The 60250-nt window shown below is 41.4% G+C and overlaps 4 protein-coding genes across 4 annotated transcripts; 3 read left to right on the top strand and 1 right to left on the bottom strand.

Annotated features, from left to right (window-relative positions):
* Positions 1–23607: 23607 nt before the first annotated feature.
* fscn2b (fascin actin-bundling protein 2b, retinal) lies at positions 23608–37377 on the top strand. Its single transcript, XM_032575173.1, has 7 exons — positions 23608–24504; positions 24817–24915; positions 25008–25734; positions 35059–35215; positions 35713–35834; positions 35919–36086; positions 36870–37377. The coding sequence occupies exons 2-7, from the start codon at positions 24823–24825 to the stop codon at positions 37073–37075; spliced, it is 1473 nt and encodes a 490-aa protein (XP_032431064.1). The 5' UTR covers positions 23608–24504; positions 24817–24822; the 3' UTR covers positions 37076–37377.
* Positions 37378–37795: 418 nt separating this feature from the next.
* faap100 (FA core complex associated protein 100) lies at positions 37796–47134 on the bottom strand. Its single transcript, XM_032575172.1, has 8 exons — positions 46839–47134; positions 46268–46386; positions 44817–45685; positions 43307–43463; positions 41518–42370; positions 41326–41436; positions 39808–39882; positions 37796–39675 (listed from the first exon to the last, which is right to left on the bottom strand). The coding sequence occupies exons 1-8, from the start codon at positions 46995–46997 to the stop codon at positions 39559–39561; spliced, it is 2460 nt and encodes an 819-aa protein (XP_032431063.1). The 5' UTR covers positions 46998–47134; the 3' UTR covers positions 37796–39558.
* Positions 47135–47391: 257 nt separating this feature from the next.
* Positions 47392–49847, top strand: birc5a (baculoviral IAP repeat containing 5a). Its single transcript, XM_032573495.1, has 4 exons — positions 47392–47650; positions 48549–48658; positions 49387–49504; positions 49594–49847. Exons 1-4 carry the CDS (start codon positions 47543–47545, stop codon positions 49684–49686), a joined length of 429 nt encoding a protein of 142 aa, XP_032429386.1. The 5' UTR covers positions 47392–47542; the 3' UTR covers positions 49687–49847.
* Positions 49848–50893: 1046 nt separating this feature from the next.
* On the top strand, positions 50894–59927 carry tmem235b (transmembrane protein 235b). The gene is given in 5 exon segments (XM_032573490.1): positions 50894–50938; positions 50940–51216; positions 51316–51396; positions 51526–51663; positions 59374–59927. Coding segments are annotated over 5 exon segments (771 nt in total). The 3' UTR covers positions 59604–59927.
* Positions 59928–60250: the final 323 nt, after the last annotated feature.

The raw sequence follows: 60250 nt of genomic DNA, 5'->3' as shown, positions 1-60250 counted from the left end.
GTTGACGATTTGGGCAGGTCACATGTTTTACGTGGATTTTTCACGCAAAGGGTTCTCGTAACCGCTGCCGAACCTTCAAAACCCAACGATTTGGTTAGGTTTAGGGCAAAAATTATGGTAAGGCATAGTGTAAAACACCTCGCGTCACATATTGACGCGAAAGGGGTACCCTGCGCGTCAACATGTGACGAGGAAATCGATCTTTTCACAGATAATCTGTCTCATAGCACACTGTCATGGTGAAGGTTTTAACAAATATGTAAAAAGCATATTTTGTAACCTTACACACTGCAGCTTTAAAGGAAAAAAATATCCAAAGCAACCTGGACCTATGGGATTATATCTGCCCCGAGCCTATTAATAGTGTGTCACATTAGTGTGTTTCAGTGAAGGAAATGAACGGCCTGTTTGAGGTTATGCATCAGTATGTTGATTAGTTTTAAGTCTAGACTTGGACTAAGCCATTCAAAACCCGTATTTTTTCTCCTTTTAAAGCATTCACAGTGGTGTGACTTGTGTGTCATTGTCCTGTTGTATAACCCAAGCGCACTTGAGCTTTCAGTCACAAGCTGAGACAGGCCGCTGTTCTCTGTTTGTGGATAATGGCTCTCAGTGTGGCTCAATAGAGCCAAATGGTTTCATAATCCTTTTCGGACTGAAACACCAGAATTTGTTTCTCCTCTGATAAATTTCTTTAAACCGAAGCATGATGTAATACTTTTTACGATTTTTTAACATATCTGGGTTCTATCCAGGAAATGTTTGCGATTCTTCAGGTCTGCTTGATGCGGCTGGTGCAACTGAATTCACTTTGCAGTTTATTATTTCCTTTCTTCCGTCTTTTCGCCTTAGTGCTCATCTGGAATCATCATGTTCTTGATCCAGTTCTGTTGTGGCACGTTCTGCTGTGACTTTGGCAGCAATTACTTCTTAAATCCCAAACACGCCGGTGGAAAACAATACACTCTCATTAAAGCACACAAACGGAAAAATTCACAAAAAACCAAAATGTGAAACTAAAATTTCTCCTCCTGTTAATAACCATTCGCTAATTACAAGTTCCCTCGACAAAGCAACATAGCATCCTCATAGAAACATAGCTGTGAAAAGCATTTCATTACCTTGGTAACACTTTTGGTGCTAATATCCCTGCTTGCCCAGACAACAGTTTTATCACAAGCTAGAGCATGAATATCATACCTCCTGTCAGGTTAGTGGCATGAGAGAAATAGCTTTGATGACTGCGTAGTGAGTAAAGCCCAAAGATTGAGTGTTGGGTTGCAATTCTGTTTATCATACACTCCCTGCCCCTGAAAAAAGAAAAAAAAATTACAATTTAACCACACATACAATTTTTTTTTCAATATTTTAAATGTTCACTTGAGACTGCTGTCAAAAAGCTGTCTTTTCAGCATTTGGACCAGAAATGCTTAAAGACTTGCATGTAGAGCAACCAGCTCTGTTTGGTAATTCAGCTCCTGCAGTTTGTCTTTTCAGCAGCTTTTCTTCGCTATTCTTGGAGGAATGTGCAGGTTTTCCTAATGTCATTGTTTATGCATCTTTAATTCTTCTTATGAAACATTTGACTGGTGTAATGATGAAGACTTCTCGGGTTGATCAACCTTCACATATTCTGTCAGTGTCTTAAATCTCCTCAACCTTTCAACCAAGAAAGAAAATCAAAAGAAACCACAGAATAAATTTATTCCTGAACCAAATTCTAGATTCAAGCTCCTGCTAACAGATCCAAACACAAACCATAAATCAAAGAAGATGCAAAGGCAATGTGGTTGGACTTTATAGATCAATGTGCATGTAATTTGTGCAGTACTGGATCTAAGCACTATGTAAACATATTTTAATACCCAAAGGAATGGAGGAAAAAAAGCCTATCAGGAGAGAGACGGCTGACATTGTTGCGTTCTTCGACTTCTTCCTGTTCCTCCCCCCGCCCCGCGTTCCCTCTACCTCTCTCTTAGCTGTTACGTTGATGGATGCAGCACACTCAGCAATATTTCAAGGCATGATAGGGGCACAAAAAAAAAACCTTTCATGGCAAAACAAACAGGCTTCGAGCAGCTTAGGCATGTGTTGACAAATGGAGAAGGAGCATTAAGTACAGTCAGAAATGGCTACATGAATCCCCTGAAGAATAGCAAGAAAAAAAATCTGACTACTTGGTTGGCCCATAACCATAAGGCGGGTAGGTTTTACACTGACACACACAAGCACACACCCACACACACTGAAACAGTCCTTTGAGGAGCCTCGGGCCTAGAGGGAATAATGGTTAGCAACCTGAAAAATGCCCTCATCACAAAAGGCCTCAGACAGTAATAAATGAAATAGTTGAGCCGACCACATTAATCCACGCCGCCGCGTCAGAAAGTGTGTGTGTTTTACATGGTGGGTGTGTGCATCCCTGTTTGCGTATTTCTCTGCACTTTGCTGCGGGTATCTGTGTTTTTCTGTCTAGTCACGCAGGCTGGAAGCCATGGTCTCAATTTGTATGTGTGTGTTTCAGTGTGTTTGATGGAAAAAAAGAGAAGTCTGTCACAGCGTACGACCGGGATAGATGCTAACACACCGCCAATGCAAATATCGTTCCTGCCTCTTGAGAAAGCTCGGGATATTTGTGAAAACAATGTGGGCACATGTTAGCATTCCAGTAAGCAAAGTCTCAAAGGGAATATTTGTAAAACTGACCAGCAGGTAGTTCTTCGCAAAGCAGCCAATCTTGATGCACCATTCATGTTCCCCAGCGCTGATTGGCCAAACCCTAAGAGCTGATATAAGGAAGACTGGGAATGTTAGCTTCTGCTGTACAGCCAAGTTGGTTTACTCTGTGTGTAAAAACGCATATTAAGGTACATTTGGTATTTGAATGATTAAAAATAGGCATATGTAACCTTCTTTAGACATTTAGACATTGTCTCAAGTATTTGTAGATTTCAGCTATTCAAGGGCGGTTGGATAACTCCCCAAAATACTGCGGAATTACTGTACTTAAATTTCATGAAAGTCAACAAAAGATCTCATGCCCTTGAACTTAAATTAATATCAGTTGACAGTGAAGTATTTGGTGATTCATTATGGAGATAAATAATCACAAGAATTCTCAACTACTGGAGGAAGTGCATTCCTCCAGTAGAATTTCAAGTGGACCAATCAGGAGAAGTTGGGAACAATGACATTATTTTTTCTGTGCTGTTTTTCTATTTGTAGTCTGCCTGTAGTTTTAGCTACACTAAAAGGAAGTGACGAACACACCAAAGCTGTTCAGTCTGTGTTGGCCACGCTTCCAAATATTGAATTAACATTGTCGGTCATTTGGTTCAGATCAGCACTTCTCTCTTCGCAGAGATTGATGGTTGCTTACAGCGCAGGTGGATTCCAGTAAGCTTTATGGCGTCAAACTGCCAAGTTACATACGTCACGGACAAATGTTAGCGATTGGGTAAAATTTAAACCCTCAACAGGGTCCAAGCCTCCAAGCCTGAAACAATCGTTTCTCAGTAGCCAAGAGTTCAAACTCTCTGAACGAAGCAAATAGCATCAAACCAGGGGTTGGTTTTACTAGAATACTGTTGTCGCAAATTTGCCTCAAACCAAAAAACAGCCAAAGTGAAGTATTTTCATTACTAATCCCAGCTGGTGAATAATATTCTACACATATCAATAATCATGTTGGAAACACTGTCACCATCCATCCATCCATCCATCCATTTTCTGTTCACCCTTGTCCCTAATGGGGTCGGGAGGGTTGCTGGTGCCTATCTCCAGCTACGTTCCAGGCGGGAGGCGGGGTACACCCTGGACAGGTCGCCAGTCTGTCGCAGGGCAACACAAACCATCTGTCAGTCAATATCATACCCAAATATCTAATTTGAGTAATTTGCATACTAAATACCTGAATTCATGTCTATTGTATTTGCTATGTAAGGCTGAACAGTCTGCTTGACAGTCAAAACACAAATATTACATGGTTTTACAATTATAAATAAATTCAGACAGTAAGATGTTAAATACACACACAAACACACAAAATGAGGGTAATCTGTAACTTTAGCTTATGATCAACCTTTGAATTCCACCCCAAAATATTGGCAGTATTCAAAATTTCCAGGCATGTTGCAAAACAAGCTGTGTGGAAGAGCAAAGATCTTTCTCCAGATTGTTGATGGAAATGTTCAGAAATGTAAAACATAGAAGGCTGCATCAGATTGATGTGTTAAGTCATCAACTTAACCATTATAAACTCAGCATGGATTTTTACACTACCAAAATAATTCTTGGTGCTAAATTGATGCTGACCTCAAAACACTGGTCATCTTTCTTATGGCTATGTAAAGTTGGTCAGTTCTTGTCTATATTTAGCCAAGAAAAACAGACTGAAAATTGAAACTTTCAAAGCCTCATCCAAATTTTAACTAAACAAAAACATTACAAAGTCAGACCTGGTTAGCCCATTTGATCATCTCCAACCACTTTTTAACCGCAGTTAGACATGTGGCAACATCATCCTAACCCTAACCCTACATTTTGCTTGGGGGACTGCTGTTTGCCTGAGACCAGGTATTTATGTTTCCACTGGAAAAGCACCAACTCCAGGCCAGTAAAACTGGCTTCATGTTACCATCCAGTCTTTGTCTGGGCCAGAAGGAGTCGTAATTATCAGGGTCCAAGAATGTTGCAAGCAACCAATTAAAATGCTGCAAGGACCATGTTAAAAACTCACATGGTTTCACTTTTAGCTTGCCTAATTTTGAACAAAAACAAAAAAAAGCGGCCATTCAAGATGAACAAATATCATGGTAAGACAAATAACCTCATTGTCTGTAATCTTCATGATAATCTGTTGTCCCGTGAACATAGGTTAATGCACAACATAGAGCTCCAAGCAGAATTTATAAGCTCAGCTTGTTTTTGTCACTGATCATTAATTTAATATTTTTTCATTAGTCTTCATAATTTCTTCCTACAATAGCAATTGTTCTAAATAGTTATTGTTCTAAACACCTTTTAGAGATGACAAATATTAAGAATGATAAAGATTTTTCATAAACACTGACTGTTCAAACATAACATATATCTGACATGTATACAAAGGATAAAGGTAATGTGTGTACAAAGCACAGCCTCGGCTCATCTGTTGCCCTCTGAATGATTTAGTGTGGCCCCCAACCACAATAACAGCAACAGCAGAAACACATGGGCACGTTTTTTTTTTTTTTTTTTTTTTTTTAGGGAAATAGTTTCACTGACAACATTTTCTCATCATGTTAAACGTGAGGTACAAAAACCCTTGGGAACTCCCGTTCATTAAACAGGGCCTAACACAGCAAGTGCTGAGGTAGAGTAAGAGTGACCGTTGTCCAGTTCAAAGAAAGTATTTTCCTGAATGAAAACAGAAACAATCGGAAACTATGCCTGTTTTTAATGCACAAATGCAATAAGTCATTCTTATGTTCTAAATCTGATCTCGTTTCTACAGAACATAAGACTACTTTGTGTTTCTCATAAAATACTGTATGTCTAGTTCATTTTTTTAGAAAAAAATTATAAGAAAATTAATTTAGTTTTTTGGGGGGGGGAGGCTGGTTTACAGTTTTTTGAGTGCTTGGAACTTGATTTTAACTCTCTTGGCAAGAAGCTTGGAGAACACTGGCGTAAATAAATCTCCACAGGGGTTAGGGACAGCAGAGGCCTGTGCATAGCTGAAATCAGTGAATGCTTGGTGAATGCTCCTTCTAAAAACATTTATAACTGCCTGTTTTATTAGTTCAAACACCAAATATACAGTAATATGCATCAACACATACAGCAGAAACTGATGTTAGCAGAAAGTAACATTTACAGATTTCCTCGTCTCTTGGGTACAGCCAATCAGTGCCAAGGAAAAAAAAATACAGTTTCTGGATTGGCTGTTTGCAAATTCCACCGAAGACATGTCAGATATAGCATTGCAACCAGGTATTTCAGCTTCTAACGTTGCATTTTCTATGCAATATTTCAGACGACATAATCGGTTGAATTTTGTGCAAATAGTTTGGAATCACGTTCCACAGAAAAATCCATGAATACTAAGCTATGAATAGATGGAGGCCTATTGTATATATTTCCCCTTATTTTGTTTAGAAAATACATATTTCTAGTCAGCGCTTAGCTTAGCTTGTTTCTCCACTCCTTCCCTTTGCCACTGCTCTTTTCCTCTCTACAAACTGTGTGTATTTTGGTCAGTCTGTGGGGAGTCAGGGGTCATTATTAATCTTGCTGCCTCTTCTACCTTCAGGCATAACAGCAGGGCAGCATCGTTCTGTGTGTGTGTGTGTGCACATGTGTGTGTGGGTGTTTAAGTGAGAGTGAAAGGAGTATTTGCAAATGAGTCAGTTATGCTATTCAAGTAAAGTGTGAGTTCTAGGGAAAGCACCGTTCATGTCGTAAGGTGTGTTCACGCTGCTGCAACGCGCAAGTTTGTGTGTAATGACTGAAAAGGACGGAAGCTGTATTCTGGCATGATGGATCATGAGAGAGCAATAGTCGTAGGACACACTCGCACAGGATACACACCCATGAGAAATGAAGGAGAGAAAGAGAGGAGGGTGGAGGCTTGGGGGCTGGGGGGAGGGTGATAGGGAAACCCAGACCGAGAGAGAATAGAAGGAGTAGAGAGGGACACCGTGGTGAGTCCCCCGTTTCTCCTGAACTCATTAACCGCTGTCCTCTCCGCCCTCCCTCCTGCACTCCCACAATGCCAAGCAGCGGCGTGCATCAATAACACCGGTGACAGCATGAGGGGGACGGGTCAGACAAGCAACCGCCATCTCCCTGGCAACCACCACTACGGCCACCATCACCAGGACAACAAATGTCGAGCTCAAACAGGCTACGGTGGGGAAGCGAGGGGGGTTCCCCTACCCTCCTTTACGCCCCCCACAGCCCGTCACGCAGCGAGGGCCGCCGCGCCCGCTGCTGCCGGATCAGAGGCGAGCTAAATCCCCAGCACGGCTCCGGCGCAGGATGAGGTGAGAGAAAGCTGACTGATCCCCGTTCTGAGGTGATCTGAACGGAAGGGGGTTTCAGCCTGAGCCGAGGTTAGCAGCGTTATTCAGCGTTTCAAGAGGAGGACGGGGATGAGAACGCCAGGATGGAAGGAAGGGAGGAAAGTCCATCTGCAAAAACTCATGTCCGGAAGGAAAAGTCTACCGTTTTCTGGAGAAAACTACAAATTTCTGTGCAAACCAGAAGAGTTAGGGGTGGAAAACGTACTGAAATACACATTTATTTGATAACTCTGTACTATAACACTTAAATAAACCATTAGCTTAGCAATCTTGGTCAAACATGTAAAAGCTACACAACTTTAATTTGTTCAATCAGTGCAATTAGTAGTAGAAGAGCCAATGTAAAATAAATAATAAAGAAACTGAAACTGACAAAAATAATAGGTAGACTACCTTGGTCAAACATATAAGAAATAAATCACAACGTTCAGCAAGTGCAACTAGGGATTCTAAATATAATGTCAAATAAATAATAAAGCATGATGTCTTCTATGGATCGAGTACATTTTCATTGATATTTTGGATTTTTCTTCAATTTCAGGACCTGATAACAGCACTATTATCAGGACTAGTGATACACCAATCTCACTGTATAGAGATTGGTTCGCCTTTATACAGAACTACATCTTAGAAAGTCACACCCAGTAGGGGTGAGAACCCAAAAGGGGTCTCTGCTCTATGCTGAAGAACAAAAATGCACTCGGATCAGTCTTTTTTCATGAAAATCGGTTCCAAACTGAAAGTCAAAGCAGCCACAAATGCTGCTCCCACTGCCACTCAGCTTCATCCCCGCTCGCCTCCCTTCGGTGTCTTTAGACGGTGGAGGTTTTGATTTACTTCCCTGAAACCCGAAGCACAGACCAGCTCATCTCCTGAGCCGATGCCGGGCTAAAATCTAAACACCTCATCATCTGGATCAAACCAGAAGCAACAATTATTTGTTAACATCCGACACCTCCCACTGGAGCTCCCATTAGGCTTTGACGGCATGCCAAAGTCGGAGCTTTTGCTCTCCTCAACGCGAGCACACTGTGCATTTTTTGGCACCCAGAAGCACCATTATGTAATGGCTGTTCCGGAAGCTTCTGACGGTGCTCACTTTACGTTATTTAGCAGCTAATTGAATTAATACACAATCTAAAGCTCCAAATTACACCAACAGATTTTTTTTTTTAAACCCAGCTTAATGTAGACTGTTTAGCAACTAAAATGCACATTTATTGGTAATTTTCCTGCAACTGTTGAAGACTGTTAATAGCTAATTAATGATTTCCCACATGGGCTGAAATGTACTTCTATTGTAATTGTTTAAATTGTTCCATGACTACACCTACCGCAATTCTCAAGTATTACTATTTAAATTAATCGTTCTAAATAACTTTTCTCTCTATTTTTTACTTTTATATATGTTAAGATGTCAGGTTATTAAATGCACCATGATCATTTGAAATATATATATATATATATATATATATATATATATATATATATATATACAGTATATATATAGTATATATACTGTATATATATATATATATATATATATATATAAATACTTTCAGTTTGGAGCCGATAATACGAATAATGTTACAGCACTTTTTGATTTGTTCAGTATTTTACTTTCTGACTTGCTCCCAGTTGATCTATCTTCCCCTGTTTTCTAGATCTATTAAGTCGTAGCAATCTCTGGTCCACAGCCCTCTCCAGTTGACCATAAGGAGGTAGTGGGCAATGTGAACATAAAATTTTATCACAATATTTTGTAGCACTTATCGTGGTAACAATGAAAGTATTTGTAGCTTATTTTCTGTATTTCTAGGTAACTGCACAATTCCCAATTTAAAATAAGTTTCTTCAGGATATAAGTGATGCAAAGAATGTGACTCCTAACACTAAACTCCACACAGTCAATGCATTTAGTCATATTTATTAAATGTCACATGGACTCAATCGAACCAACACTACAGTCAGTTTTTGGTGTTTCATACATCTTTCATTGGAAATTATTGTTGCTACAATACATTTAAAGTTCTTATGATGAGAAATTTTAGCGATTTGATGAGCGATATGATAAATGGCAATCCCTACCACTATAGATCTTCAATCAGTTTCATTTCTGGACTGGCTAATCCATTCCAGAACCTTCCAACGCCATTCATAAAGTTATTCTTTGGTGCGATACGGAAAAATAAAATTCTTCAACATCTTTGGCTTTCTTCATCAGGAGATTTTGGAACTGTTTTTATTGTCCAATACCCCAGTCCCATCTAAGAAAACAAAACCCAATAGCATGATGTTGTCACTAAACATCATGCTATCATGTTCGTTGGGTAATTTTTACTGTTTTGGTTTCAAACGTATCGTTGAGAACTTGGGCGGAAATGCACTGGATTGGTTTTGTTTTCCCACAAGGTCTAAGGTTTTAGCCATGTCAGAGTGTTTCCTTTGGAGACAAGGCTTCTTTTTTAACAGCCCCATTTATGGTGATAAAAAATCTCGGATACAACAGGTTTGGAGGTGGTTCACACGCCACACACAAGCTGATTTCACTCACCAACATTCAGACGTCAGATAGGAAATCTCTCGAAACCTCTCAAGATCAAATTTGAGTTCAGAGTAAGCAAACATGGGAAGAAGCAATGGCGATAGATTGTGGACTATATTTAACAGAAAAAAAACAAAACAAAGACGTTTCCAACGTCCACCGGAATTTCTCTTGCGTAACGGCAGTTGTTGTGTTTTCTGTGTACTCGCCGTGTTTCTGTCACCTCGCTTTCTGATTAGCTAAAAGTCACATTCAACAGTCTGTGGTTCTGTTTGTCCCAACAAAACACTCCACGCATTGAGATACCAGGCCAAAACAATCCAACATGTTGAATATCTTCAACTTTAGATCGGATTGGTCCTAATGTCTTTCCGAGCGGACCAGATCACTCTTAACACTCCACACACTGAAGGAATATCTCCTAAGATTACCTTTACAACCTTCCTGATAATTGGGGTATTCTTACGATTGTCGGAAGGGGAAAATCAGGGCAAAATTCAGAATAAAAATCTTGTCGTGTCAGGTAGGAATTATGTGCTATCTACCTACCAATTGGTTGTAGTTTTTATGTTCTACCATACCATCTTAAGGATTTGCTAAACACCACTGGGACTTTGCCTGGTTGGGATTAGATTAAGATCTAGGGCCTGTCCACATGGGAACATTTTCTCCTAAAACAGATTATCAGTTTCAAAAACAATTGTGTCCACCTGGGACAATTTCAAGAAATGTTTTTACCCACACAGAAACACTAAGAATAGCCCAATATGCTGTTTACTCCCCCAGATGTGTTAGTGGTGCAAAACATGGAGTATGTATGCACATAAAGCCTCCACACAAGGTTAGCAGTAAACAGGTCAAGAAAACAAGAATGGCAAATAGCAAGGCGTGAGTGGAGTTTTGTAGAACTTCACCAATGTTACTGTTATGACGCGTTTGGGGTGGTAGATGAGGTTAGAGGTTTGGCTAATATGTCAAGTTTTTCACATGAATTTGTTGTGCACATGAATATGTGAGGGCAACATTTTAAACACTCTGGAACCCATTTTGGCTCCCCTAAAACACAGTTTGCATGTGCATCTGAATCAACCTACCTACCTACAGTGTATTAGGATCAATGTAGATAGAATTTAAAGGAGTACATTTCAGCCAAAAAACTTTTTGACTTTTGGAAATTTTCTGAGTCACATCATTTCAACTTTTGAAACTCAAAAATTCCTCAATTTTTTCTAGAAGATTTCTAAGACTAATCTAAAAATTTCTGAGTTTTTTGTCTTTAATTTACTACTCCTTTTTTTCATCTACAATGGCCCTGATACCCCATTGTACATCTATCTATCTGAAAAATGCACATATATCCGTTAGTTTTGGACAGATTTGAAAATGACATGTTTTTATTCTTACAACGAACATAAAGGCAAAGGCAAAAATGAATATGTCGTTTACTTTGGTGAATAGATAAGGTTTTAGAAGATACTTCAGAGTGTGTACATATTTACTTGTACTAGGGGTTGACCAATGAAAAAGTGTGCTGGTTTCGACTTGAAAGCACGGCGGATGGTTCCTTTGAAGACCAGAGGAGAACAAGAGAGCAGCATGTCAGAGACATTCGCGCTAAAAATGGAAAGTCCTCCTCCAGAGCTGTCGACGCGGAGCTAAATATCATGTCAGATAATCGTTTGTGCTGTTCTTGTTTTTTATAATTTCAGAACGGTGAAACGAGCGGTGAGAGTCCGCTACCTCCTGATAGATGTGACGCTACGGCGGGCGGCAGCAGAGAGATTTCCTTCCCTCGCGGACGGACAAACAAGGCGCGGAGAGGAGAGCGAGAGGGAGCCAATCACACGTCCAGACCAGCGGTGGGCGGAGTTGAGCGGCGGTGTCTCAACCAGTGAAAGCTCGCGAAGAGCGCCGAAACCCCACGTGGGTGTTGAGCTCCGAACGCCACCAAGAAGATTTCTGGCCAATCAGGGCCCCGAAAGGTGTTAATCTCGACGCTGATTGGCTCGCTGTTTTTTCTCTCTACAGAGTCCCGTCACTCAACGCGCTTAGCCCATCGTTTTTAACTCTTTCCTACCACACGGGATGGCGCTGCCCATAAAGCACAAACCTGCTCTGTAATAGCTAAATGTGAATTAATGAATGACTCAGAAGCGGTTTGTTTTTAGAAACGCGATACATAAGTTAGTCCGGACTGATTCAAAGCCTCGTTTCAGACATATTCAAAGAAAAGCAAGGGTGACATGGTGAAGAACTATAGGGGAGCAGCAGATCAGTGCAGCAGCTTTCTGTTTTTTAACGTGTTGACTTGATCATAATCAAATCAGCATGCAAGAAAACGATGAGATTAAAAGCACATGAGAAGACCATGCTTAGCAGTGAGGTATAACCCACATTCACACATCCAGAGCCTAAAATTGTTCTCCTTCCCCAAACTGGGCACAAGAGAATCGGAATCAGGCACTGAGCATTGACTGGAAGTGATCCGAACAAAGAGAACAGTCTCTCCAGTCCAGCCTTATTTTAAGAATAACTGCACTGATCTTTGATAGTCGATGACGCCTCACGTGGCGTAAGCTCTTTTCACTTTATGCAACGTCCTCCCCCCCTCTACACCCACATACATACACACCCCACGCCCCCCAAAAAGCAATAAACATTAACGCATCCATTTTAAATAACACTACAGTCCGTCCCTTCGTGCTATGCAGTCACACAGGCACCAACACTGACAAACCGAGCATCAATCTTCTCTCGTTCTTTTCCTTTTTTGCAACCTCCGAAAAATATATAGGAAAGGTAGTGATATCAGGAAGGAACAGGAGAAGGCTGACATCGCCTCTCTGTGGCTGCTTTGTGTATTGAAAAGAACGGTCAGTGTGTGTGAGAGAACAGAATGATTTGATCTGGATTAAATCTTTTGAGTTATTTGTGTCGTAGTTCTATAGTGTCACTGGATTCCGGGCACGTGCCCCACATAAGTGACGTGATAGGCGCATCTCAGTAGGCCAGGATATGATGCGAAAGTTTATTTACCCCGCAAATCCAATTTAAAAGTCAGTCTGATTTTTAAGATTTTGTTTGGTTTTAGTAGTTTAAAAAAAAAATTATAATCTGACATCAATAAAGCAAGTCTTTTAACAAAGAAATGCAAGTATTTCCATGCACTTGTACAGATTTCAAAACTTGGTTGGGTCTCGTTTTATGGAGGAGTTACTGCATCAATGCAGCGTGACACAGAAGAGATCAGTCCGTGCTTCTGCCGTTGCTAAGGACAACCAGGTTTCTTTAATTGCATTGTTGGTTCTGGGGTCTAGTTTTGGTTATTAGAGTTTTCTCCAGTTAATCACAGGGATTCCATAGATACTAAAGTGAGTATTAGTACCTTTAGCTGTACGGCTAAGTGTCCAGGCTGCTGGGAAATAAATCAGCTTCTCCATAAAATTTTTCAGCATAGAGGGTCAGTGTTCTAAAATATCTATGGACTCAATAAGATCCAGCGGACCAACACTAGCAGCTGACATGGCATCCCACATCATCCCAAGCTGCCTTTCCATTACAAATGTGCGCAAAAATGTGTCTATATTCCACCAAGGTAAAAAAACAAACAATTTCTCAATTGTTGTGTTTCCGTTAAAGACGAAAAGTAATTAAAATCACACGCAAATAAGTTTGTTCACAAGATAAAGTCATTAAAAACACACAAGGGCGTCCTCCTCCTACCACTTCCTGTCGTTTTCTTCTTCATGGTTTGCGTCAGCGGCGTCATCCGGTTGTTGATCACGTGACTCGTGTGACGCGCAAAAACTGTTTCCATTGAAGTTTTGAGAAATGAACCAATGTCAACATGAGAGGAAGCCGTAAATGGCAACATAGCCAAAAACGAAAACCTCATCCTGATGCCAAAACCTTTACTTGAAAAACAAGCTTCTTTGAAATTGAGAAGTTTATTTTTGAAATGAAGCCTAGGCGCAAATTCAAACTGGTGACTCTTTAGCCCCACCTGCATCATCCAATCGGCGCGTCCCGCTCATCGCCGCTGACCTATCAACGCTGGACCAAGCCACGTCACGTCCAATCACCGACCAAGGCCCAGTTGATAAGGACCTCCATCCATGGCATCTTCCACTTTCCAGCTGCGCTCAACCCTCCTCCACCTCCACTCTTCAGGCTCTCATCCTTCACCGACCTCCACCACCAGTGTCGGGTCCCGGGGGATGACATTCCTAACCTACATCGGGAATGCTCATCCGAGCTTATTGCAATTCACAGCTCAATGTCCTCAGCCGGGGCCCGAGCGCCAAAGAACTTTAAATTCATGCATGTCAATAAACCTTTTTAATCGCTGTTTTTTCCGTCTGAGTCTCTCCGGATTGAAATATGGAATTGCTCAATTATGGGGTCAATGGAAACGCAGCTATTGACTGAAAATTTCACCCAGAACCGGAAGCGTCATGAATTCTGGACTCGTATTTCCATTTTCAAACAAAACACAAACTTTACTTTCTCCTAAAATATATTTTAGGAAAAGAGGCTGTTGAATTCCCTCTGGTTCCAGAAGACTTTAAAAGAATGCTACCATTCTGAATACTGACTTCAGGGAAATCCACTCGTTGGGAATTTCCCTGAATCTCTATAGCACTTTTTTCCTTTCACAGAACTTTCCTTTAATGAACTTGGATACAGCATTCTGTGAACACCCAGGTTATTTACCAGCTGCAATTTACGGCTCCCTCTCGTGAAACGTTTCAATGACTGTCTGCTGAACAACTGCCAAGTCAGCAATGTTCCCATCAATTTTGAATTCAGATATTTTTTTTATTTTAATTTGCTTATTTGTTTTATGTAGTATTCTAGCTCTCTAAGAAACCACATTTTATTTCTTTTCTCTTTGATAATGATTTGTTTTTTATAGAATGAAAATGGAGAAAGAATATTTCCAGATGTATTTCTGTAACAACTGATTGAAATGATCTTTTTATGGACATCCTGGTTGTTTCAGATGGATGCTTTGTCCAGGGAGACGACATTTGGTGGTGGAAAAAAATTGATCAGAATTTACAGCAGAGACCAGGAGAACTTCCTTTCCCTCTGCACGTCTCTAAAGATGGCAAAGGAGCAGAGAGGGAGGGGGGAAAAAACAAAAAAAAAAACAGAGATGAGGCCGAAGATGAAAGGCTCAGCTTGATGGACATGGAGGAGAGGTTCCACTAAAAACAAGCGGTGACTCTCTTTTCTGCTCCACATCCGACGCGTTTCACGCTGCCTCGTTTACGCCAGGCCTTCGTCGGCTGCGGCAGCTGGCTGATCTCAGACCCATTCACGCCCGCTGCAGCTCTTGTTTTATTTTCCAGGAAACAAAAAAACAGGTTTTACCTTTCTGATTAACCAATTCATAGTTTCTTAGAATCAAAAAAAATAAAAATAAAAAGGAGTCAGGTGCGCGGCCGCCAGAGCATCGTGGAAAAACCCGACATCAGATCTCATAGAAAGATTATTTGTTTTTTTTATCTTAGGCTTTGTTTTCATAAGCAAATATTTACAACAGATTTCTGCTCTCTTTTACCTTAAACAGAAGAATCCGAATTAGCTTTTGTTGTCGTCACATGCTCACAGCATTAAATACAAACATGTAAACTTTAGAGGAGTTTAAAACAAAAAAAAACTAAAGGTACACTATGTACATATCAATGTGCACAGCTAATAATTTCCTTGTTGAAAATAGTGCAAATATGTTCATCTTGTTTTACAGCAGAGAAGCTGACTTACCCAGACTGTTAGGGGTTCATTGTGTTCAGCAGAGACAGTCTAGGGGGAGAAACAGTTTCTGAGGTGGCTGGTTTTATTGCTTTGTAGAACCGACCTGAAGGTAAAAGTCTAGGCAGTTTGTGTCCAGGATGTGTGGGGTCTGCAGAGATGCTAGCGGCCCCTTTCCTGACCGTACACCTGTATGCAGGGCATTTAGCTTTGACCTGACTGTTCTTTGCAGTTTGGACCTGTCCTGTTTGGTGGATGACGGATGAACCCAGGGCAGGCTGAATGATAGCACCGAATGATGATGAGTAGCTGCTCCTGCAGAAGGCTGGACTTCCTGATTCACTGCAGGACGTGTAGTTTCTGCTGCGCTTTCATCCAAACACTAGCTGTGTCTTCATTACAAATGTGTGCAAATCTTTGTCTATATTCTGCTAATGTGAACGAAAAAAAAGAATTTCACAATTATAGTGTTTCCTTTAAAACAGAAATTAAATTAGAATCAGGTGAATAAGTTTGGTGATGCGGTAAGTAACTAAAAATCTGTGATAGATGTAAACAGTTCCATAAGATATATTCATAATTCAGCCATAGTGCTAGCGCTCATCATGTATCAGCCAATCAGAGGAGACGTCAGCATCTTATTCGGGCTAATTCGCCTTCTTGTTAGCAGCTGCATGTGCAGCGTTTTAGAGAAATTGTAGTTGGCTATTTTACAGAAGAGTTATGGATTCAACACGCTGGAACTGTGTGATGCTGTGAGAGATCCAAAGGAGCCAGCTGACCTTTGTCCAAAAAAACAAACCATCATCGTCCTACCACTTCCTGTTTTCTTCTTCATCGTTTTTGCCAGTAGTAACATCTGGCTGCTGATCATGTGACTCACGTGACGTGAAAAAAAAAAAGAGTTCCCATTGCAGTTTTGAGAGACACATCTGTTCTAATGCGGCTGAAAAAAATCACCTCATCACAGCTCAAAAACTTGAGTGAACTTTTTCGAAACTTATGTTTCCTTAAGTAAATTTATTTTTGCAATTTCAAGTTGCGCAATTTTATGGTCAGTGAAACGCAGTTACTTATACTCCAAAACAGGAGTCTCCAATCCTGGTCCTTAACATCTACCATCCTGAAGGTTTTCGATCAATCACTGCTTCAGCACACCTGAATCAAATGACTCATGACCCGCTGAAGAGGTCATGCAATCACTGTAATGCACGCGCACACTGTTATATAGTCAAAGTTCAGTACTCCAAGTTGAGATTAATTTCCGCTGTTAATGTGTGTGAAGTGTGCAGGAAACAGGAAAAGCCGTGAACGACTTCCGAAAGCCTCCAGGTGAAACCCTCTCCGGCTTGTTTTTGTTTTGCGAGACGCGACAACTCGGACAAGCGGGGGACTCAGACGTAGATCCGACTGATCCCACTTTCATTCAGTTCGCAACCTGTGGAAATGAACTGAAGTCCAGACAGGAAGGACGGGGAGGAAGGCCAACTTATTGGACTTACAAGGAGAGGAAAAAAAAAACAGAAATGGAGGAGATGAGAACTACTAGAAGAAGAGACAGAGGAAGAGTGTGAGTCTGAATAGGAAGGGGTGGTAAGTGGGGGGGGGGGTGTCTATGTGGTGATTGTGTGTGTGTTGGTGAGGGAGACGGGGGGAGGTTCACTGTGGGGTACGAGGCAGCACCCTGCAGTTCCTAGTAATGGCAGAATAGAACTTAATAGGGTAGAAAAAGGCTGGAGGCTGTTAACTCACAAACGGTCATTTTAAATTCCCCGTTCTCCATCTTTCCCTCTCCTCCGTCTCTCTGTGCACTTTGTGCATCTTTAACTCTTCCCATCCATGTCTGCCTGCCTGTGCCCCCCCCCACTGCATCCCCCGAAACACACACAGACACACACACACACACACACACACACACACACTTTTCATCTCTTTTACCTCTCCTTTAACCACTCCTCTCTCCTACCTCTTCCTTGCCATCACTCCTTGCCCCCCCCCGGCCCCCGGCCTCTCCTTGGAGGAGGTGTAATGATAGCTATTTGAGTGTCATCAGAGGATCGCTGTAATGGCTTCTAAAGCAACATCCTACGGTTGCCACAGTGAACCTGGCACAGCCGCTGTCCCAAAAGAAGAGGGTAGAAAAAAGAAAAGAAGAAAAAAAACCCACATCTGGTTGGTTGTAGACAGGCGTCGCCGTGCCGACAGCAGCAGCAGATGATGACGCGGCCCCGAGGGGCCACGGAGAGCGAGCTAATGATGCGTGGGATAGGATACATATGAGGACCAAGTACAGTAATAGTGATAATAGAGAGAGTAATGAAAACAATAGCGCTGATAATGGTAACAGTGTGTGACTTTTCTGATTTGTTAGCACCATGTCTGACTCCGTCTTCCACATACATGCACCTCTTTTTTTTCCTCCTCTCATTTTTTCCTCTCATTATTTTTTTCCCTCCTTTGTTTTGAAGATTCTTTTGCTTTAATTTAAGAAACAGAAAAGAAAGGAGGAGATCCACGATTAGAAATTGAAGGATGCAAAAGCAAAGATCTGATTTCCATTTTAATTCCTTTATTTCTTTTTTTTTTTTTTTGTTTGAAGAGCTGGATGCTGAGCTGACAATGAATTTCATGCATGCACACTCATGCCCGCCACGGAGCCCGTCGCTTAAATATCAGGTAAAAAAAAAAAAAAGAAGAAGAAGAGAGGAGTGAACGTTAATAGGTGGAAACGGAGAAAACTACTGGATTTCTGATGTTTAAAACAGATGTGAAACTACAGCTTTACGCGGTTCAGGCGTGAACTGGACCTTCTGTGTGTTGAACAGCGATGCCCTCTGTAGGTCAGACAGCAGCAGTAGTCGGGACGACTTCCTGTTCCTCCTGTTTACAGCTCATTCTAAGCAGCCATTTAATGTAATTATTTTTCTGTATCATCCTGAAAAATAAGGCAAAAGCAGGAAAAAAAAACAGCAAAGGAGTAAACCTGAAGATATGAGGTGAAGGAAACATATTTAAAAGAAAATCATTTGAAATGAATCCAGATGTAACACGAACACTGTCACTCATTAGCAGCGTTACTGACGTCGGACCACTTTTTTCAGTAACGAGTAATCTAACGCGTTGCTATTTCAAATCCGGTAGTCAGACTACAGTTACTTATTGAAATCACTTTGCGTTACTGTGCGTTACTATTTTCTTTTGTTATTTCATTGTATTTCCTCTACGCCTCTTGTCGAGTGACCGAGCAGCGACAGAAATGTAAACAATGGAGGGAGATGCGCATTTTGTTGGTGGAAAAACAGGAACTATTTTGAGTTTCTGTCGCCAAGTTCGATTTTTATAAGCGGCTTTGGGCTTCTTCTTTTTTAAAAGTCGCTTGCAAATTTAATGAGTCGCGGGTTGCGCCTTTTTGGACTCGTTTTTGAACGTGAAGTTGCTCATTTGGGCTTGGAAATAAGCAGAGACTAATAATAAATCCCAGAATTTATCTGACATCCAGGTAGTTTTAGTCCATCATTTCCCGGATTATCCGTCCCGCTGTGTCTTTGTTAATGTCAAGTTAATATATTACCTGTGAATTACATCGAACTATCCAGAAAATTGGAAACATCGAGACTAATCTGAACAGCGCAATAAACGTGAAAACAGCCACGAATGAAAAAGTCCGTAAAGTTGTGCCAACTAAACGCCACTATAATTATTAATATTAAGATAAGTGTCACAAATCTGTGCAGCAGCCATCTGAATTGTGGAGCGGCAGGAGGAGCTCTGCGCTCTGACACCAAACACAGGGCCGTAACACACAACCTGGAGGCTGTGGGGGGGGGGTTAAATCCTTCTTAGAGTTTTCCAGACAATAGTGGACCACACAAAAACATGCACAAATTACAAAAGTTTCTTTTTGTACTGTTGTAACCATTAAACAATTTCCCCTTCAGTTCAACCTTAAAAGTGGAGACACATTGTTGATGTTACCATTATAAAATAACTTGCAATTAAGTATTGGCAAAGCTCAATGTCATTTTCACAGCGTTGTTGTTAGCAGCTGCTGAAAGTAACTAAAAAAAGTTACTTTTAATGTAACTTGGTTACTTTCCAAATCAAGTAGTCAGTAATCTAAGTTACTTTTTCAAGGAGTAATCAGTAACCCGATTAAAGTTACTTTTTCAAAGTAACTATGCCATCACTGCTCATTAGGCCTGCATGTCATAATGATTTTAGACTTCTAAACCTCCATTTGAATTGTTCTTTTTCCAGAATCGAGTAAAACAGGAACTAGTTGGCAGGGTTTTAATTGTTTTTCCTTATCCAGCATTCAGATTCTATGCTCCACAAATCTGGAGCAAACTTCCAGAAAACTGCAAAACAGCTGAAACACTGAGTTCCTTTAAATCTAGACCAAAAACCCGCCTGCTTAGAGCTGCTGAACCATAATAAATGAAACATTAACCACCATGTTTGAAGTTTATCGATGATTTTGGACAGTGACTTGTGACCGGGCGAGAGAACACTGTTCATCAGAAGAAGTCGTTAAGTTAGGACCTGTTTGCCATGGATGATTCTACCAACCAATGACCAATTAGATCCCTGGATCACTGGGACTCTCAAACCCATCCACCTGGTGAGGTGGCTGCCTCTGAATCCTTTCCCTGGAGGAGCTGGCCCAAGTGGCTGGGTAGAAGGAAGTCTCTGCTTAGACTGTTGCCTCCGACATGATGGATGGACAGACAGACAGACAGACATTGGAGCACAGTTAAGTTCTTTTTGAGGTGTATGCAGACACATTATAGGCACTCCCTCCGTAGTTTTCAATGCACAAACAGCTGTTAAATACAAAAAATGCCAATAGAAATAATTATTCCACCATGTTTTGGCACCCCCTCTAGTGTGGCACCACTATGCATCGCATATAGTACGTACCTACTTTTCGTGCCACTGGATGGATGGAGGGAGAGATGAAGGAGGAGGACTACCTCCACGTTCTTCAATTTCATTTCAGCTCAAAAGATAAGGTGGTTCAAACCAAGATACAGTTTGGTGTTCCAGCGGGACCGTGAGCCAAACACACACCAAAACCGGGTTTGGAAAGAATAAAGACAGCAAACATGAAGTTTCTGGAATTTAACAGTATTGAAAATTTGTGGACTCTGCGTTAAAAGCAGTGTTTGTGTCAGGAAGTCGACTAATTTACAGTTACAAGAAGTAAACATCCAGGCAGAGGCATGCGAGAAGCTTTTAATGGTCACAAAAATATGTTTCCATATAACTACCTAAGGCACATTCAACCTAATATTTGGGGTGTTGGTCTATATTTGAACCTGTATATCTAATGTTTACACCATCTGGCCAGGAATACAAAAACCCACAATCAAATACATACAATTCTTGTTTTTCAAATTACTTGAAATTAATTGAAGTTGAAAAAACTGAAAGCCGAAAAACAATCTTGTTATGGTTGAGTGGGTGTAAACTTCTCACCGGCATGATTAATAATTATTTACTGAAGGTCTAACCAGTTTCAAACTTTAAACATATTTTATATACCTCTGTCACCTCTCCAGCCTTGGAGAGGTGACAGCAAGATTTGCCCTTTGAATTTCTATATCATAAATTTTTATAATTCTTAGTTTTCCAGTCCAAAACTGTAAGCTTTATACTCCAGCTGGATCCAACCGGATTTGATGTTCCATTTTTTTTCTCCTGTTTTCTATTTAGCGCTAATAAATCTCCACAAAACTAATTCGAACTCAGCTGTTTTATCCCCCTGCATCTTCACAGTTACAATCGTTCTCCTCTCACTGATGTTAGAGTATAAATTTAACATTGCTAATTATGCTTTTTGTATTTTCGCAATGTCAAATTCCTCACTTATTATATTTTTGCAATACCAGGGCTTGTGGTTATGCTATTTATTTTTATGCTTTACTTTCCTACTTAATGGAAGTGATTAGTGTGCAAGTCTTCCAGCAGCATTTTCAGACTTTTAAATTGGAAATTTGTTTTTGTGAATGAAATGTGGCAAGTCATAAATTAAGAATAGAACTTTCTGGTTATAAATATGTAGAAATGTTGAGGTGCCAACAAAGAAGTAAACTTTTATGTGGGTCATTGTATGCTTTCACTGCTGTCTGCACAACAAAATTGCCCCTTGGGAATAATAAAGCTTACTTAACTTGACTAGCTAGGTGATGCTACTGGTTATGTTCACTTAGCTCACATTACCTGTAGCCCAAACATAAAGAGAAAATGATGTTAGCTTTTTAAATGTTCAATAATAAACCACCCCCTCATCAAAGTATTTTGTGTGTTTTGGTGCGTAACTTCTGTTTCCAGTGTGTCAGGGCTAATGCTATGACATTAGCATAGCGGCTTTGTATTGTTGGGTGCTACAAATGTGCCTTTCTACTCTCTTGATGATCCTTCACTTTGTCTTAATTTACACTCCCCCAAAAACTAGGTTACTTTGCTGAGCGAGCCATGCGTTGATTTAACACATGAGGGCTGGTTATCAGTTTGACCCAAACTACTGGGTGGTGTTTTCACCTCAGAAATCTGATTGATATAAGTAATGTTTAACGGTAAAACTATCATAAAGTCAGTTGAAAAAAACTCATGTTACATGGTAACTAGATAAGTAATTTTTTTGGTAATGAATTATTCATTTTCTACAATGCTAAACTCCGACGGTTTCCCAGGACATATTGCAACACAAGCACACAATTTAGAATTTATAAACATAATGTGCATGATTAGTCTTTTTTATTGTGGGGAGTAGTGAGAGAGAACCAATGCATACACAGAAAGACCCAATTAAATTCAAACCCTGGACCCAGGTTCATAGCCACAGCTAACAGTGCCAGCAACAATCTTTAAATAATAAATATCGGCAAGTAACTGAATTTAGAAAACAAAACCCATACTCACTATATAAAACTGTAAAAGATATGGCCTGTGTATATTAACTTTGTGACCAAGTCTTTATTAGCCAGTGTTGTCAACTCAGTAACTTTGTTGCTAAGTTTAAGTGTTCAGACCCATCTAATGACTCTTGAAAAATAACTAAATTAGCTAGGGAGAAACCTCTTAACTTTTTATGAGTCAACAAAAGCTTTTGGGTACTCTAACCTGAAATCACACATTATTCCTACTCATATTCAGAATCCCAAGACACAGAAACCCAAGTTATTAACATTTATTAAATGGAATAATTTTGCCATCATGGATGGCTATAACATTTCGTCACCTTCCCAAAATAATGGCTTGAGTCTTCTTTTTTTTCTTTTTTTTTTTGCCAAAGGCAATTTTACCAAAAAAAGAAAATCACCACCATTTTCTTTCAAAAAGATGTCACAGGCCAAAAGAAAAAATCACTTTTGGCAAAAATGATACAGGCCATTATTTTAGGAAGGTGATGATTTGTAAGTCTTTGAGTTGCATTGTCAGCATTTGTGTGACATGCATTGTCCATCCTAGTTTATGCAGCAGTTTAGTCCTCGTTCTTCAGGAGTAAACCTTTGTTGTCTGTTGTGTTGTGTGAGGCCGGGACTAGTGGCCATTTTCCATTTTCCAACAGTAGTTGGACAAGAAGGAAGCAGGAAGGGGAAGACGTCAGGCTAAGGGTACTGAGGTCGGGAATCGAACCCGGAACAACCGCTACGAGGACTATCACTTCTACATACGGGGCACCCGCTGTACCTACTACAGTACCTAAGACGCCCCAACTCTCTGGTTGGTGATGACATCTACATTACTCTGTCAGTGAGTCAATGTAGACGTTCATTTCCACTGACAAGCAGAGTAAACGTCATCATGTGTGATGCGCGTGCGTATGTGGAGTGGCGGGGTGTGTGTGGAGTGTCTGCGTGGGTGTGTGTGTGTGTGTTTGAGGGTTGGCAGTAGATTAGCCAGGTTGGGATGATTGGGTTGAGGATTAGATGGATTCAGGAACAGACACGTCTGTTTACTCCTCAAAGGCGACCTATAATAGGCTGATTGGCAAGGCTGATTACACACACGCACGCACACCCCTGCACACGCACACAGAAGCAAGCACACATATTCAAAAACTTGCATGATCATTAGGTTGTTGCCTTTATACCCAGCATCTCCTTTCCTAAATTTAGATGTAAAGTCTGCCTCCCCCTTCATCTCAGACACACTTCCCATTAGAATGGAGAGAGCTTGCAATCAGAGACAGTGTGTAACCAAACCCAGCACAGGCAGGTAAGGGGAGCCGCAGTCAGGCAAGTACCCCAAAGGCAGAGGGAGTGCTCTGGTTACCCGGCGCTGTGGGAGCATACATGAGTATTGTCTCTACTCACTTCTATTTATGTGCAGGAGAAAGAGGTGAAGAGCAGAGCTCCAAATGAGGTGAAGAAAAAGAGAAAGGCAGGATTAGATACCTTGCAGGTTAGAGAAAGGCAGAGAGGGAAAAGAAGAGGATCGGAAGAAAAATCGTCAGGGAGAGGCTTAAGATTCAAAGGAGAGCATCATTCATAGCTGGCTTGAGTTGTGATAGACAGCTTATGCTTTTAGACGATTGAAGCGGTCCTCCAGTTTTCTAGGGCCTCTGAGGATGTACTCCATCCCTGCTTAATCTTGCTTTTCACAATCTAGAAGTCTGAGCTACACAGAAAGGTAAAGCAAAGTGTAAAGCCAGTTGATATGATTGATCCAAACATAGTATAGGCAAAGAAGCCAAAGGGGGGAACAGACAACACCCAAGAGAAGTCAAGTCTTGGGGAACCAAATGATTGAGCCTTCAGGGTAAATAACAAGTCATGCAAGAACAGGGGTGAAGCTGTTCAGCTGGAGAGACGAGAGAAAGAGGGATATAGGCTTCACAAGGCAAGCTAAGCAGTCCAGAGCAAAATTAGTCCACAGAGAAAGAGGGGCTGACACTGGACAGAAGAGAGATCAAGGCTGACTCAAGTCTCTGCTGCCTCTAACCTGATTAGGAAGAACAGGAGCGGTGGAGGAGCTGAGTTCGGAGACCCGATCAGCAGAAAGTACGAGCCAGCAAGAAAAGAAGAAAAAGGAGAAGGAATTACAAGAGGGAGCCTGACGAAAGAAGCCTCTTAAATCTGGGAGCTGGAATTGGAGCCGCAGGAACTGCAGAGGGGAAGCCACAAAACCGCAGTAAGTAAATTAGGAGGCTGCGGCTGGAAAAATGTATAATGAAGTCATGGGCGGGGGAAAGAATTTGTGGTTTTCGGAGTGCTTTATGTACTGCACCTTAATGAATTGATTTCCTGCTTTTACAGCGTTTGCATTTCACCATTCACTTTGATGCTTCTCTTATTCTTCACAGCTTAAAAACCTCTTCTCTTTCTTTAGTCTAATCAGACTATTTCTTATGTATCTCCTGTCCCCAGATGTTAACTTCTTATTTCTCTCTCACAACCCTTGTCACATGTCCTTCCTTACTCTCTGGACTCAACATACCCAAAGGTGAAGATGCCTGCTAACGGAAACCATCCCTTGAAGTTACAGTTTGGTCTTATCAATCATGAGGGTCGTTACCTCACTGCAGAAAACTTTGGTTACAAGGTAAACAGTGCAAGCTAATGAAACTGTTTTGGTGGTGGTACATGTCATCTGTAGACATAATGTATTAAAAGGACACCTTTTTTGTGTCTCAGCTGAATGCATCAGCTCCAAGCCTAAAGAAGAAGCAGATATGGACTCTAGAGCAAGACTCCCAGGAGACCCAAGTTGTGTACTTACGCAGTCATCTGGGACGCTACTTGGCTTCTGACAAGGATGGCAAAGTCACCTGCGAGGCAGATGGCCATAACTCCAACTGCCGCTTCCTCATCATACCGCAGTCAGACGGCCGCTGGGCCCTCCAGTCTGAGCAATACCTCCGCTTCTTCGGTGGCTCTCGGGACTACCTGTCTTGCTTCGCTCAGATTATCACAGATGCCGAGCTTTGGGCAATGCACCTGGCTCTGCATCCGCAAGCCAACCTGCTGTCTGTCGCCCGTAAGCGGTATGCCCATCTCTCCACGGAGGACGGGGAAATCGCAGTGGACAGGAACATTCCATGGGGTGTCGAGGCACTCTTGACTCTCGTCTACCTGGATGGGAAGTACTGCTTAAAGACCTGCGACAGCCGCTTCCTCAGCAGCGATGGGAAGCTGCAGACAGAGAATGGGAGGGCCACAACGTACACACTGGAGCTGAAGTGTGGGAAGCTTGCCTTTAAAGACAGTGAGGGAAAGTATTTGTCTCCCATGGGCCCCACAGGGACCCTGAGGTCAGGACGATGCTCCAAGCCAGGCAAAGATGAACTGTTTGACTTGGAGGAGAGCCACCCACAAGTGGTTTTGATAGCAGCTAATGGCCGTTATGTCTCCAACAGACAAGGTAAGAAAACACAGATCCATCTTTAAAATAGTTTCCTCTCTAAAATCCTTAGATTCATCGAATCCCTGCTCCAAGGTCATCTTACTAGTCTTCCAAAAACATTGCACAGACTCCCAACAAGCTGATTGAATGAACAAAGACTTACCTTCAGTGCCATTGCTGAAGGTCACGCAAGCTTTTGCTGACACATGCTGACCTGCTTACATTCATAATGAAGCCGAAACTGATGATTGGCAAAGGGGTGCATGGTAATTATGAGTGATGCACTTTGTGCTTATCGTGCATAAGTTACAGTGAACAGATGCACCTTTCCATTAAAATAAAACAGATAAGACTGATTCACAGTGTGGGCCTCATGAAAGGCACCAGAGGGGAATAGGGGATTTTGGAATGGGACTTTGGCTATGAGACAAAGTAATTACCCCTAAGCCCACTGGCTTCACCAACTGCCAACCAGCATTAACTGAGAAGGACTCCGTATGGATGATGTTTGGCCAATTCTTTTATTTAAATGATATTGGAGGGTTTTCCAGCATGATTGACCTTTTCAAGTTCACACCTCAGCATCTCTGTCAGAGTTAAGTCTAGGCTTTGCTGATGTCAATCCAAAATTTTCACTTAAATATTGTTGAGCTACTCAACTAGCAACTCTTTAGCTTAAGGATGGGGAAACTTTCTCCTTCAGGATTTTATTGCAACAAGCAAAATTCCTGGCTCCATGAATTATAACAAGTTGTCTAGGTTCTAAAGCAGCAACTCAGTCCAAGACCATCACACTACCACCACCACGTTTGACTGTCAATGTGATGTTCTTTCTCTGAAATGCTTTGTTAGTTTTATGCCAGATGTAGGGAATTCATACCTAACAACGCATTTCCATTTTGTCTTGGCAGTCCACAGAAAATTGTCCCAAACCTCTTGGACAATATCAAGATGTTTTGTGGCTAATCTGTGATGGGCCTGTGTATTCCTTTTGGTCAACAGTGATTCTTGTCTTGGGGTGTAGTTGTTTTCTTTTTTACATATTTGTTAAAACTGTCACTATGTCGGGACACTATGGAACCGAGACAGATAATCTGTGAAAAAAATCGAGCTCATCTTCCTTCTCCCAGTTCTAACTAGAAATGACCAATAATAGTCAGAAGGAGAGTCTTAGCGCTGTCAATCATGCTTGACACTGCTGCTCCGCACCCCTCTCTCCCTGCTCTCTGCTATGCTAAAGCGTCTTCCCAACAGTAGAGCCTGCCATGAATGCTAGGCTAGTTACCAGAGCCACCCAAGACGGCAGATAAATTGTTTTTCCTTGAACGGTGAGTTGTTTCTCCACGATTATCACATTGTGCAGCATGTACACAAAATTGATTGACAGTGCTAAGACCGTCATCCTTACTCTGGTTGTTTTGGTGGGAAACAGTGTATTTCTTCAGACAGATCATCTGACTCATACTGTTGCGACATGGTGACAGTTTTAACAAGCAAGTAAAAAACATGTTTTTATAAAGGTTACATACTGCAGCTTTAAGTGATGCAACTGAGGTCCACAGTGCTTTACATGGGCACTTCTCTGACCTCCTGAATAAGTTGTTGAGAGTAATTTTGGGGGGCCGGCCACTCCCCCCGAAAATATTTAGTAGCCTATGTTTTCTCCATTTGTGGATAATGGCTTTTTATGTGGGTCTTTGGAATCAACTTTTTAATCCTTAGTTTGGGGCATGAAGGGTTGTTGATGGCTTCATGTTGTGTGACAGATTCTATTGAAGTGATTTTGTGATTTTACAGTTTGGAAGTAATCAGGCCTGAAGGGGACAAGTAAAACTGGGTATAGCGGTCCAAGAAATCCAATTAATTACAGTTCATTTGTGATTTAAGCAACTGAGATTTTGTCATAAAACTGGCTCAACATAATAAATACATACGTTAATTGTTTTACGTCTCTGCTATATCATATGCTTAAAATACATTTTGTGTTTGTCCCGGTTCATTTAGCTCTATGCTCTCAGTGATGCAGCTGCCTGTGCCTGTGTTGATATTGAATTATGTCTTTACTATTCAGTCTTGTGATAAGGGAACTTCAGGCGTTATTTGATCTCTGTGTTAGGCATGACATCACCTCATCGTCATGCCTGTCATGCTGATGGACTCCTCGTTGACCCCAAAGTAGTTTCCTCTCAAAACCAAGGTTGAATTTCTTTGATCAGAGTAAAAACCAGAGCAGTTCTAAATTAGAGTGTCACGTTTCATCTAGTTGAGTTGCCACAGTGTGACTTGCCTAGAGTTTCAGTCGCCATGGTCAAAGGGCCCATTGGTCTGATTTCAGAATGGATTTGGAGGTAGATTAGCATAGACCAATGGCGATTGTCAGCACATTAGATCATGTCGGCCATCACTAGGCAGATTCTAGTCTGCAGGCTCAAGTTGCTACAACCCTGGATGCTGTAACTGAATATCTCCTTACTCATTGTTCTTGGTTAGCAATGGCCGCTCCGAGCAGGAATTAAATTGCTGGAAGTACTGTACATTTGGTTTCATATAAAACAAACATTTGGGATACCATGCTATGTACTGTACATTCATGCATGCTGATTATTTTTGGCTACATGCTGCTCCTCATCCTGCTTTTTTTACTCCTTTAGCACTCTCTATCCACAAACAAAAGCCTCATATTTTTTCTGCAGCACTCGCCCACTCACAATCATGCTATCCTGCTGAGACGAGTGGTGAGTTGTTTTGAATTATTGATGAAGTTGGCCCCCGTTCCTGGAGGGCGAGGGGGGGTGGGAGGGGAATCTGCTTTCAGAAACCCAAGCTGCCTCTTACCTGCAGCCAAAACTTCCACCCCATGAGTCCGGCTTTAACCCGCTAATCCAACCTGTAAACAGTAAGGCTGATGGGTTTATGTGGATTTTATTATACATTAAGAACTAAATGTGTATAATGTGCTTTATACACATTATACACATTTGGAGGACAGTGCATTATACCCATTTAGTCCAAGTTATGATCAAAATTCCTGTGTCCAGGAGGTTTGTATCCAGCTTTAGCTAGTTTAGCAACAAAGCTAACGCTAACGTTTGCTTCTTAAAGGGGCAGTATTGCATAAAATCAACTATTCTGAACTTTAAATCATGATATAATGTTATGCCTTCATCAAAAACATACTTGGAATGTTACCTTGATTCTTTTATGAATGTTTGAGAAATTCTTGTATTTCCCATGGCAACCAATCAGCTGTATAAAACACCTGGGTGGACTGAGCACCACCTTCAAGACGCAGCAAGAAGGCGTTGCGACTTCTGAGCTTCCGCCTCACAGAGCAGCAGTCCTCCATTCAACTCCTTCAGACTAGCCAGCAGCAATTAACAAACATCTAATGGAACTGTACACCTGCTGAGCTCTTTGTAAGAGCGCTGGTAAAAACATTGTTAAAGGGTTAAGAGAGGAGCCATGTTGTGATAACTTCCTGAAGGCGGAGTTTCAGAAAGAACAGGAGTTTTAAAGAGACAGAGGTCCAATTTCAAGGCTCTAAGTTACAAAGTCAAATTTCTTATAAGTCATATTTGATAAATATTGCATTTTTATAACAACTGAAGGTAACATAGCTACTTGCCATAAAATGGCACGATGTGACTGGAAAACACATACTGCTCCTTTAACTGAGACAGATGTTACCAATGAATCACACATCTTAGCTGTGGTTGCCAGGGAAGAGGTTCGCACCTCAACAGAAATTACTTTAAAAACACTGGTAAATCCATAAAAGTTGATTGAAAATATGATTCTGGATTTGGACATTTTGAATTTTGCAGCATGCACCCTGGACAGATCATGAAACTTTTGGGTTGATTGTGCAAATGTTTTGTGCTTTGATTAATGAATAAAACATAAATTGTAAATAACAAATTATACAGCCTCCTCTTGGCTCTGATTGGTTGTTTTTTGTTGAAAGTGAAGTATTTATTCAGATGGCAATAGTAGCTCAGGGACAAGGTGAAGGAGATTGATTTTTTTCACAGATTAACTGTCTCATAACGACATGGTGACAGTTTTAGCAAATATATAACATATTTTTGTAAAAGTGACATAGTGTAGTATAGAAGTATAAAAGATGACTACTGTATGAATTCAGCGAGTTGGTCTGTATTGTATGCAGTGTGTAACGTTTAGTCTCATGATCTTTCACTGGCCAGTCACAACTTTCCTGCTAAAAATCTCCACAAGAGTCAATGTAAAAATAACTAAAGCCAAGAAACAAACTGTATTTTCCAAAACGACAGACTTTCTCCATCCATGCACAAAGCCTAGGACACAATGTGTTGGAAAAAGTACAAAAATAAACAAAGGAAAGTGTAGTCGTGATGGATGAAAAGATGGGAGCTCATGGATAATAAGGGACGCAGGGATAGTGGCATTGGCTTACTATTAATAATTGATGTCAGAGCCGACTATCGTTGATGGATTAGTTAGGTCTGCCCCACTTCCAGACTTGTAGGTAGGACAACCTGAGGAAGGGGAGCTAGATCTGGGCTTCGATCAGAAATAAGACACTAGAACCTGTGTGTTATTCAGGAGCTCCTGGAAGTGCACTGATCCATTTGTTTCTCTCCTCCTTTCCTTTTTCTTGACCATCAAGTGTGTCAAAGATGCTCATCAACAATACCGTCAATAAATAATCATGCCAGCTCAGATTAGAGCACATCCAATCTCCCTTCCCCCTTTTTCTGGCTTTCTTTTTCCTTCTTCCTCCACCTTTCCTTCCACTGTCGGCTCTTGTCTCATCTGTCAGACAGCAACTATAAGGTCCCAGCTGAGCTCTGTCTGAAGATCATTTCTGGGTTGAATTAGTGTGAAATAGACACACGGAATAGGTAGACTAAGCATGACATTGAGCTGGGATGAGAGAGAATGGGAGTGATAGGCCCCCAGGCGTCGCTACCGAGTGGAAGAGCTTAAATTTATGCTTCAGATGCACTTAAGATCAATGATAATTTAACCAGCTGTACGACCTAATGATACCTAGTTTATCAAGTGTGAATAAGATGTGATTAAACCATCCCAGCAGCTCAGTGAGCGTGACATCTCTGTTGCGTATCATCCCCTCTCCTCCGCGGTTTATCTCCGCGGTCGCTTTTGAAATGCCCCAAAAGAATATTTCAAACAAATTGGATTAACACTGTCACGAACGAGCCGCTGAAGGCTGAGCATCTAGTTTAGAGATTTCATACTGACAAAAGTCGTCTGCAGCTCTTTTGTCGCTTGAAAGAAGTCAGACTTTTCCTCTCACCTGTTAAAAGTGCTCTTCAGCTCATCGGGGTTTAGAATGTAGATTTTACTCATTTGGATTTAACAACAATCGCACAGCTCTGCCATGTTGTTTTGATTATAAACAAGCTAAAGGCTAACACGTGATCTGGAACAACAGGGACAAGAACAAGAACAAAATTCTCACTGGCCAGGACATTCCATACTTCACAGGAACTATTGGGAAATTCCCACAGGTCAGTCCTACTGCAGGGTTTGTATAATAATGGCTGCACACCAAATAGGGAACGAGTTCTGACCAGGTAAATGTGTCAAGAACAAACTGCAAAAACTCCCAACCTAGAGCTGAAAGTAGACAATTTAAAGGGGCAGTATTAAGTGTTTTCCAGGCATATAATGCCATTTTATAGCACAATCAAGTAGCTATATTACCTTCAGTTGTTATAAAAATGCTACGTATACTAAATATGGCTTAAAAGAAATATGACTTTTATATTTAACACCTTAAAATTAGGCCTCTGTCTCTTTAAAATCTCCTGCTCTTTCTGAAACTCTGACTTCAGGAAGTCGTCACAACATGGCTCCTCTATTAACCCTTTAAGCATGTTTTTACCAGCGTTTGACTGAGAAGTACCTTCCATAATGCTAATTGCTGCTGGCTAGTCTGAAGGAGCTGAGTGGGGAAGGGGTGTTCTGTGAGGCGGAAACTCGGAAACCGCAGCTCAGAGGACAAAACGTCTGAAGGCAGACGTGCGCGCAGTACTCCGATGTTGTTTTGTTACTCATTCTGCTGCAAGTTGGCTCAATTTTGACGCGCAAGATGTAACCGGTAAAATCCGGTTTAGGATTTTCAAAATAAAACATCCAGAAGTAGTTCATTATTTCTTGCGCGGCCAGGTACCAATTGGTCCGCGGACCGGTGGTTGGGGACCACTGATGTAAACCTCAAAAAAGTGGATTTTACATAATACTGCCCCTTTAAGAATGAATTCTGAAAGCACAGTGCAGAGTTATTGTGGAGTGTTTTTAAAATTTTACAGCACAGCTAGCTGTTACGACAACTCAGAACAGTAATACTATCAAACTTTCATGAGTTATTGCTTCAAATGTCAAATGTACCTGTCACTTTTTGACATACAAAAACATTATAATGATGTCTAAAACATAAAACTGATCACATAAGTTAATTCAGTTGATTATCCATATATTACAGTCATGTTTCACATTTGTTTTGGTTTTAATTCCCATTTCAGCCAGTTGACTCTAATGAAATACAACGGATTTATAATGTATATAGTAGAAAGTAAAGCAAAGCACAAACCAGGAAAGGCTAAACCAGTTTTGACAAAATCTTACAATATGCAAGCTGGCTCTTTGGAACGGCTTTCTGATAAAACTCTGTTGGGTATAGTAGCGTAGGATAAGCATCAGGTATTCCATAATCAGGAAGTGAAGTTTCACCCAGCACTGGTTTCCCTGGAAGTTCTCCTCAGAGACTCGGACCTCGCTTATCTCGGTGATGTAGCTGACAAGAAAAGTGAAGTGTCTGTTTACCGGGGATTGCTGCGCCCGCAGGACCGTGACGAGGTGGACTCTACAGCCTGGGAACTGGGGGGGATGACATCACAGAATGTGGTAACTCTGGTAGCGAAGGGGGGAAATGTCAAGCACCCGTCTGAAAAATAAAATTAAATAAATAAAAAATAACCCCAGTTATGTTATTTTAATACAAACAAGCTGAGCAGATCATAAAAGCACAGCTAGCTGCTGCTGGAATTTAGAAAAGAAACAGTTCAAACCCAGATGCCTTCATTACATTCTGCTATATAACAACATTGTGTTGGATAATCACTGCAGCGAGGGACTTTTTGTCATGTTTAGCTCATTGGCTGTTTATATTGCTCTCTAACTAAAGACTGGTTTCCAATATTGATGATTTATAGCATCTATAGTCAAAGGCCATCCAAAGCAAAGGCTCGCATGCAGTCAGTGTTCACTGACAAGATGCTGTGGCAATTTCACAATTTTCTTTAATTAATTAAAGTTTTCCTTCCATCAAAACTGTTTTCAAGTTTGAATGATTTTCAAATTTCTGATTATGTTTTTATACTGATTTCATGTTGCCTCTCTCTATCTTCAGTACCGTATCATTGTGTTTTCATGATTTCATGATATTTTGTGACTCGGTTTTTATTTAATCTTGTATTGTTTCCTAATCCTGGGGGCTGAGCTGACCACTGCTGTGGTGGAGCTCCGGCTTCTTTAAACTGTTCTAGAAATAAAGAATTTAAACTTTGCCTAACTTCAAATTCTTTTGAAGGTAAGCAAAAGCAACTGACTGCAAATTATTTACTTATTTATTTTTAATTATTTTTATGTGTGACATCATTTCCCTAATGTTTGACCAGCTGTAGTTTTATTGCCTTATGGTTTAGGATTGGTTGCTAATTATCTGCTATGTTTGGCCCATACAATCCTCCGCTCATTTCCTGTTTATGTCTTTATTCCTTTTTTTTTTAAAAGGAAGAAGCGGGAATTGCTCTAAAGCTGATTATATCTGAGCCCCGCTGTGAAGAAAGCAGACAGCCGGAGCTCCGGGCGGGGTAATGGCTCGGGACGGGGCTTTAGGGTGTTAGGGGTATGGAGGGAGACGAGGGGGAAGGGAGAGGGAACAGGTACGGCTAACAAGAACAGGAAGAGATAAGAGGCACGGAGATTAGCGTTGTTAAGGGATTAAGAAAATGTTTGGGGGATATTTTGAGATGCATCTAATTAAGGATTTGGCCCTCTGCAATCTGGTGGTGCGGCAAGAGTTTATCCCAACCGAAGCAACAACCTGTTTGAGATGTTGGTTGTCTTTACGGCTAAATCAGAAAACATGTGAAACACAGTTTGAAATGTTTAAGAGTAACCGGTAGTAGCTGGTGGAAGAGCAGGTTTGATCGTAAAGCGTCATGTTTTCTCCCTCTCCAGGATGTCACACCGTGGATGGAAGGGTGTCAGCGCTTGTTTGTCGGAAACATCTGTGTTTATCTTCGATGCATAAGCAACGGAAAGGCAAAAAATAATTGCTTTCCAAGAGATTTGCTGAAAATATTTCAAAGGTGTGACTTTTCATCAGGTGCAAACGACGGAGGGACTGCTGTTTGTAATTGCTGCTACGTGCTAACAAGAAACCTGCATCAAATCAGGCTTATTTTTCCTGCACTGACTCTTTTATTGTATTTACTTTCCATGTTTTTAATATTGTCTCAGAAGTAACCACTCTTTACTTTCGTCATAAACTGAAAACTGAAAGTACCAACCCTCTAAGGTTCTGTTTCAAACCTGAGTTTCAGTCCAAAACCTAAAGCTGGAGTCGTTGTGTGTGTTTTTTTTTCTGTAAAGTTATTATTTTCTCATAATTCTTTCCCTGAACACCTTTTGTTCATTTCTATAACCTTTGCTCCCAGTTGCAACTTTGGATAACCTCAGAGAGCATGAACCCCTGTTTGGTTGTTTCTGTCCAACCAGAGCTAAGCTAGCTTCACTTTCAAGCAGCACATACAGTAGCTGCTTGAAAGTGAACAAATTTGGAGTGTATGTTTATATATGAGCTTGCATGTTTCAATTTTGACCCTTGTAAAGTTCAACAACATCCACAACAGGTTTTCTGGGGCGTTAAAATCCCCAAGCCCATTCCAAAGAAAGATAAAGCTTTAAATACAAAGTTGGGTTTGGGTTTTAGACAATGAGAAGGGCCAGAGTCACTCTTCATTTAACTGTGAGTTCGATTTTTGAAAGTAGAGCATCTGAGATGAGTAGGTCTAGGTTTTAAGTTATAAAATAGCTTCTTTATGCTAATTGTTATGTTGCTAACTACTAATGGTAATACCTGACGACAATAAGGCATTTCTCTCCTTTTTACATTCAAAGAACATATTCAAAAACAGAAGTTGTACTGCACTATCTGTCTCTGGGTTAATCTAATACGAACCACTAATAAATAGTTTATACCTGCAGCTTCCCCCCCCCATTTTGTCGTCGAGTTAACGGCGACATGCGTCTTTCCTGTGGCCCTCCCAGGAGTAAGCCTCGCCGCTAATCAAGACGATGAAACTGACACGGAGACGTTTCAGATGGAGATCGACAGGGAGACCAAGATGTGCACCTTCCGCACCAGCCAAGGTTTCTACTGGGCCCTGGTGGCTCACGGCGGCGTCCAGAGCACCGCCACAGCAGTGTGAGTGAACGGCCGCGGGAGGCGTTCAAATGGAGGCATAGGTTTTATTTTACACCATTACTAGATGTGAGTGGGCGGGAAACACTAAAACATAGTTTCTGAGCAATGAATTATTTCTTATGTTGGGGAATTATTTTTACCTTAAGGTGAGGAAATGCAGTGACTGATGGTTTCACTCATCATGAAAGCATTAGTCATATAAACTCGGCATATAATCCTAAATCAATTTCTGCCGAACAACTCAGAAATTTTGAGGGGAAAATATTGTGAGCTTGAAAAGTTGAACATTTGCGAGAAAAAAAAACAAAACACCGATATTTTGAGATTAATCGCAAACATTTTCTAGAAAACAACTTGTGGAGCTCAGAAATGTAAAAAAATAAATAAAAAACGTTTTTCTAGCAACCTCCTTTTTTCCCATCTATAGTGACCCTAATATGTTGTATATAACTTTTTTTTACTATGAGAAACAATTAGAGGGATTTTTTTGCCCACAGATCTCCAAACACCATGTTTTCAGTGGAATGGCTCAGCCACAAGGTGGCGATAAAAGCAAGCAATGGCAAATACATCTGCACCAAGAAGAATGGCCAGTTACTGGCAGTCAGTGACACCATAGGTGACTTTTCCTCTCTTTCCTGCCGGATCTCCTCTCTCCTCTAATCCTCGTTGAGCCGACTTGTTTTGTTTTTTTTCCCTCCAGGTGAGGACGAGCAGCTCACTCTGAAACTGATCAACCGGCCCATGCTGATCCTGAGAGGGGACAACGGCTTCATCTGCCACCACAGGAACTCCAACACGCTGGACGCCAGCAGATCAGTCTACGACATCTTCACCCTGCAGTACAGCAGCGGAGCCTATCACATTAAAGGTCAAGTTCAGTTTAATACCACAGCATATTCAGCACATTCCAACAGGCCGACAAAGTGCTTCACATCGTAAAGACATCTTACAGTCATCAATTACGAAACAAGCCATAAACATTTTGCACATTTATTACTAATCAGAAGTGTCTCTAAACAGGTTGTGGTTTCAGCCTGGATTTAAAGGAACTCAGTGTTTCGGCTGTTTTTGCAGTTTTCTGGACGTTTGTTCCAGATTAAGTGTAGCTTAAAAACTGAATGTTGCAAATCTCCCCCACTCAGCTCCTTCAGACTAGCCGGAAGAAATGAGCAAACATCTGGTTGAACTGCATCAGCCGAGCTCATTATAAGAGCTACTTCTCAGTACAGCGCTGGTGAAACGTTGTTAAAGAGTTAGTAGAGGAGCCCTGTTGTGATGACCTTCTGAAGGCGAAGTTTCAGAAAGAGCAGGAGTTTTTAAAGAGACAGAGGTTTAAGTTCAAGGTGTTAAATTACAAAGTAAAAATTATTTTAAGTCATGTTGTGATGACTTAAAAATCACAACATGATTTGTGATTTTTAAGTCTCAAATCATGGGCTGCCCGGGGCTCCAATTTCAACAAGTTCAATTACAAAGTAAAAATTCTTTTAAGTCATACATAGCATTTTAATAACAACTGAAGGTGACATTGTTACTTGACGGTGCTACAAAATGGCACCCTATACCCGGAAAACACACAGTACTGGCCCTTTAAGCTCCCACACAGCAGGTCACCGGTATGCCCCTCACTGGTTCCTTTGTGCCGTTGCAGGTGTGGACGGGCGGTTCTGGTACGTGAACAGCGGCGGGCTGGTGTGTGCAGACGGCGAGGCTCCGGAGGATTTCACCCTGGAGCTCCTGGAGCGCGGCCGCCTCGCCATCAGAGGAAAAAACGGAAAATACCTACGCGGAGACCAGGGAGGCACGCTGAAGGGAGACGGACTGAGCCTCAGCAGCTCGGCTCTGTGGGAGTTCTAGAGCAAACTAATACCAGACCCAACTGTTCTGCCAGGCTTGGAGATTCACTGAGGAGAGAAGTCTCTAACGTTTCCTGGTGCTGAAGAAGGGGACAGATGTTCAGCTGGAGAAGAGCTGGAGAAGAGACCGTGCAGTATGATAAGCCAACAGAAGTATTTTCAAGATCTGTAGCCTCAAAATTAGTCTGAGTAAACATTAGTTTGGTGTTTTTCTTTTAGATTGTTTTCCAGTAGACAATTGATGCAAGCAGAAATTCATGTCTGAAACTGTAGAAATTAAAGGCATTCAGTCATAAGTGGAAATTTTCTCTTCTTTGCCTTCACTTAATGCTATTAAAATCGGGCACTGACAGACGAAGAAGTTTATCATGGGTACAAAATAAATCTCAAACTAATTTAGGGATTAAGTAATGTATTTCAGCCTGGTGTGATCATTACAAACTCCAATGTTTTTTCAGAACAAGAATCTATGAAAGGAAAAGCTTCTGTAATTTCAAAGTTTCAAAAAATTGTTGCTGAGAAAGCCCACTTATTGTATCCCACAGCAAGCTTCCGGGAGAACTTTGAATATTTTATCACTGTACTTAGTGGAAATGGTAGTTCACATTTAAAATCGCTTTGCTTCCTCGCAAAGAACCAGCTTTTACATCCAGTTCATCCATTTTTAATAAGGCTGAGGTTTGGGTCATATTAATAATCTCCACTGTCGATTCCACATGTGTTTATAGGCTTTTATTTCACGGTGAAGTTAAAGAATTTTCATCCTTTATCATACCACCCAGATTCTGATCCGATTAGAGAAAGTCCAGGACAAATTTATAATTGTAGAGTTTAAAATGCATCACTAGCCACGTTTTCTTTACAAATGCTCTCAAAACTTTGTCAATATTCCACTAATATTATCCCCCCCCCCCCACACACACAATTTTGTCGTTTCCATTAAATATGAAACACAATTCAAATAAGACGTGATTATCCTCCGACAACTTCCTGTCGTCTTCTTCGTGATTTGCGCTAGTAGTAATTGTGCATCATGTGACGTGTGTGACGCGATAAAAAGTGTTTCCATTGCAGTTTGGCGAAATAAACCAATTGAATGCGGCCAAAAGAAAACCCAACCTCACCCTGTCCCCAAAACTTTCTAATCAAACAACAAGAAGGTTTTTGAAACCGCCGTGTTTCCATCAAGCTAACTTATGTTCGAAATGTCAAATTGCACAATTACCAATTGGCCAATAAAAGCGCAGCTAGTGAGAAAGTCAAAAATAATACAACCTTCATTTACACAACTAAACCTCACTGCGACACAGAGGGTTTCACTTCCAACAGGTAACCCGGTTCTATTCATGTTCTCCTTTTGCTGCTCAGTTAACCTGGAAATTACATGTTTCTGCTCTCAACATTTATGGTGTGGACCCGTCAGCATTCAGAACCAAACCTTCCTTCAGAGAAAGAATCATCTCATCTGCCCACTTCCTCCAGTTCCAAGAGACTACGGATCAACCAACCACACGTAAATTAGACAGGATTTATTCCTTTCTCTCTCTTCACAATATACAACTCAGGAAGAGTGTTTGCTCACAGAGTCCCACAAAACTCAGCTGACTTTTAAAACGTAACAAAAACAATTCAAACTAAAAGACTGTAAGTGAGCCATGCTAAAAACCATGAAAGTGGAGGAAAATGTATTTAATCTAGATTGCTTTACAAAACCACTCAGTGCTTTTTACAGTTTTTTTAACTTAAACTTTAGTTTATATGAAACCCCAACAGAAAGTATGACATACTGTAACTGTGAAGAGGGAGGAAAAATAAGCATTGGCCTTTTATGTCTTATTTTGACCAAATCCTCTGTGGCATTCAGATTCAGCTTCCTTTACTCTGATACCCCTAAATGAAATCAGTGGCTGAGGAAAACCTGCAGAAGGCTGCAGAGGAGATGAGACTTTGGTGGAGGTTCACCTTCCAATAGACCGACCAGACATTCACCCAGAGACGGAACGATCAAAGCATATTCAGGTGTTGGAATGGCCTAGTCAAAGACCAGACTTAAATCAATTTGCCAATTGATTTAATAGATTTATTTTTTTGCTAAAATCTGACTTTTTAGCAAAAAAAAAAAGGAGAAAAGTTTCCATCTCTAGGTGTAAAAAGCTGGTAGAAAAATACAAAGGCACACCACACTTTTCAGTCTTTTCTCAATAATAATAATAATAATAGTAAAAACAGGAATCAGCTTCTCATTTTTCTTCCAGATTATGCTTCACTTTGCGTCGATATGACACCTAAAATCCAATAAAATATATTGACTCTGTGGTTCTAAAAGTCAAAGCAGTTCAAAGGGTAGGAATACTTTGTGATCCCAACTTTACAGCCAGGGCCCGAATCCTCTGCAACACAAGAAGATAATTAGGCAGCTTCATCATCATCCTCATCCTCAGGTTGGAGAAGGCAGCGAGGGGTCGAAGGTCGGCTGAGTGGGTGTCAGAGCATGAGCAGAGGGCCGTCTCTGAGCTGCTGGTAAACACGCAGGAGGAGCGTCTGCATCTGCCCAGAGGACACGCCCACACTGCTGGCCTCCCAGACCTGACCTCGCTCCACCTGACGGCACAGGAGAGAGAGAGAGAGAGAGAGAGGAGCCACGCCATTGGTCGCTTTCTGGACATCTTAGGTTTAAGAGTCATACACGTCTCTGTTGTTCTACACCGGATTGAGAATAAAGCCTGATGTTACCTCAGCTTGCTGTAGCGCGAGCCTCAGATCTGCAATGGGAACTGTTCTGGAGGAACCGACCTTCTGCAGCAGAGTCTGTGTGAGAGAACAGAGCCGTTTGTTCCAAACAAGGTCAAAATCTGACAATGCAGGACAGCAAATAGGTTCAATCGGAGGTTCCTAAACTTGTCCATGCCATGGCCCCCCAAACACATGAACCTTTAGCTGTTGACCCCCTCTGCAATCCACAGACAGTGCTACGAAATATGTAAAGAAACTCTGAAGTTTACTTGATTTTTTTTTTTTTGTGTGGAGACTTTGCTATGCTCTAGAAATATAATGATGAAAGTAAATCTTCTCTTATAATTTTTTGTACTTTATTTAGGAAAAAAATAGTAATTTGTTTTGTTTTTCAGTTGTTTCTGTCTATGTTAATATGTCACCTAAAAAAAGTATTTTATTCATTGTTTCATAATTACTACGTTCACGTAGCATACATGCTGCCTCAGACCCTCTGATTTTAGTTGGCAATGAGTTCTGTGGTTGAAAATGTTTTCATCAGGTATTACATGATGACTTTATTAATCTGATGTTGCATATCTTATCCACCAATCCCCTCTTGTGGTAAGAAAATGTGTAATATTTTACACTAATCACATTAAATTGGATTTAATCTTCATAGCTCTTGTGGGTTTTCTCGTCAGAAACTTTTTCATTTCTAGCCTGAGGAGCAGCTTGATGAATCTGACTGGCAGCCAATCAGAAAGATGATCATTTCAAATTAATTTATTCTGAATTTCCTCCCTGTGGGACAATAAATTTCTATATTCGATAGCTCCATCTTCAATAAATTATTTTAACTTATATTTTATAGCAATGATTGATAAACAGATTACATTTATATATATAAAAATATATCTGTGGAAAGACTTAAATCTCGCTGTTCACATACAACCTCATGTGGAACACAAAGTATCTAATACCTCAGTGGGGAATAAAAATGAACTCCACACTTTTTAGATTTTTATCTGTAAAAGAATATTAAAAACATTTTCCCTGGAGGATAAGTTTCACCTTTTTGATAACTCACACTGGGGAGCAAGTTTAACTGTGAATTAAGATTAGCCACCGTCAGAGCAAAGGCTGATGGGAATCCAAAGACATAAAAACAAACAATCACACAGAATTACGGATATTGGAGCCGATCGATTAGTTAATCTCTGAATCCTCCATGAGAAAAAGTGAGAACAGGCGATTCTTCCACAAATAAAGTTTATGAAAAACAAGATTTCAGTCCATCTCAACACATTTGGGCAAGACTGTTTGTTGACTTCGGTTGAGTGAAACACGAGCTGGAACGCTTTCATCTTGCTTCCTGTCGTCTCCTACCAGGTTAAAGGGAGGAGACAACAGCTAAGCTTAAGGTCGTCTTTTACAAGTTCTAGAAAATTCTGACTGGCAGATTTTGAGTAACACTTTGAGAATAACCTGTAAGCTCCTCTGAAGTTGCTGGTACGTTTAAGAGCGTAGGGTGTGTACCTGAATGCGATGCAGCACGGCGTGGTGCAGGCCGCACACGGCCGCAACTGATGAGCTCTTCACCTGAACCTCCATGGTGACCAGGGGTTCCGTCTTCTCCTCTATGTTTACCTGCAGACCAGAAGACGGAGGCTCAGGTTAAACCAGGAAACGCCTGTCGGAGTAACCGGGTCTCTCCGGTAGAGGGTTCACCTCTTCAGCAGTCAGTTTGACTGCGGCGTTATTTGGCGCACTGCCACAGATCACTGAACTGCCCCCGTCAGTCTTCATTCCTTTGCGCTCCGCCTTCACTCCACCACAGCCTTCAGACAACAGCCACTCAAGCAAAGAGACACGGGGGCCTCCAGGGGTCAACCCCAGCGTGTCCCTCAGTAACTCTGACGACACGCGGACTCTAGCAGAATACTCCTCCGGTCTGGACGCCTGGCCTCCTCCTCTGCACCGGAGCTGCCGTGAACTTATAAAACCCTGGATGAGGTCTGCCGGGTTGCTGCTGGACCGGGCTGGGGCCGGCGGGTCGCCGAGCCGCAGGGCGTGCAGCCAGTCCACCGTCAGGGTGTTTAACGGCAAACTGAAACAGGCCCTCTGCGAGTCCAGAGGGGCCGCCGCCTCCTCCTGTCCCAGGAACCTCCAGAGGGAGAACAGGAGAGAACAGGTCATGGTAACGGGGAAGGAGGCGTCGCCCTCCGCCGTGACTGGCAGAGACACCTCCACCGACTCCCCCGGGCCGAGACCGCCGAACGGGAAGGAGTAGTTCACAGACGAGGCGTCCCCTCCTGCTTCTAGAGGACAGGACAGAGGACGGACAGCGACGCTCAGCGTCCAGCCTCGCTCCAGGACGAAAGGACTCAAGTTCTCCAGGATACATGTCAGGTTCAGGGAGTCTCTCTGAAGCAGGCTGCTCCACCGTACCAAACCACGACACCTGACTGGCTTCGAGTCAAACTCTGAACGGTTCGACAGCAGGAAGCTGATGTTCATCACCTGATTCAGCTCCTTCAGGATCTGATTCTTGGATCTGATGATGGTTTTCAGCACTGATGCTCTGAAGGAAAACAGATTGAAAGCACTTTAGGTTCGGGAAAGTTGGGACACAAAGTAAAAGACCCTGAAGATACAATTTAAATATCATTAGAGGGATATTTAGTTAACAAACTTGGAAAGGGTTTCATTTTCACCCAGTAGCTACGTTTCCATTACAAATGTGAGCAAATCTTTGTCTATATTTTGCTAAAAAACACAATTTCGCAATTAAATAAGAAATGAAATTAAAATCACACGTGAATCAGATTGTTCACGCGAGAAGACAATAAAAATTATGGCAGTGATGGGTGCAAACAGTTACATGAGATATATTCATAATTCAGGCATGGTGCTAGCGCTCATTATCTATCAGCCAATCAGAGGAGATGTCGGCGTCTTGTTCAGCTGTTGAAGTGACAAGCCCCTTCCTACTTGGGAGCGGCTACGTATGCGACGGAATTATAGTCGGCCATTTTACATTAGAGCTGTGAATTCAACATGTTGGAATTACACACAACTTTTTATGAACTGTGATGTTGTGAGAGGAATAAGCCAGCTGCACATCGTCCAAAAACAAAAAAACAAAACAACAAAACCCCTACAAACAAACCATGATCCTCTTACTACTTCCTGTCGTCTTCTTTGTTGTTTTCGTCAGTAGTACGTGATCAACATGCAGCTTTTGATCAAATGGCTCCTGTGATGCGAAATAAACGTTTCCACTGCAGTCTTAAGAAATACATCTTCTTTGCTACGGTTGAAAAACCACCTCAATATAGCACAAAAACTTTTTATCAAACAAACGTGAGTTTTTTTCCAAACGTGTTTCCATTAAGCAAATTTATTTTCCTAATTTCAATTTGCGCAGTTTTACGGTAAATGGAAACGCAGCTGGTTGAACTCATCTCTGGTTTTGCTCATGAATCTAAAACAAACGGACGTCCTTCGGTTGGTGTACCTTTCACAAACGTCCCCAATGGCAGACAGGATGTCCCCGACGCTGCGTCCAACCTGGGAGGAGGGACGCTTGGACAAACCGTCCTCCTGTGTCCTAACAGGGAGACGGATGGACTGCAGCCGCCCTCTGACTGACAGGCTGAGCAGCTGAACTTCACCTGGGGGCAGAGGTCACACACTTTACCAACCCACAACCTTCAGGACGTCACACAGAACGGTTCAAAGCTTAAATATGATTAAAGACTCTAAAGAACTTAAGATAAAGGCTTCCGGACCAGACAGTCACTTTATTATTATAACAGAAGGTAGTGAATGATTGAAAAGAGGAAGGGTATGATTCTCCAAGTTATTCTAAATTAAAATCTACCAGTTTTGCAGGTTTAGAAAGTGAAATTCTTTCTAATTCTTCAATGCAAAGAATAAACTAAAGCTCAGCCAAGGTTAGATGGAGAACATATGAGCTATAGATGTAACTTTACCTGAAATTCACAAGACGAGACTAAATGAGACAAGGTACTAAGTTCACAATCACATGTCAAGGTTTTAACACCACTTTTAAAATGTTCAAATTTAGATCAAATGCTGAAAAAGGCCTTTTCCTGATCTAGTTTTTATCAACTACACACAGTCTGCCGTACATTTACCATTGCCTAGTTGCTGTTGATAGTTGAGGCATATTATACTGCAACTTCATCAGGCAAAGCCAACATGATGGCAACTGGTTATAGCTGATGAGATAGGACAGCAACTAAGGATTATTTTGACAATTTATTAGTTAATCAGATAAAAAAGTTGACTTATTGTGAAGATTTAAACTTATTTTATGCGACATTAAAAATACAAAGAAACAACTAATTCGATTTCTTTTTTAAAATAAGAAAATAAACATTTTATTTCTTAAAATCCAATAACAGCATTCATTTAGTGAACGTTTCATAAATTGTAGTGAAGGATTTGCAGCTACAAAATACTTCTAACATCAACACGTGAAAAGTTCAGACCTTTCTGCTGGACTGAACATCAGTACAGTGTAGGGCTGATCTGCTGATTATTATTTTTATTAATAATTGGATAGCAAAAGGTGCTTAATGGGAGATTTTTTTTTTTTACAGAATTTGAACTAGGTAAAGCTAAAACAGAACATACAAAAAAGTTTTTTAAAATTTTAAATACAAAATATATATACTTTTTGACCAGTTTGGGCCGGCCCAAGCCTTTTAGGGGCCCTAAGGGGGCCCCCTTTGCAACATGTCAACACCAGATTCTTTATCTTTCCTAACCAACATACCTACTATCATTAGCATCATTTCCAATTAGCTTACATCGTACTGATGTTATTATGGCTGTTGACTTTACAGGAGTAGCAAACTAAAAAAGACTTGGGACATTTTAGGAGGGTGAGGATGTGCTTTGGGCCTGCTCTGTGTGAAACACATTAAATCCTGCATGGAAATGTGACAAAACATTCAGGGGGTGTGAATATTTTTGAATGCGAGGCGTCATCCATTCACCTGCAGAGCTGCATGTAGGCTGATGCAAAGCCGTGACGCCGCTCACGTTTAAACTGACGGGTGTGAGGAGAGCAGCGGGGTTGGACCGGGACCCCTCGTCCTCCTCGCCCCCCTGTCTTCCTGCTGTCCCAGAAGAACTGTCCCACAGATCCACCGTTAGCAGGTCTGAGCCGGTGCTGTAGTAAACACGGCTCTGATCCATACAGGCGCACTCCACGGGACCTGGGACGCAGCCCAGGGTAAACCTGGCGCCGCCACCTCCCTCTGACCCGGCCCCACCAGCCCCGATCAGAACGGCTCTGCCTTGTTTGCCCAGAGCTATCAAACACCCCGCGCAACCTGCATTGGTTTCCATGACAGCAGATGCTCCGATAAACACGACCGGCTGCTCGAGGCTGTGGAGGATCCGGAGCCTGGATCCCGGGATGCGCAGAGGGAGGAAGGACAAGCGTCCGTCTGGCAGGCCGCAGAGCACAACCGGCGATTTGGAGAGCGCCGCTTCCGCCCCAAACAGAAGCCTGAAGAGGAGAGGCTGGAGAGGGAAGTGGGAACAAGACGGACGAAGACGGGAGGAGGTGGGCGACACGTCGCCGGGATACACACACACCAGCACACATCTGGATTCTGTGTCACCTTGAACGGAAGGCGAGACCAGCGGCAGAGAGAAGGAGGTGAGCAGGTCGCAGGGGTCGGACTGAGACGCCCGCTGGGTTTGATACAGAGTCAGTGACCAGGACGAGTCAGTCCGGCAAAGTGTCAGGAGCACGGAACCAACGACCAGGAGGGACGACACTCTGTCTGCGACGGCAACGAGACACTCGGTAGAGATCTTCAACTCAGTGGGACCAGAACCTGCATCATGGGAGGAACTTTGACCCCCAAACAGATAAAAGGTCAAATCAGATTTACAGACATTAGAGGCGCACCGACAGCAGTTTTCTAGCCGATAACCCATCCTCAAAATGCCAGAGGATTCCCCCAGTGTATTATAAGCCTGGCGGGCTATCAGGCTTTACCTCCTACTGGTGGACTCCCTAGCAACCCTACCACAGGCCTTAGCAGATTTTTTGGGGGAAGCCCTGATTGACCCGATATCCAATTTTGGCCAATTCCAATTTTTTTTCTTCTGAAAATTAGACTTCTGTGTGAACAGAACTAATTATGACACTAATTAACTAATTATGACACTTGTCTGACATCAATGACATAAAAGCTGGATAAAATGACCATTATGGTTCAGACTGCAGACGCTTTGAAAACTATCAGATACATATCCAAAATAGTTTCTCATGTGGTTCAAATTAGATTTTTTTGTGGGTGAAAAGAACGGAATTAGGTCGTTCAGATTGGTACAGGTCAAAGATCAGCAAAAAAAAAAAGCAGATGTGGGTTGCGTTTGCCTGCTGAGTGAACATAGTTTATGCTACTGAGTGACAGGAAGTGATTTGTACCTGGGTACCAGCAGCTGGACTTTGACACAGTAAACTCCACTCCTGCATGCCACAAACAGGAGCTGCTCATCATGGCTGACAGCCAGATCCCTCACAGCAGCAGGCATCTGAAGAACCGCCTGCAACACAACAATCAAACAGGAAGTAACAGGAAGGAGTTGTGTTTTCATCAGCTGTAATGAAAACACAACATTACAATATTAAGTCAGACCAATAAAAACACACTTTTAATACATTATGGGAAAAGCTGACAAGGCACAACCCCCACAGAAGGCTAGCTAAAGAAGCAGGCTGGTCACTGTGCTGTGTTGATGAAAAGCTGACATACTTTTCAGTGGTTGACATTTCTGTTTTTAAAATGTATTTTTATTGGTCTTATGTAATATTAGAATTTTCTAAGAAACTTAATCGTGGATTTTCATTAGCATCAAAATGATCAAATTCTAATTTCAACAGTTTGTGTGACATGATCCTATATAGTATACGAAGGAGATAGGAACTGAATTACAGAAACATAAACTTTCCAGCTTGCATCTGTGAATTAATGACTTCAAATAATAAACCTGCTTACCCTGAGTGTTTTCTCCTGCGCAGTGAAGACATAAACCTCCTCACCACCAGTACAGATGAAAACATCCGACCCAGTTCCACACTTGACCAGCGGTGTTCCAGATTTTCCTAAAAGGCCGAACTCAGCCCAAGGCTCAGCAGCACACCGTCCTTCCATCATGACTACAAAGTTTCATCAGGGTGACACGTTTCCTACATACCTAGTTTATCAGCAGGGTTAGTGGTCAAGAGCTGCAAGTTAACTTTGTGACCAGCTGTTGACAAGAGGAAGGCGTCAGAAGTCCCGCGCCTCATTATTTTAACCAATGACAGTCTTGAACTACATTACCCATGACCATTAGACGGAAATGGTATGAAAAAAAGATCGAGGATCTGTAAAACCTCTTGTTTTACAGAGGTTAGAGGCTCTAGAGCGAGTAGGTTTAAAGTATTTCCATTTAGCAGAGAAACAATAAATACAATTAAAAACAAACAATATTGACATTTAGAAAAATGACCTCACTTACGTTCCTGCAACGCCAGAGCTCTGTATGACACTAGGTGGCGTCCGGTCAACGTGTCGAGCTGTTTAACCACCTACGAAGAAGAAGGCAGGCAAGGCCCAATCAAAACAGCCGAAGTGAACATCCGCCGAAATTTGAAAACGCCCTCTAGCTTAGCAGTTGTTAGCAGGTAGAAGTTTGAGCTAAGCTTGTGAAACACATAATGGACCTGTTGGACCAAAAGGATTTCAAGTTATATTTTTTTGAGAACAGACTTAAAACCTTTCATGGGTGGCCGTTTGACGAAGACTGCGCGTGCACTCCTGAGAACGTGAGTATGAAACAGTGAAGTACCGCAAACTCCCATAGTGACCCAAAATAACTTTATATGAAGCTGGAAGTCGAAACCTTTTGTTTGTTCTGTGGGTCGTTCTACCTGGAGGTTACATACTATTGTTGTTTTAGGTGGCTGGTTTTCAAAGATTTTAAGTAACAACAGCTCACTAAATAGTATATTTTACAGACAGCTGAAAGGCATTTTAAAGCAGCACTTCAAATAGACGTTGGGATATCGGCATGCGCTGTCTTTTGTCATAGATACAATAAAAATGTTGTGCTTTTTTGTTAATACTAAGTAAAACATTTTAAGTTTCCAATTCATAAAAAGTAAACAGGAATTTCCTAAGGGAAGTCCTAAAGGGAGGATCTAATCTTTTCACTAACCCCAATCCAATATGGCTTCTTTAGAAAAAGTATTCACTTCTACCAGTTTGTATATCACTAAATCTTCCCCATAACTACACAGATACAGCTTTTGTTTGCTATCACAGTTCTTTAGACAGAATCCCATTCTAATCTTTACCTCTTAGTATTATTGGTTTCCACTAACTCTTTGCTACAGAGTAGTGGGTCCCAAATGTAGGAGCACAGATTCCTAAAAACAAATCTTTTTCAGTGATAGCTTTGGAACTGTTGAGGTACTAGCTGCACTAGCAAATACACGCAGAAATGTGAATTTTTTTTGTTTTGGTAAAAGTATATATATTTTTTTATGCCAGAAAAGCCTCTGATATCCAGGTAAAAGTGTTTGTTTATATCACTAAGTGGGAAAGATAAAATCTTTCTCATTTTAGAAAATTTGAGCCTGGATGTGTGTGGAATATTGAAATGAAAAGCTTTGTGGACATGTGTTGTCTCAGTGCTCTCTGTGTGCTCATGTGTTGGTGTAGATGGCCAGAGCTGGTTTCATTCACACGCCGTCAGAGAACAGCCCAGACACGGCCATGTGTTTCTTCTGCCTCAAGGAGCTGGAAGGCTGGGAGCCAGAGGACGACCCAGAGTAAGAACTGCACTTAACTGGGCCACACGTGTGTGGTTACCATGCCTACAAATATACTGTAATTCTTTTCCTAGTCTGTTAGTATACAGTGTACATTCTTCCTTTGTTTGGCTGTACATTAACAAACTGTTAGCAAATGGAACTAGATAGAGCCAAATACACCTTTACAAACAATCTGAACAAATAAACCAGCTTGGTTATTTTTCTTTTTTACCCTACTACAAAAACAATGTCTGTTTGACTGTTGTTTTATTCTGCCTTAGAATTTTGAAATATGTGGTATTTGGTTTTAGTTTTTTTCCAAGTTAGGATTACTATTACAAAGCTCTGAAAAACAGCCACTGTCCTACGTTGCTCTGAGAGACTCAACATGGTTGGTTAACAGTCAACTTCTCTTTTACCAACTTAGTGATTTTTTAGACAAAAAAAAAATTGGAATAGGCAGATCAGGCTTTTAAAATATTGTAGATGGACCAGAAATCGGTGCAGCCCATCTTAATCTTAAAGGTAAAGGTAATTTTATTTATGTAACACATTTTCAGCAACAAAGCAATACAAAGTGCTTTACAGAAATGGGACTTAAATTGGACTTCTGTTCAGTTTGGATTGCTTTGCCTTTTCCTTTTCTTTTTGCCATCCAGAAGAAGACTTTTTGTATTTAATAGCATACAGATTGTATGAATTTGTAAATATTTGTCATGATTATTAAGGTTGCTTTGTTTTATCAGGAAGGAACACAGATCCCATTCTTCATCCTGCCACTTTATCACCCTGAAGAAAAAAGTAGAGGAGCTGACCGTGGAAGAATTCTTCAAACTCCAGAAGGAGAGGCACAAATTCATAGCTGTACGTTCTTCTACATGGCATGCCGCGATTCTCGATTCCAGACTGCTGTTCTTGGTCCGATTCAGAACTTTGTTTCCTTTCATTCACAGAACAAAACTGGAAACGAGGCCATTGCCAAGTTTGAGGAAGCAGCCAGGCTGACGCGAGCAGAAATCATTAAGACGGCCATGGGAGAGGAGTGATCCAGGATGAAGAGATGAAAATTACTCTGATGATTTTCTGTTTTTAGCTTCTGTGTTGTTGTGTTCATGTTTCTTGCTCTTGGTGTTGTTTGTACCATGTGCTGGTTCGTAGCACTATGTGGCTTTACATTAAACTTTGATTATTTACATGGTTTCACTAATACTTTTCATGTCTTTTCTTGGTTGCCATGAAATGGTTTCAGTACCATGTAATAAATGATATATATAAATCCTGAATAGAGCTCAGTGCAGTGCTTTGCTGTTTTCACATTTTGTTACAATACAGCCAGATTGTAAATTGTATTCAAAATGTGATTTCTTGGTTTTCTAGAATTTTCAGGAAAGAGATTAATGTAATGCAATTTAGAAAAAGGGTGTAATATGAAAAAAATGTGGAGAAACACAAAGCGGTGCGAATACTTTATGGACTGCAACATAAAAATTTGTTTTCCAGCCACTTAATACTTTTATTTTTTTATATTTGTTCCTGAGCTCTATAAAGTTCACTCAATATAGAACTTCAACATAAGTCATGTAAATTTTGTTTTCTCATTTGCCCACCTTACCTGTTGCAAACAGCTTCTCTCACAATAACACATTATTTTCTTCCACTTCACAATTTTTGTTTTTAGCAGAAACAGTTGCCTACCCTCACAGTATTCATCAGCAAGTATTGCAAACTTGTTCAAGGTACAACAAACAAACAAGATTTTTTTTCCCTACTTCTTGGGTGCTTGGCCCTTTCTAATGCCGCCCTGGGCAACTGCCCATACAGCCCATATCAAGAGCCACTAATGAACAGCAGCATCCAAATAAAATGTAGCCGATGTTTAATGGTATACATCTCCAGGACACTGTTTCACTTTTATAATATTTCCAGAGTTCACTCTTTGAGCTTGATGTTTTCTACCTAAGCCGGTCTCATCAGGCCGCTGGTCGCCGACCGACAGTTCCAGCTTACTAAAGCGCCTGTTCTTGGTCCGATTCAGAACTTTGTTTCCTTTCATTCACAGAACAAAACTAGAAACGAGGCCATTGCCTCCTCTCCTCTCCTCTCCTCTCCTCTCCTCTCCTCTCCTCTCCTCTCCTCTCCTCTCCTCTCCTCTCCTCTGCCTTTGCGTAAACGCGCTCTCTGAGTGAATCAAGTCAAGTCCCTCCCAGACAGAAGCTGAGAGGAACTCTGCCGTCAGAGACCCTCTCCGGTCTGATGCCAGAATTTTCTTACAGCCGTTCGGAAATATATCTGGAGGGTTTTTCTGAACGTTCTCGTGCGTCGCAGAGACGGTGGGAAGCTTTGGATCACCGCCGGGGACTCCGCGTTACGCACGAAGCCGAGCCTTCAGCCGCCCACCATGAAGGTAACCTTTGGCGCTCTGGTCATCACTGCCGGGGTCTGCGGCGTTCTCAGCTTCGCCTTTCTGGCGACTTCCCTCGGAACCGATTACTGGTACATCATAGAGATGAACACGATGAACACGACCGAGTTTGAGGATATGAGCTCTCACTCTGGATTGTGGCGCATCAACGAAGGTAGGCTGCGCCTTTAAACTCACCGTCCAGGAGGTCTAGTTAAATCACAGGGGAAGAATTGTGTGGCTGTTTCCCCCCCCCCCCCCCCTTTACACCTAGGAGGGAAGATACATCCTGACTCCATTGATTCATTTGCAGCCGATTCCTCCAAATACACTGAGACCGAACTGCGCATGCTGGGTAAGACTTCAGCTTTATTTCCTCATAAACTCTCTGTGTCGGTGTGTGTGTGCGTGTGTGGGTGTGCGTGTGTGTGTGTGTCGGTGTGTATGTGTGTGTGTTAGCTCAATCCGTGTGTTTCCGCTCCAGGCATGCACAGAACCGTCGTGGTGATGCTGCCGCTCAGCCTGGTTCTCCTGTCGTTTGGGGGAATCTGCGGACTGGTCAGCGCTCTGGCTCGGAGCCCCGTCCTGCTCACCGGCACGGCCTGTTACTTCTTCATCAGCAGTAAGTTCCGACTTAAAGAGCTGAAGCTCAACACGCTGGAACATCAACAAACAGTGGTTTGATTCCGAAGGATAAACAGCATTTCATAAGATTCTTCTCATCATGCAGAACGCGTTTCACACGTCTGTTGTTCATTTTGATGTTTAAACGGCTCAGATCTAATGAAAACAAAACAAGAAAATCGGTTTCTCAGACAATTTGAATATTAAATAACACTAATTTATGCGGTTTTAAAAAAAAAAAAAAAAACGCATACATTTTCTGATAGCTAAGTTAGCTACAAAGGGACATGCCTAAAGATGCTGACATTTCACAGAGTGCTATTTTGAGTGCCATATTCAAGCATATTAATAGAAAACTTTGTGGAAGGAAAAAGTGTAGACAGTTATTTTTTTTTTTCATTTTAAAATCAAGGTCTCTGACAGGTCTGGAGGAAGAATTGGGAGGAACTGAATCCAAGTTTCTTGAGGTGCAGTGTGAGGTTTCAGCAGTCAGCGATGATTTTTTGAGCCATGTCTTCTTCTGACGTAGATCCACTGGGTTTTATCCAGTAAAGTTGAGAATCGATGAGAACACGTCAAGAGGAAGATGAGAGCCAATACTGCAGACAAGCTGAAGCCTGTTGGACTTCTTCAGCACCTCAGCAGAGCTCTGGCTTACTGCCTCCATGTTGATCTACCTTACGCTACATGGCAGTGGACCCACAGCTTTGTGTTAAAAATCCTTTCTCATCACTCTTATGAAATATTTGTAGAATATGAGAAGCAATATTTTGGGTTTCCAGTAGCTCTAAACCAAAATGATCAAAATGAACATAAATTAAGATCTGAAGATATCACTGTGTGTGTAACGAATCTCTATAACATACAGTAAGTTCAACCTTTTTAATTGGATGTGTGAAAGAAGTTAACTTTTAGATAACATTTTTAGACATAATGACTGAACTGAATCTTCATAGACAGTAAAAGACAAAAGTATTTTATATGGTTCACTCATTCTAACAAGCAAAACAGTGAAAATCTGCACTACAGACTAAATAACTCCAAACTAAGGCTGTAGGGTTGTAAAGTTTCGCCTCACATTTCTCCCTGTTGCCTTTATGGGAGGAACCAAGTTACATGAAAGCAGCAATAAAACATCACAATAAGCATGAGAGCAGCTCTGCTTCACATCACTGTGCAGTCGAGTCAACGGAACAAAGTCCAGCTGCTCCCAAAGGTTTCTTCAGTTGGGAGCATGGATGGACGTAACAGGCTGAGAGGTCATTAAGGTCACTGCAGTGGGGCCGGTTGAACACGTGGCTCTACGCCTCTGTTCTGCTCAGTGTTTGATGATCCAAACGTGTCTCTAATGATATGAGCTGTTCTGACCACACACCCCAGTGTGTGAAGTGCTGTATATAAAGCCTCCTGTGGAGACTAGAGTACGTGATCGAAAGGTGAGACCTGACCCCAACACCTCGGCTTAGTTCTGGTTGGTTTTCCTCCATCGATCCATCTGTCTTCCCTGCCCTAAATTTGCACGTTGATATCTTCAAATGAGTGTCCTTCGTCCGCTTGTGTGGCTGCTGTTGTTTCTCCAATCTAGAGGTCTGAACATTCCTCACTGCAGTGGCATGTCACACCAGTGACTGTGTGTTTGGGTGTCTTATCCTTGAAATGAATCATTCTGAGAGTGCTGTTGGGTTTTATGTCATGCTTGGAAAATATCCTTCTTAGTTTCTTAGAATCTCCATCATATGATGACCTTTCTTTCTCCTTTTCTTCTTCATTAGAGTGAGTTGTGTGTTTTCTCGATGTTTGAAGTGTGTTTCTCGTCCTTCACTTCCATCCTTGTGAGGATCTGTTCGACTCGGTGCCGCAAGGTTTTAGTGACTGAATGTTTTTTGTTCCCGTGGGTGGTGAGATTCAGAGAGTTGATAGAAAATTGGGGTTTTTCTGTTTGAATGTATGCCGGACGACGCAAACGGATAGCTTGTTGTCATTGCCATCCTCCCTCGTAAACTTGATTTTGTCTTTGCTCAGTAAAGGCTTCCACTTCTTTGGCTTGCCTTTTGACCCAGGTTTCGTTCTCTTATCAGAACCGGCGGCTACGTTTCCTGACAGTTTCCCACTGTGAGCAAATGATGCAAACTCTTCTCCTGGATCTTGTCACAGTGTATCTGTGGAGTTGTGCCTGTAATGTGGGGAGAGACACTGCAACGCATTCACACAACGTATTTAACAGCGAATGAATTCAGTAAACATTTTAACAGTGTCGTGTGGCTTTTATTTGCATTCTGATGTTAGACTGTGCAGCTCAGGGCTTCAGAGCAAACTTCCAAACGTGTTGGGCTGTGTAGATTTATTTAATTCAAAGAAGTTAAATTAGGTGTACTCAGCAGAAGAAAAGGTTAGAAAATTTTTTTGAGCAAGTCAGACAAGTTTTTAAAACTAAATCTGTGGATTGATTATAGTAAAACATTGTGTGATGCGGGCAAAGCGGATTGATCATCTTTTGAGCTTTATTCCCAGCCAGTGGAACAGAAACCTCTTCACTGCTAGCTGAAGGAATGCATGTGTGTCAAATGTTTGGCACCACAGAAGTTGTTGCATTATGAAAGAGTTGATTTGCACAGGCAGCGTCTCACAAGATGAAGAGAATACTCCACACACTGCAGTTCCTGGGTTATGTGATCACCATGACGACCTCAGTCAGAACAAACACAATCAGGATGACGAGCAAAACTAACTTCAGTCTGTTCTTATGAACTGATGTGAATCTTCCAGCAGGGCGGTGTTGCTGTAGAAACAAGACAACCTGCCTCTACCAGCCACCGCTTTGGAATAGCTAACCCATTCCTACGTTTTGGTTGTTGGTAAAGTTAGCTTACCCATAATCATCTTAACGCTGTTATGTTAACGTGGGCATTTCTGGTAATCCGATTACTATTGGACTCATAAAGCAATCTTCTCAGCTTGTGGCACACCTCGTCTAGCTTGATCTCTCCTGCCAAGACCTCATGACCTCCATGAAGATGACCTTGTGACAGACATACAGACAATTACCTACAAAGACCCTTTGTTGTCTTCCCTTAATAATCAGCACATGGTGAGGAGCAGGATGGGGTGACGGTTTGAATCCGATTAGAACCTTTTTGTGAACTTCTTGACCTTCCAACATTTAGAAAGACAATTTTTTTTTCAATCGGTTGCTCCTTATTTTTAAGCAAGCATTTACTAATAACCTTTAAAAAAATACTCATTCTCTGTGTTTAAACATCAGAGAAAACAAGATCAGAATTCAACAACAGCTGCATGGCTTTACAGCCATACGTACGGCCCCATCCACAATTATTGGCACCCCTGGTTGGTGGAAGCTCCTTCCTGAATGGCGCCCTGGTTAAGCCCCTCCTTTAACCGCCTCACACCAAACATAAACCTGCAAAATAGATACATACAGCTCTGGCAAAAATGAAGAGACCACTGCACTGAACCATTTTATTATTCCACCAAATATTGACTTCTGAACTCTTCCTGAGTTAAACATTAGTATTGTTGCTGGGGGAAAACTATATCATGCGCTTATAAAACTAACTAAGGAACAGTGAAATTATAGATGTAATATCCTTCGCTTTAGTTTTGATAGATCTGTTTGTTAGCCTTTCAAATTGATGTGAAATAGATTTTTTTTTTCACCCACACAAGAAGTTTCCATGATCATCTGTCGGCAAATGACGGCACTCCATCAGAAAAAGTTAGGAGAAAACACCGAATATATTTTTTGAAAATTGTATTTTCTGTCGAGTATTCATTACCCAATCAATGCATAATCATAATACAATACTTTGATCTTTTTGAATTCTTAACCTAAAATTTACCAAAGTATGAAAAGACTAAAACCACTAACTAACTAACTAACTAACTAACTAACTAACTAACTAACTAACTAACTAACTAACTAACTAACTAACTAACTAACTAACTAACTAACTAACTAACTAACTAACTAACTAACTAACTAACTAACTGCTTCATCCAGAATTGATCAGGATAAAGACAACATACTTGGCTTTTGGTCTTCAAGAAGCACTATGTCATGCAATAAGACAGTCATAAAAAGTAATGAAGTTCTTTTTAATGTGCAACAATAGGCGCCCACGTGGAGAAAAAGATGAAAAAAACTCAGAGACTCTCCGGTGCTGACCTGGAATTTTAACTAAAGAGGCGTTTCCCTATTTAATATATGCAGTCAAGGCATTCCGTTCTTTGACCTATTAGAAACTCCGTAGGAACTCAGAAAACTTGGACAGTCCCCTCATTATGGCAAAGGTGTCTGTTTTTTTTTTTATCTAAGTAAGAGGGCGGACCACTTCGTGCCCATCGCTGCCTGATACGGAAGATCCCTGGCGCCAAACGTCCTAAGATGAGATTTCACAGACACCTCCGTAGTCCCCACTCCCATTGGAATGCAAATTTATTGCTCTGGTGTGGGGGAGGCAAAGGGCCCTGCTTTGTCTGCTTACCGCATCTCAGACGAGACCTGTTCCAAATAGGAGTATTGTATATAACTGTTACACATGTCGTATATTGGCTATATTAAACACCAAAAAATAATCATTTTTCTTAACACATGCAATAAGACAGTCATAAAAAGTAATGAAGTTCTTTTTAATGTGCAACAATATGAATTAAAAAAATGCACATTTTGCAGCAACCAATGCGCGATCAAACCATCAGACCGGCAGACTCATCTAACCTCTCCAGAGAGACATGATTACAGCTTGTTGGCTGCCATCATAACGGTTTGCTATTATTACAAATAAAGTCTGAGACGGTTTCCGTCAGAAAGGAGAGGAGGAAAAATCGAAACATCACAGGATTCAAATGATTTGCCCTGAACTCCTGGTTTTGTGGAGCTGGTGTGGTTTCATTTTTTTTTTTTTGTGCCAATCATCAGTCACCAAGCAAGGAGAGCATTTTACGATCCAGGAAGCAGATTTGTGTTTGTGTAGACTGCAGCATACGTGTAGCTGTGTAGTTACCAGCTTTGTTTCGTGCTGTTATTACAAATGGGACTGTTGTCACAGCTTCAGCATCTTTATTCCAACAGGAATCTGCTTGGATCTGAACCGTTCCATTGTGGCTGTGAGTGAGAGTAAATAAGTACGAACATTCTGTTCATAAGACACATTTCACAGATAAAAATCTCATGGTTCTTCACAAAGACGGAGCATGAAGTTGTTGTTCTTGGACTACAAATTCATTGGGACTACAAGTAGAACAATGGAGGACGGTGTGCTCAAGGGTGTGGAGTGTTAGTGTTTGGTGATAAAGAGTGTGTTGGATGTAAGCTAGACAGCTCAGGTCTGGTTCGTTCATCCTCATGGTTGCTGGGTTACCAACACAGCTCGTCCTAACTGGATTGGATTTATTTCCGGCTCTTCCATAAAGGCCTGATTTGTGGAGTCCATGAGTCCATTCTCCATCCTGAGCCGAGGATCTCTGCAGCTCATCCAAAGCTGCTTTTCTGATAGCGACCCTCCTGGTTCGTGTTGTCCTTTCAGGTGGACGGCCACGTCCTGGTAGGTTTGTAGAAGTGACACTTCTTCCATTTTCAGATGATTGATTGAACAGAGCTATGTGAAGTATATTGTTTTAAACTGAATAAACACAAACTACCCTCAAACTTTCAACCTTTTCTTGCGCACCGGATGCTCTTGGTAGCTAACCGAGTAATTTCAACAAACTCAAACAGGAAGTTGGATTTTTTTTCTTCTTTATTTTGTAACCATTCTCTATAAATATAGAGAATAACTTGGTGTGGAGGAGAAAGCATCTGCTGTGCCAGAGTTACTGTCTGGTGCGCACAGGAAAACATTTGGTCTTCAAGAAGTAATGTCTGATTCACATGAGAAAGTATGTGCTGGAAACAAGAAAGTATTTACATATATCACTGAATACGAATAAATGCCGCACTTTTTAGATTTGTGTTGATGAAGAAAATTGAAACCAATGTATCCGTTTTTCCTTCCACTTTGTCAGGTTTTTTTATAAGATTCTATCAGGTTGGAATCCAGGCCATAACTCTGGTGTTTGGCAGGTAAAGGTGAACCATTTAACAGCAATGGCAACAGTTTCCCTTACATCATAAACTATATGACAACAATCCTCCTGATAAGCAGAGATGTGATAAGTTTGACGCCAGCTGATGAGAAATACTGTTTACATCCCAACAACACAAAGCGACGTCTTGCTGACAGACCGACCTGAACCCACATCGATAGCAACTTTTGTTTCTGAAGCGGAGGAAGACAGTCAACTTCTGTCCTTCCTGTTTGCTTCCCAGCAGCGTCTTCATCCTTTTCTCTCTCCCTCCAACTCATTGCCGCCAAGAGCATAACAATGAGACATCAGACTCGGTTCCTCATCACAACCCCCTCTTTGTTGCGCCTCAGGGTGTAATTGTAATAAAATCTTGATTAGTCACCACCCTGGGTAGCTCCACTCGCATCCACTGAAACCGGGAGCACGCTGTCAAAATTAAAACGGTTTCCAATAGCAACGCAGTGAAAACCGGAGGGTCTTGCCTTCTTTCTATGTAGATAAGGGAGGCTAATATCGCACACATCAGTGCATTTCCTGTCTCTCAATATGAGATTTCTGCCAGCTTGATTCTTGTCTCTCAGATTAGCGCTCTTACTGCCAGGTCCAGGTGATGTCAGAGTCCACAAACTGATTGAAAAAGGTCTTGACTAGAGGATGTGGAGCTTCCACGGTTTTAAATGTTAAATCACATATGTGGGATATTGTGTTGATGGAATAATAAGCAAAAACCTCTAAATTAGTCTTTTTTGAAGACTAATTTAAAATAATTTTTACATTAAAAAAAAAATACAAATCAGTCTTGATTGCGTGTTCAAATTCATTTCAGTACATAAATATTTCCCAGGTCCTGTGATGCGGCACATTATGGAATAATTTGACTCTGTCTCTTTAAATTGATTTGACCTGCTCAGCAGTCTGTATCTGACCAATCGGCTTACAGCAGTGCTAGCCACGCCCACTGAATTCAATTCAAGTCAAATCAGTTCAGTCTACTCATAGGCTAAAGCTAACCAGAAAGTCAGAGCAGATGTAGCTTCTGTGGAGGGAAAAAATGAATAAAGTGAGAGAAAACTTAAAGTTAACAGTAAATAGCAGCAGACGATGTAAACTAGAGAAGAAAGAGAGGAATAGTAGTCAGTTTGTCCTTCATGCTAAGATTATAGCATCATAACTGATAGCATAGATTGGGATAAGATAACACTTTAGAATGAGGCATTAGAGACTCTTATAATGATTACATAATCTATTAAATATATAAATAAATGTATTTCCATGTAGACTCAGATCAATTAAAAGTCAATAAATCCACACATCACATTTTATCTCTATCAATAATATTTCTAAAAAGGATTTTTCTTTTACTTGCTAAAACTTCCATAAATATTTTACAACTGAATTAATAATTGTATGGCTGCACTTTATCTGACAGTATTAATGGATCATAATGGGTCGCTGTGATAAAAGGCCCTGCAGCATCAGCCTGGTGCAGGCTTTCTCATGAGAAGTACTAGATGTTTATATGTTGCGTAGATGATCTGCTCTCTCTCAAAATAAACATTTGTGTCTGGAAACCTAAAAAAAAAAAAGATATTCCTCTTTTTTTTCTGTTTGCTTCCACATCCAGGCCTGCTGACTCTCTGCGGTGCGAGTCTCTACATCGTCTACTCCTACCAAGCGCTAGCAGAGACGAAGCGCCTGGTGGGGCCTGAGGGCCTGGCCTACATCCAGACCTCCTTCGGCTGGTCTCTGGGCCTGGCCTGGCTCTCCTGCGGCCTGGAGCTGCTCACCGGAACTCTGCTGCTCATAGCCGCACAAATGGCCAGGATACGGCAGAGAGGGCCCAGTAAGGCCTGACGCTGCCCGCCGCGCCGATCCCTGAACGTCCCAAACACAAACTGAAGCGACAACGGTGTGGACAACTCGCATTTTTTTATTTTTTTTTTCCAGGTGGTGCAAGAATTTCACAGGGACAGTGATTGAGCTGTGCCCCCTTGTGGGCACAATTGTGTGTACTGAGGTCCCTTCTGATTTTGGAGTTGTTGATCATGGTGTTTTATTCGGGTATATATGTAAAAAGTTAAATCTGTAAAGTTGTCCCCTCTGCAAGCCTTTCCTCTGTTTTCATCATATTATGAGTCCTATTTGCTGTTTTCAGTTGGATAACCATGCAGAGTGTTTGCACTATGTAAAAAGTGCAAAAGAATTACTATATAGTTTTGTCACATGTAATGGTTTAAAAATTTCCATATGCGTCAACATTTTTGCTGCTTTCGGACATTTCAACATGGTCTTCACTTTACTGTACAGTGATTTGTACCAGTGTTCATGCTTTAACCTTTCTATGAACTGCTGGGTTGCTACCACAAACATCAATGGATTTTTTGGTAGTGCATGATTGCAAAGTAGTTTTTTTAAAAATGATAAAACTAAAAACTGTGCCCTCCACTTGTACTCAGCTCCCTTGAGTCGGAAATCCTGAGACTGAATTTGTGGCCCGAGAC

This window comes from Xiphophorus hellerii, chromosome 10 (genome assembly GCF_003331165.1).
Source record: "Xiphophorus hellerii strain 12219 chromosome 10, Xiphophorus_hellerii-4.1, whole genome shotgun sequence".
NCBI classification, from domain to species: domain Eukaryota; kingdom Metazoa; phylum Chordata; class Actinopteri; order Cyprinodontiformes; family Poeciliidae; genus Xiphophorus; species Xiphophorus hellerii.
Note: the sequence above shows the minus strand (reverse complement) of the source record. Positions and strands in the feature narration are given on the sequence as shown.

Excerpts from the sequence above, each read along its gene's own strand:
- fscn2b (XM_032575173.1), top strand. The coding sequence starts at position 24,823 with ATGCCTGCTAACGGAAACCATCCCTTGAAGTTACAGTTTGGTCTTATC. Across the intron at positions 25,735-35,058 it reads TTATGTCTCCAACAGACAAG|GAGTAAGCCTCGCCGCTAAT; the intron begins GTAAGAAAACAC and ends TGGCCCTCCCAG. Across the intron at positions 36,087-36,869 it reads CGGAGCCTATCACATTAAAG|GTGTGGACGGGCGGTTCTGG; the intron begins GTCAAGTTCAGT and ends GTGCCGTTGCAG.
- birc5a (XM_032573495.1), top strand. The coding sequence starts at position 47,543 with ATGGACCTGTTGGACCAAAAGGATTTCAAGTTATATTTTTTTGAGAAC. Across the intron at positions 47,651-48,548 it reads GCGCGTGCACTCCTGAGAAC|ATGGCCAGAGCTGGTTTCAT; the intron begins GTGAGTATGAAA and ends GTGTTGGTGTAG. Across the intron at positions 48,659-49,386 it reads GAGCCAGAGGACGACCCAGA|GAAGGAACACAGATCCCATT; the intron begins GTAAGAACTGCA and ends TTGTTTTATCAG.
- faap100 (XM_032575172.1), bottom strand. The coding sequence starts at position 46,997 with ATGATGGAAGGACGGTGTGCTGCTGAGCCTTGGGCTGAGTTCGGCCTT. Across the intron at positions 46,387-46,838 it reads CGCAGGAGAAAACACTCAGG|GCGGTTCTTCAGATGCCTGC; the intron begins GTAAGCAGGTTT and ends GTTGTGTTGCAG. Across the intron at positions 42,371-43,306 it reads ATTGGGGACGTTTGTGAAAG|AGCATCAGTGCTGAAAACCA; the intron begins GTACACCAACCG and ends GTTTTCCTTCAG.